The sequence below is a fragment of the Citrus clementina genome, unplaced genomic scaffold (genome assembly GCF_000493195.1).
Source record: "Citrus clementina cultivar Clemenules unplaced genomic scaffold, Citrus_clementina_v1.0 scaffold_6, whole genome shotgun sequence".
Taxonomy (NCBI): domain Eukaryota; kingdom Viridiplantae; phylum Streptophyta; class Magnoliopsida; order Sapindales; family Rutaceae; genus Citrus; species Citrus x clementina.
This window is the reverse complement of record NW_006262139.1, coordinates 1824528-1879543: the sequence shown is the minus strand read 5'-3', so window position 1 is coordinate 1879543 and position 55016 is coordinate 1824528. Positions and strand designations below refer to the sequence as shown.

At 33.1% G+C, this 55016-nt stretch overlaps 2 protein-coding genes and 1 pseudogene across 6 annotated transcripts in view; all 3 read left to right on the top strand.

Moving 5' to 3' along the window:
* The first annotated feature begins 16734 nt into the window (after window positions 1–16734).
* On the top strand, window positions 16735–25245 carry LOC18038631 (FAD synthase). Of its 5 annotated transcripts, none has more exons than XM_024181555.1 (19): window positions 16735–16994; window positions 17940–18005; window positions 18251–18351; window positions 19148–19193; window positions 19282–19436; window positions 19638–19755; window positions 19843–19925; window positions 20729–20788; window positions 20974–21225; window positions 21807–21903; window positions 22149–22199; window positions 22292–22372; window positions 22631–22702; window positions 22847–22894; window positions 23457–23519; window positions 23726–23875; window positions 24492–24549; window positions 24649–24701; window positions 24792–25245. In XM_024181555.1, exons 3-19 carry the CDS (start codon window positions 18251–18253, stop codon window positions 24867–24869), a joined length of 1566 nt encoding a protein of 521 aa, XP_024037323.1. In that variant the 5' UTR covers window positions 16735–16994; window positions 17940–18005; the 3' UTR covers window positions 24870–25245. The 5 variants fall into 5 exon arrangements, with proteins under 5 accessions (XP_024037323.1, XP_024037325.1, XP_024037326.1 ...); XM_024181557.1 differs by having other exon boundaries at window positions 18247–18351; XM_024181558.1 differs by lacking the exon at window positions 17940–18005.
* Window positions 25246–34342: 9097 nt separating this feature from the next.
* On the top strand, window positions 34343–38962 carry LOC112097226 (annotated as a pseudogene).
* Window positions 38963–53657: 14695 nt separating this feature from the next.
* Window positions 53658–55016, top strand: part of LOC112097225 (cytokinin riboside 5'-monophosphate phosphoribohydrolase LOG7-like) — a 4059-nt gene continuing 2700 nt past the window's right edge. Inside the window, exons 1-3 of the mRNA XM_024181869.1 lie at window positions 53658–53940; window positions 54001–54075; window positions 54160–54297. Of these exons, the coding sequence (XP_024037637.1) occupies window positions 53658–53940; window positions 54001–54075; window positions 54160–54297 (496 nt within the window). The remainder of the gene's footprint in view (window positions 53941–54000; window positions 54076–54159; window positions 54298–55016) is intronic.

The following is a 55016-nucleotide window of genomic DNA, read 5'->3' as shown; positions in this document are numbered from 1 at the left end:
TTGTCACAGTATGGGGTGGATGACGGTTGTTCATACCGTCCTTGTAGCTAGCTTCAGAATTGATGAGAAAACAATAACAATCCTAGCCTATGATAGATATAACCAGGCACATAATTGTCATAACTTTATTTAGATCCTTTTTTTGAAATTTTTGCGCTATATTTTGAATTTTTGGCAAGAAATCTTAAATTTGGCTCGAAAATGAAAATTATAATTAAATAATTTTTTCAATTAATTCGAAAATTGAAATTATAATTAGTAAAAAATGACTATTTTGTTTGTACCATGAAATTATTTATCATTTTAATAAAAATCCTACAATTGATTATTAGAAATTAATATTTCATGAATTAGCTAATTAATTAGATTATTAAAATTAATATTGCAATTAAAAATTCACTAACAAAGAAAATTAAATGAATAACATTGACTAATTACTGATAATTGTCAACAAACATAATTTATCCAAATGCAACTAACAAGTCCAACATAAATAAAAGGGTATTGTAACTGTAACACTCCACTTAAATATTCATTTTAAAGATGTTTAAAAATATTGTGCTTTTAAAAATACAGATTAAAAAAAATTTACACAACAAACAAAGATTTCTTACAAAAAGTAAGAGTTATACAGAAACTTCTTAGTGTAAAAACTTTATTATTACATAAACTAAGATGCTTATTTTTTTTATTGAAACAAAGCTGAGCCCATCATAAAATCCCAAGGTCTATTATGCCCATATGCACTTCGTCTTGGTTAGGACTTGGCGCCAGCTTGCCCTATTTCATCGTTACCTGCAATGTAAGGACTTTATGAGCTAATGCCCAGTAAGATAACACTTTTATGTATGTATAAATTATGATGCATATGGATGATCATATTAAGTTTTTAAAAGAAACTTAAAAAATACAAAACAACTTCATTAGGGCCCCAGGTATGTTGCACTACAAGGTTGGCACTTTTACTCTTTTAAACAATATGTCCTGGGGCCTCATTAGTTGATCTTTTGGGCGTTACGTATCGCCGTCTCCAAAAGATTTCTTTTTACTTAGCTTTGAGGGCTTGCCTTCCTTAGAAACTTTGCCACCTGGTAGTACAACCACCTATTTTCATAAATTCATTTTCTGAAACATCTTCTTCATAATGTAATCCATGATAGGCATGTATCCAAAGCAACTTATGTCATAACATTTGAAGTTCCTAGATGCATAACAGAATCAACACACAACATTATTTAAGAACAAGATTCTTTAATACATGCGGCATAACTGATCATAGCATAATTAAGTATAAGTATCATAGATTAGGCTGCAGAGCTGACCGTAACATAACTAAGTATTGTAACTTAGGCGGTAGAGTCGACCATAACGTAACTAAGTATCATAGTTTAGGCCATAGAACCGACCATAACGTAATTAAATATCATAGATTAGGTGGCATAGCCGACCATATAAGAATTTAGATCATAACTAATCACATCATAATAGCTGTCACAACATAAAAGAATGGTTAAAACTGACGTTAAATATGGAAATAATTTTGTCCTTACATTGTAGTTGAAGTGTTACTTACCTCTTAACCTTGACTTCTCTAGACTTTTCTAAATTAAGGATTTCTCTACTCTTGATATTATGACTTAGAATAGAAGAGAATAAGATTTCTAGGTTGGATTGAAAATGAATGGGTGGGGGTATTTATAGGATTTCTTAAGGCTAATAGATGGTTAGGATTTTGCCACCATAACTCTTAATCAATGGTTGATATTATCTTTTATAAATATCTTACTAAATTCTAGAATTCTTATTTTTGTCTACAACCTTCTCTTACATCATCACGTATGTCATTGCTTATGTCATCTTCACTTAAAATTAAATATCTAAGTAAAGATGAGATTATCCTTCATAAATATCTTACTAAATTCTAGAATTCTTAATGATCTCTACAAACTTCTTTTACATCATCACTTATGTCATCATTTATTATGTCATTATTTATGTCATCATTAATTAAATATTTTATAATATTATTATTATAATATTTAAGGGAGCTTGTTAGTTTAAAATAAATTCTACCATATTTAAGTGAGAAAATTGTACCTCATAGTAACAACATAAAAACTAAATTCCAGCAACATGTACAACATTAATGAACCATGATCGGTTCATTTCCAATAGTATAAGGAAGCCAACAACATAGTTCATTTCCAGCAACACAAGAGGAAGCCAATAGCACTAATCAGACTAAGAAAATCCAATCTAAAAAGAACCTAAATGTGTAAATTGCATCAATATCCAGGACCTATTTTCCAAACAAAGAAAAAGCTAGCCAACTCCAGCAATACCCACCATCTTCATCATATTCCATCATAACAAGTGTAATAGGCTAGGTAACTGTACAAATAAAATATACTTTCATCAAATTCAAAGTCCATGACCACATATAGATTAGAATATTAGGCAATAGAATAATAGCTAGTAAATTAATTTATTGCATCTATGAACTCACAATAACAACATAATAAGCAAGGCTTACCTCACATAATAGCAAGTATTCCAGAAACATGGTTTGCCCACTCAATACAGACTTCATCTAATTCAGCATCAGAATATATGGTCTTTCTGTTGGACTATTTATGAAAAATTAAAATTATGTAGTGAAACTTTGACACTGGACATGTTCTTTTTTTTATAAAGTAAATTATAATCAAGTAACTCATGTTGTTTATTAGTAAAGAGAAGTCATTAATCAAGTCTTTCATGAATCTCATAATATAAAATCCACACACAATTGAACTTACTGGTTGTTGTGGGACATATTCACAATCAACAATTGTACAATTCATTATACTAACAATTAAGCATGGTAATATATAATTGTAGTTGAGGTAATAGTTCATACCTTTATAGATCTGACCTTCTTATTATAATTCCATTTATCTTTACACTCTTGTTCTATAACATTGTCATAGAGCTATATAAAAAAAATAAACTGTAAAAAAGTAACTATAAACTATGTAAAAGTAATTTTATATTGACAATTTTAATCAAAGAAAATGAATATACACTTTATGAGCTTTTTAAATCATCATGAGAATCGAGATAATAAACTTCCTTTTTCAACACATTAAAGATGACCAGCACCCAATGGTAACTATAATAAAAGAAAGAACATTAAGGTAGCAATTTCAGTAAATTAAGGCAAGAAAGGAAATTAAAATGAGTTGAAAAGTATTAAAGGAGCATACTAGGGATTATAAGGCATAAAGATGAATTGTCCCTTTTTCGCTTTTTTTAATCGATCACAAACTCCACGTGCCTTGAGGTCAAATGATGCATTAGGATTATTATAAGGTTCAATTCTCTCACTTAAATATAATAGAATTTATTTTGAGTTAACAAGTCCCTTTAAGTATTAAAATAATAATAATAATATTTAGTATTTAATTCTAAGAGAAGTAATAACATAAGTGATGATGCAATGACTAAGTAATAATGACATAAGCAATGACATAAGTGATGATGTAAGAGATGTTTGTAGAGATAGATAAAAATTCTAGAATTTAGTAAGGTATTTATGAATGATAATCTCAACCATTGATAAAGAGTTATGGTGGCAAAATCCTAGCCATCCATTAGCCTTAAGAAATCCTATAAATACCCCTTAGCCCCTCTCATTTTCAATCCAACCTAGGAATTAAAACATTTTTTTAGAAGAGAATCAAAACGATTGGTAAGTTTACTCTCCTTATTCTCCACAAGATTTCCAATCACTCTATCTAGGGTTTATATTAGCATTATTTTAAATTGTTACAAATCATTATGCATGATTTAAGATGTGTTTAGTTTTTGTTTAGGGTTCTGATTTATTGTGGGTTTTATTAATCAACCCTTGGTGAATTAAGCATACTAGACAAATTCTGGACAATATGAGTATCTTGAATTCAAACATATATTTTCTGAACGATTTTTCTTAAGAACTTTATATTTATGAAAAATAGATATGTAGGGCTTATTGATTAAATTTTGTTTCATAAGATTTGACTTTGTTTTCAATTTTATATGGATTTTTGAAATTGGCACTAATACACTGAAAATTTGTGATTCCACCAAGGCGATCAGATTCACAAACTTATTTGTACGATGCAATGAACTCGAAACATTCTGGAATTTTATATAGGAGTTGATACATGTGTCTAGTATATGATTTTATAAAAATCTCAAAACACATTCTGTTCGGTTATGATATTGTGAAACAGTTTCAAATTTGTCAAGTAATAAATAGTCTTGAAAATGTTTTTGATATCAGATCCTCTTGAAAATTTTATATGAGGTACAGATGGATGTCCAGAATGGTTCCATAGAATATTATGTCATTTTGATTTTTAGATTAAGAGTTAAAATTCTGAGAATCAGACTAGTACGAGTATGAATTAGAAAATCTGATTCTTAAGATAAGTTATTGATAGTTATATCTTATATTTGTTAAGGTGTTGGAGGTGATTGAGGCTTTTAGAGGCTTAGAGATGTGTTAGTTCAAATCCTTTGATCGAGATGAGTAACTTCATTCCTAATATACTGGATATATATAAATATTTTGATATTATTATAAAGTTTTTATACTACTTAGAAGATTAATAGATTTTCATAACAAAATCAGTTGATGAAAATGTTTTCAAATCTAAGTTCTTTTAACAAAATATTTTATAAATACTTTTCAATATGTAAATTATTTTATGACATGACTACCTTTTATAATTTTGTCTATGAAATATTTTGCAAGCCTAGATTGTTGCTCTGGACTTTCATGAATCTGATACGAATGTTTGTGCCTATGTATGATCTCAATTATTTATGATTGTACAGAGGCCACCTGTTTAGACTATACGGGGGCCACCTTTTAAGGGCCAAAATGCCGTAAAGTGCCACATATAGTGCAAAGTACCATGTATAAGTCATTACATATGAAAAGTTAATTTGAATGTTTTGGCTCATTGTTAGTAGTTATTCTGATTCTGATTCTGATCGTATTATACGATATTTATGTTCTGGACTAGTACTGGGTATCTATTCTGAATGTGCAGATGGTAATCTGATTCTGATTCTATTTCTGGTCGGGTCATTAGGGCTATAGGTGATATTACGTGACATGAGCTAACTGTCTGTTTTTTGTGCATGGCGTTATACCATTTGCTTTTATAATTGATTATGCTTTTGATATTCTAAGTTACCATGAATTTATGTCATCTTATTGAAATATGTTGTTTTATAAAATTTATGAATTATGATATATGTTTTACAAAAAGGAAGGCTTGCAATATTTTCGATACTGAAGCTTAGTGTGTTTGGAATGGTTTTACTTACCGAGTTGATGGCTCACCCCTTGTCATTACTTTTTGCATATTAAGTTCCTTTTGAGAGATGTGCTTAGCTTTGGAGTTAGAGATTCCATTTTCGTTTGCTATTTGAATAAAATGAGGAATAGACTCATGTTTCTTTTTAGTTTATTTCTGTTATGAACTTGTGATTTAGAGTTTTGAGACTTTTGTTATTTTTATGTTTCGGGAGAGATTATTTAGTGTTAAATGTATGAATTTGTGGATTTATTTGAATAAAAATTTGAGGTGTTTTAGTTTGGTATTTATGAGTAATGATTACGATTTATAAGTAACCTCATTCTTCACGTGCTCCGTACATGTTAGATTTTGGGTGTTACAATTACGTTCTTCGCCTAGCAAAACCAGACTTAGACGAACGAATCCAAATTGTTTTACTCTTCTTTTCCTAGGGAGAATGGAATCATACATCATCTTGCTAAACAATAGACAAACAATGTCAAAGTCTATTAATTTGAATTCCCATAAAATGTACACATAAAACTAGAATGATTATAAATCATATACGTAATATAGATTTCGATGATGTTTAATCCTATAACATCCATTGACAGAATTGCACTGCAGTTACACCGCCTAATATGAGCTCTAAACTCTTCCATTTGGAAAACACCATCATCCATTAGATATGGAATCCTTTCTAAATTATTTGCACAATATATTATTAGAAGTCTCTTATAAACAACATATGTAAGAACACAAAATAGCATTAAACAAATTCCAACAACAAGTAGTGAATAGTAGAAAATAAAATCTAGAAACGACATATGTATAAATAGTAAAATTGTAGCAAACTAAATCCAAAAACAGCAAGTAAAAATAGTTAAATTACAGCAAAGTAAATCCAGCAACAACAAGTATAAATAGTAACTAGCATCAAACAAATTCCAACAGCAACAAGTTAAAACAGTGAATAGCAATAAAAAAAAAGTTAGGAATAACAAGTAAAAATAATGAATAGCGGCAAACAAAATATAGACTGAAACATATGTAGAAATAGTAAAATTGCAGCAAATTAATTCCAAAAACAATAGGCAAAAACAGTTAAACTACAAGTATAAACAATAAAATTGTAGCAAAGTAAATCTAGCAACAACAATTATATACAGTAAAAATTAAACAAATTAAATCCAAAAATAATTAAGTAAAAAAAGTAAAATTGTAGCATACTAAATTCAGAAATAGTTAGTAAAAATAGTAAACAAACTGACCTTTGGTGTTTCAGCAGCTGCTTCAGCTTCAATAGAGTCCATGCCATCATCTTCAACAATATTATTGTTTTCAACAAGTACACATGAATAGCTGGAACCTACTATATCTGAATAGTGAGGTGTTTTTTCTCAATTCATTTCATATTTCTTCCAATTGATGGTTAATTGATTTCCTCCATAGATGATCCTATTTTTCCCTCTCTCTATCAGCCTTTGGAAGGTTTGAAAATACAAAGATGGGGTTACAAACTTGCCGACTCCTTGCATATAATTGAATCTTAGAGTTTTTCCAAAAGATTGTACGAGTGCATAATTTTTTTCTAGATGATTGCATCTTTCCTTTCTTAGCTTCCATCTCCAACCCATCCTACCATATAAATGAATTAAGCTAATGTTATAAAAGTATAAGTAATCAAAACAACTAGAATTAGAGTAGTAAGTAAAAGTTTCTTACGATCTTTTTAATAATTGGTTCACATCGAGGTGGTATTCTCCGTTTTTCATTTGCTGAGCTCTCTTCCAAAGAACACTCTTGTCCACTTCCTCTTCAGTAAGCCCTGTTTCTGAGCACTGTCAAAACATGAATAACAAAATAGAATGTTAGTAACAGTCACTATTTGCATTAACCAAACAATTTTAGTAAACAACAATAAATAAGAAGTTTCTTTGATTCCCACTATCGTCAACTCTTCTGACATATGATAATCACCAAAAAGAGAGCCCTTGGCTACTGACAAATAGGTTCAGCTATGCTGAATAAACAATATATAACATGAGAATGATCGTTTCTTATCTGTGATGAGTTAAATTTGACGAAAATGAAAGCCCAAGCCCATTGCTTATTTAATTGGAATCATTGTTTCTTTTTTTTTTTCAATAAGGCAATTCCTTAGTTACATCAAAATAAAATATGATTAGAGAACAAAGTATGGGTGTTACCAAATGCTTGCTTCGGCACTTTGCATAAGACCATAAAAAAAAACTCAAAATTTATAACCTGAGAAATTAATAAATACATCAGACTAGAGTGCTAGTGATTCGCCACTCACTCGAACTTATATTTACTATTTCTTTGGCAATATATAACATCCTTTCCTTTATAGTCGATTTCTAATGCCTTTTTGCATTCATTTATGTACATTTACTCTATGAAAACAAAAAACACAATTATATCTCAAGTAAAAAAATAAAGGGAAAAAGAAAGAAGATCATCAGTTGTCAAATTAAGTTAAAATATTTTGGATTTTTTTACGATTGAAAGTTCATTACTAATATCAATGATCAAAATTTTTAACTTTTTTCTTTTATGATTTTGGGAACAAAATACATAAATTGAAGCTTATAAAATAAATTTCAAATTCTTCTTTCATATATAAATTCTCTTAGCAACATAAGTTGTTTTAAAGTTTTATAAATAATCAAGACAAAAGATTACATTTACATTTAATTGCATCAACATAGTCGTACTTGATGATAAAATATATAACTTTAGAAGACGAATAGAATTAATTCAAAGCTTTTATCTTGAAATAAAGAGATCTCAAGTCAAATAAAATCTATTACTGTAGTTGAAAGCCAGACAAATTTGCTAGAGGACAATTTGAATTTTCTTCTAGAATGGCTAACAGTGCAAGTATTAACACAGCGGGTGAACAAAATGTATATAATTGTTACAAGTCCACAAATAACTTTAGTCCAGTCTTTAATACCAGCCCTAGGTTACTCACAATCACTATTTTGTATTTAATTCTTGCGTATGTAAATTGCACTGTAAACAAAATAGGAAAAAAATTATACAATATTTTATTTTCTATTTGTTATTTAAAACTAATATTTTGTAGTTGATTGCAAAGATAATAATGTATAATTCTTTCAACAAGCCAATATTGAAGAAAACTTGGAACAATCTCCAAAACTTATACAAGATAACTCAAATGAAGTTTTGTCAAACAATTTATAGCCCACAGACAATCGATTGTTCTCTACCAACTTTTTCAGTCTACTACAAGTGGGTGGAAATAACCACATTGCACATGAAAATATAATAGGATCAATGGCTAGAAAAGAAAATACTGATGTTGATAATGGTGTGAGTGAGAATGAAATTGAGACATACTTCATTCGTGGAAGGGAGTTTTCCACTGGTAATGATATAGAATAATTTTACTTCACATATGCAAAGGCAATAATGTTTGGGTTCAGAAAATATTATAAAATACAATCTAAAGATGGGAAGGTTAAGTACCGGAGATTAATTTGCAACAATGAAGGAATTAGACCAATGAAATTCACTGAGAATAAAAAAAATACAAAGAGTTCAAAGGCCATTAACTTGCACTAGTTGGAAGGCTAAATTTAGAATATCATATAATCCCCAAAAAAATTGTTGGTACTCAACATTCTTCTTCTCCGAAAATGCCAAAACCACACACTTTTACATCATGTTCCTTATATTTAGTGAAATCAGTAGGTTTCTAAACTTGATATGGCAGCAACAACTATAATGCAGGTATGAAGCCATCTTAAATACCTTAATTGATGGTTCAATAATTAGGTAATTATAATGAAGCAGGACACTAAAAAAAGAAATGCAAAATGCCATTGAAAGGTGTAAGGGAAAAAGCTTGAAGATACTGATGCGAAGTCATATATTACATATCTTTGGGGGATGACAATGGTCAACAACTCCTTTTATTGTGATTATCCAATTGATGAAGAGAATAGATTGGGAGACATATTTTTTGTATGACAGGGGCTCATTGGTAAACGATGAAGTTTTTGGAGATATTCCAACCTTTGATACAACTTACCAAACTAATGCTTACAGTAAACCTTTTGTTGTTATTGTAGGCATTAACCAACATATAGAGACAATCAGTTTTTTATTTGGCCTTCTAACATCAGAAACCAAATACACCAATACTTATTTGTTGGAGACATTTTTAAGAGCAATGAATAGGAAGAATTCTTTAAGAGTCATCATCAATGGGGACCAAATAATGAGCAAAGCTATGGCAACAACCTTTCTTGACTCAACACACAAGGTTTATTGCTAGCACATTAAGTGAAACACACAAGCAAACACACGAAACACAAAGTTCACAATTGAATTCAAGGCATGTATGTTGCATTGTTATAATAAAGAAGATTTTCATGCAAAATGGGAAATAATGGTTCGTAAATATAAAGTTGTGAATAATGAATAAGTTTAAAAGATGTACCTCAATAGACATTTGTAGGCTGAGGCAAACTTATTAGGAAGCTTTTTTAGAGAGATGAGGAGCACCTAAATATTTGAAGTCTTGCATTCTTATATAAACCAATACATGAGTACTAAACTTCGTATATAGATTTTATTAAGTAAACAGCTAGGTTGATGGACCAATAGCAAAAAATAAAGAGAAAGGATGATCAAGGTAGTTATGACAAGAAGCCTACATTAACCATGCACTTATCAAACTAGAGGAGCAAGCACGAGAAATTTACACATTGGCATTATTTAAGAAAATCCAAAATAAAATGTGTAAAGAGGGCAAGCTTTTTGTAAAAAGATACGTGTAAGATATTAGCACCATGACTTACATCATGAGAGAGTATTGTAGGCCAGATTAAGAGTGAAAAGTAGTTTTCTACCTGCCTAGTCAGCTAACATCTTGTGTGTGAATACCTTGTTCTTATTCTTTTACACTGTTAAATGTAAAAGATATGTCATCTATTCACCAGTGTATGCAGTTATCATGTTGGATAAAATAGGTAAAAATTAACATGTCACTTCACGATACTAGTCATTCCGCCTAACATTATATAAGCAAACAAACAATGATGGCATTAATGAATGTTGCTTATAGGAACTTGCATCAATTAAGGAAATTATCCAATTGAACTTGTAGTTGCAGGCATTTTCTTTGCCCTTTAGAAATGCAAAACAACAACTTAAACATTTCAACCTAGATCAAATTCATGACCTAGTCATTATACTAACAAAAGGATTAGTAAACAAGATTAAAACGGCAACAATAAAACCAAGAAAATGTAGTCGATGTAGCAGGGCTGGACATATGATCAGAACATGCATAGAATCAACAATTACAAATCAATTTAGCACATCAGCTAACTCAGATCTAATGTCTGCTAGGATACTGGTAATCGATGAATCTAACAACTCACATCTTCCAACAAGGTACTCACAACAAGTCTCTTCACAATCATCACAATCATAGAGGAACGACAAACAATCCACAAGTTTTTTGGTACAATGATAAAGACTCAAGATAACTTGAATAAAACCCCGATTTAGTTTTGTTTGTCATTGGGACCATCGATCTTGTTTTAGCTTTCGAGTGCCTTAGACAATGAAGGACTGAGTTTTAATTAATAAATGCTTGTATTACTAGATTAAATCATTTCTTAATTACAATATTGTCATTTTTAATTTGCTATTATCAAATCTTTTAATGCCACGAATTCAATGTCAAACAAAATAATTATAATAATTTGGAATCTAATGTTACCAATAACCTTTTTTTGTTTAGACATATTCTTTACAAACTTCTTTTGCAAACCTTTTAATGCAATATCTAGTGACATAATTAACTGTCCAGAGATTATTCAGCTGAAATAAAACATTGGATACATCTTTTGCACTTCCAATTTGCCTCATACTCAAGTAGTACTGGAAATAAGATGCACCACATTTATGCAATAAGATTCCATTTGTGGTTGTAGTATGTTTTGTAAGTTTGTAATTGGCAAATTGTGGGCTTGGGTGCGTTCACTAAATAGGAATCGAAATTAGCTGGAAACATCATGAGTTAGAATCGAAATGAGTAATTGGAATCATAATAATTTATTTACTTTAACTGCAGGAATCGTAATTAGAATGAACTGTATTACAATTTATGTGTTTACTTTGTCTTAGAATAAAAATCAAAGTGAGTTAAATTATAACAAATTACTATAAAATCCTTAATTAATTTTTATCATAATTAATATTTTGTATTTTAATTATTGTTATTGTTATTATTATTAAAAAATAATTATTAATAATAATTATCGTTAATTATTATCATTAACAATTTAACAAAAAATATTATTATATTTATAATTATAATAAAATAATAATTATTATTATAATTCATTTAATAATTATTATATATTTTTAATTAAACGGAGGTGGTTTTGTGAATTTAAAATTATAGGGGGAGAATTGGAACTCTAGGGGTTTCAATGAAATAAAATAGAGTGTAAGGGGCTAAACAAAATTTTACAATCCAAATAATTTTATAATACTTATGAATAAATTATAAATAGTTAGAGTATAATGGGTTGAACGAAATTTTATAGAGTAGCCGTAAGTTACATTAATTATAACTTAGGTGGACCCATATTATAAAGTTTTTTTGTAAAGAAAAAACGAATAATATATGTTATAAAACTCGAACTTCTGTTAAAAGCCTTTAACTAGGCCCATCATATATGGGCTTTGCATTTGGTGAGCCCTTATTTATGTTTTCATCCCACGAGCTCTTATCTCTTTTTTGCCAACTTTATGAACTAGCGTTGGTAATGGATGCAAGTGGGATGAAAAAATGTCTTACTGGAAAATGATGTTCTCATAAAGCTCAACACAAAGCTTTGCACAAAACGATTCATTTTGTGCAAAGTATAAAAGCCATTCACACGTGCAAGCAACAACACCACACACGCACGCAACAAATCCTGCAGCAACGTTCTTCTCATTTCTCTCTCCAGTCTCCCTCTTTTCTCCCCCAACACACAGCAACATTTTTCTCTCTCTCTTGTGTGCACACAAGCTCGATATCAACTCCGTTCTCCCTTACGACGCAGCAACAGTGACAGCTCTCTCGTCTCTCACTTGAAGCATCTAGATGGCTCCCTGGGCTCCGATCTCCCTCACTCTCTCAGCTCCGGTCTCCCTCACTCTTTCTGCTTCGATCTTCCTCACTCTCTCGGATATGTTGTCTTCATTCTGTCGATCTCAGCTGCATTGCTCTCTGACCCCCAACACAATCGGCTTAATTGATTAAAGATTAATTTGTAATTAAAAATGCAGGCTGCTTAATTGTTAAAGATTAATTAATAATATGTTTTTGAGGCCTCATAATTTTGACTGGTTATTGTTCTTGTTAAGGATATCGTGGTCTTCAAATTATTTTACAAAGCACATATTAATTTGGTGATTAATGTTGATTGCTCTGCTTATGGTTGCTTGAATTTTGTTCTTACATGAGGGACCTTCTCAGTTTGGTTTGATTGGGTTCTTCAAATTGCTTATGATTGCCAAGGACTGCAGCAATTGTTTCTCTGAATGGGAAGCTTTGTACCATTCGTAACATCATGAGTATTAGCATGGTTGCTGCACTACGGTGTGGTGGGGGATAAAATAGGGAGAATGAGAGAGAGAGAGAGACAAGAGAAACGTTGCTGCACTCTTTGTTCCGTGCGTGTGTGGTGTTGCTGCTTGCAAGTGTAAATGGCTTTTATACTTTGCACAAAATGAACCGTTTTGTGTAAAGCTTTGTGAGAACATCATTTTCCAGTAAGACATTTTTTCATCCCACTTACATCCATATATGATGGGCCTATGTCTTTATATTTTTTGGAAAAAAATATATTCTAATCTCGTTCCAAAAAAGATAGAATCTTGTAAGATCTCATCCCAATTGAAAAAATTTTAATTCTTAATCGGTAATGAGATGGGATGAGACGGAATTTACTAATTCCAATCTCATCCCGTATATACAAATAGAATAAAAAAATATTTCACTTTTATTTATTTTTTTATAAGACAAAAATATATTTTAATTTCATCCTAAATATAATGGGATTCCGCAGGATTCCATCCCGTTAAGAAAAAATATCATCCCTGCTGAGAATGATGGAAGAATATTGAGAATCAATTGATTTGCGTTCAATTTGACTCAAAACCAGAACCGACAAACCAATCGGTTCAGTCAATTTAATTAAAACATATTATTTAATTTAAAATATAAAAATGGAAATCAATCAATTTCTCATTTCCCAAATGCTAAGGGTGTAACACCCTAGGCGAATCCCACATCGGCAAAGCACGGGAGAGATGCTGGGTTTATAAGGGGTGATCCACACCTTAATTGGCAAGACGCGTTTTGAGGTGTATGGGCGCCCCAAGAACAAATCCGTGCGGGCCTTGTTAAGGCCCAAAGCGGACAATATCTTGCCAGGTCTGGGTTGGGTCATGACATTGTGGTATCAGAGCGGCTCCGCATGTCCTCTTGAGCGATGGTGGGGCAAACCTCAGCGAGGACGCTGAGTCCCCAAGGGGGGTGTATGTAACACCCTAGGCGAATCCCACATCGGCAAAGCACGGGAGAGATGCTGGGTTTATAAGGGGTGATTCACACCTTAATTGGCAAGACGCGTTTTGGGGTGTATGGGCGCCCCAAGAACAAATCCGTGCGGGACTTGTTAAGGCCCAAAGCGGACAATATCTTGCCAGGTCTGGGTTGGGTCATGACATTGACCCTAGGCGAATCCCACATCGGCAAAGCACGGGAGAGATGCTGGCTTTATAAGGGGTGATCCACACCTTAATTGGCAAGACGCGTTTTGGGGTGTATGGGCGCCCCAAGAACAAATCCGTGCGGGCCTTCTTAAGGCCCAAAGCGGACAATATCTTACCAGGTCTGGGTTGGGTCATGACAAAGGGCCCGTTTGGTATCGTTTTAGAGGCCCTGTTTTCATTTTCCTTTTCTAAATTTAAGTTAGTACGCGTTTGGTGGCTCGATTTCAAAAATCAAATGATAAAACAAATAATTTGAGATTCACTTTTATAACTGTGAAAGTGAGAACGTGTTTAACATGTTCTCGCCATATTCCAAAACTAAACTAAAAAATAGATTAAAAAACAAACTCCAGCGACTCTCACTTCATCCTTGTCTCTTCGGGCTTGTCTCTTCAACTCTCTCTCCTGATCTACTCACAGCGTTTACTCTCTCGGTGTGCTTTATCTCTTCGACTCTCTCTCGCGATCTACTCACAGTGGTTACTCTCTCTCGTTGTGTCCAAAACGGCTGCTGTACTGGCCGCCGCCGCTGCTTCATTGGGCCACTGTTATTGCTCCATCTCCGCCACCGTCACTGCTCCGTCTCGACTGCCTCGACTGCTACTGCTCTGTCAGCTCCGTCTCTACTATTGTGAGTTGCTGATTTTTTTATTTTATTTGAGTAAATGCTCGCAAAACACCGTCGCCGTACTTCGTCTTTGCTGCCTGCACGCTAAACCTGTTCAGCTTTGCCGTATAAATTTAGGCTGCAGCCTCCGGACTCCATTGACGAATCCTTCATTGGAGCTTCATCACACAATTGTAGCAGAGTATCAAGGTAAATTATTAATTTTTTTTAATTAGATTTTGAATTATTTTAGTCATGGTGATTTGGGTTTTGGATTATTTTATATCTCATTTGGGTTGGGTTTACCTAATTTACATGATAGCTTTAATCTCGGTGGACATATATCATCATTATATACGTTGGAATTTTTCAATTATTCTATCAGAAGAGAAAGCTATGCAAATATGTTATTGAATTTTGGTGGCATTCTTGGTTGATTTTGAAATGTTAGCTAGCCTTTTGGCTGTACACAGATTGTCTAAACTTCATGTTTTCTTTGCATTTATAATGTCCTGCTGTGAAATTGAAGGATGTAAAGGGTGCTGAAACTTTCCACTTTGTTATACTTAAATCAGTGTCCTTTGATTTAAAGACTTGGTCAAGTGTGTTGCTAAGTTTTGGAGACAAGAATATGTCAGTGGTTTCTTAAGTAAAATAGAGAAAGTAATTAAAGCTTTTTAATTATCAAGATTTATATAATTAAATCTTTATTTTCTAATATTTAGGCTTCGTGTTTGGTATTTCAGAAACAAGTATTGAAGCAAATTGAAGAGACTGAACTATTCAAACCGAAGATTTGTAAAAGCCGATACTTGTGAAATTTGCTTGGGAAACTGAAGTTAGATGAAACTTGCTGCAAGGAGCCAGACGTGACATTTGTAAAAGCTGATGATCCAAAGCCTATGACATTGGTTTCATGGAAAGTAAAAGCTGGTGGCATTGATCAAGGAATTGACATTTTGTTAGTTCCTTCGTCTCCAAGAAATCAACTTGAGAAATTTGCTGCATTGAAGGATGTAAATGGTGTTAAGAATTTACTGTCTGTTATTTAGCTAGCCTTTTGATTGGGGAGCATGCATTTATAACTTAACAATGATATTTTGCAATAGTATTTGGGAACGTGGATGTATATACTTAGGTTATTTCACACAATCCACATTTTATGTGATTATATTGCAACTATTATATCACTTTATTATTTTGTGACTATGTTTTAGCAAATAGAAATGTGTACACTTTTATGCTATTATCCGAAGATGACTTTCAATGAGTTTTGTACGTTTGAACTATTTCTTTATGTCGTGATATTTTTTAAGAGGTTATTTGGATAAATTATTAGCTTGGATTTTTATTTTAGAAGGGAAAATTGCTACAAAAAATAAATGTTATGTTGCCAAAAATTTTAAACTTTGCTTAATTTACGTGTATTCAATGAAGAATAATGATATTTTTTTTCACATTTTTAGTAAATAAATTGATGTAAAAATTCTTAAATTCTTTTATATTTTCTTGTTTTAAGTACTAATAAATATTGTTTTCTAAATATATAATTTAAATTAATCATCAAAACTATTTAATACAGTGTTATGTAGTGAAATACCAAACATAATATAACTAAAAACATAATATAATTAAAAATTAATATTGGGAATTCGAAGGCATTTTTAAACGATGTTAAAAATTTAATTAAATTATTTTTTTGTATTTGTGTGTATTAGCTAAATAATTATTTTATGACTATAAATATAATGTAAATGATTAGTAAAAACTATTTTTGAAAAAAATATTACCAAACGCATATTATCTATTTTTATCATTTTTAATTGTGTCTACCAAACGCATATTACTGTTTTTAATTTTAAAATATAGGATATAGAAAATGATACCAAACACATATTTAAATTCAAAATACAGCAATTGCAAAACATCATTTTCATTTTCGTTTTTATTCTCAGAAAATACAAATTCAAAAACAATACCAAACAGGCCCTAAATTTCTAACCCTAGAATCTAGATCGACAGCAGCAGCACCCTATTTGTCTCTCTCAGCCTTTCAGTCTCAAGGTCACGCCGTAACGGTTCACTCTCACCGTCAGCCTCTCACGGTCGCGGACTCATCGTTCACGATTCAAGCATCCACAATTGCAGCCGCCGCTCGTCTACCTCATCTTCGCCAGCCGTTGCAGCCTCTCCCCGTCGTTGCTGTTGCGCCGGTGAAGGTGAGAACTGAGTTGAGTTCAATTTTTGTGTTTTGTATTTTGTATTTTTTAATAGCAAAATACACGCTTCTTGATTGGATTTAGCCAAATTTTCTGCACTCATTGATTTAACAAAAACAGAATTTGATGATACGTCGTCACTATTATTGTGAGAAGACGGAGGACTACCGTTGGTTGGAACTTCAAGTGACTTTGAATTATTAATTTGATATCTGCTTGTCCCGAATTTGTGGTATTGGTCTCTTCATTTTCGGTTAGCAAAAGTGGAGTTTGCATGACACAAGTTTTTTTTGGGCTCATTTGAGGTTCTCTACTAGTAATGCAATTTTCATTAGAGATGCAACAAGACCGTCAGGAATGTTTATTTGATCATTTAATGCACCAACTCTGGCTTGTCTTTCTTTAACACTTATAGGTACTGTTTCAAAATGAGACCTACTCATAAGCAACATTGTTACCTTTTTTAACAAAAGAAAAGCACGCTTCATCAAAAATTACATGTCTCGTAATGAATATACTGAACAGAATCAGATCAGCTGATGTATTTGCTTAATTTAATTGAGAAGATTGCTTGTGTGTTATGGTGGAGTTTGTCAATTGTCAATGCAATATTGCAAACTTGTGGTTTTTTTTTTTTTGTTTTGATGGATTTGTAATTTGTGATAGATTTTAAAATTATGTGCAAGTTTTTTGTGTAGTTAGTAGTTCATACATGTCAAAACTGTAAAATCCAGTAAAAGCAGGTGAAAATTGTAAAATTGCTGTAACCGAACCAAAATGAACCAAAATAAACAACTTGTGGCATCAAGACACATCATTTGCTATTTACATTTGACGAAGCACAGCAAATTGTCTCTCATTCTCTGCCATTTTTGTTTTGCTTTCTCATATTGAAACTAATATTTGCAGAAAGTTATAGAGATTTTTTTTTTTTTTTTTGAGCAGTGTGTTCATTCAATTCATTGCTTTTTATTCTGAACCGGAAGTCAACGATAGTTAGTCCATTCAAAGGTAAAATTTTACTGTTAAAAAAAGGGTAAAATTTTACTGTTGAAAAAAATTTTCTTGCCTAAAAATAGAAAATCAAATCAATTTAAGAGAACCCATTTGCTGGAATTTGCCAAATATCTGATCCATAGGAATATTTGTGCATATTTTTAAACAGAATTTGCATATTTGATTGAATTTATAATACCCCATTTGCCTCTATCTTCTGTTGAATCTTGACTTGTGAGATTTTTTGTGTGTCAAGTTAGATGGAGATTGATAAAGCAATTAGAGAAAGTGATGACAGGAGGCTTAAGACGAAGTACAATAATGCCATAAATGTTATACAAAGAACTCTTGCTTTATACTCGTGAGTATTTTCTTGCTTGTTTCTTTCTTTTATTGTGAATTTTGCAGTTTTATGTTTTCATTGTGAAATGGGTTCTGAGTATTTTGGTCAAAGTAGATTTGATAACACATTCAGTTACTTGTAAGTTTGCGTAAAGAGTATCAAATTCTGAATATTGTGTTTTACTTGTTTTCATTTTATGAAAATTAATTGTAGCTTGCACACATCTGTGTTTCTTTGTAAATTGATCATGTCTTTGCTGGGGTTACCTTTGATGATTCTCATCTGGATTCAAGTTTTTGTCAGTTTGTGTAGCTTTTTGGTATTTGCTATCTTGATCTTCTCTGTGCATTGATTGGATAATAGAGAACCTGTTATAATGGTGTCATTTCGTTTTTGCACCTGCGTATCACTTGGAAATTGATTGAACAATACGTTATTTGGTCATCTTTGTACAAACTTGGGTTGTTCATTTTGAAGTTTGGATTTCGTTGATCTACACAGTAGGTATCACTCACAGGTTAAGGGAAACAAACTTGTGTTTTTCCTAGTTGCTTTAGGAGGTTGCTGTTGGTTTTAGAATAGACTTGGGTGGAAGCCTTCATGGTCCTTGCATTGATCACAATGAAATATTTAAGTCTGAGCTTGCTTCACAATGACTATCTTTTCCTTCTGCAAGCATAAATTGATCAATTATATCGGTCTCGCATTACACCTCAAGGAAATGAATGTGAATCTTAAGCGCTCTAAACTGTTATTTATCCACTGGTAACAAGGATGCTGATGCTTGAAAGTACTGAATTTGATATCTCAACAGCATTGAAGAGGTTGCCTTTAGTTTCAATGGAGGAAAAGATTCAACTGTAAGTATATATATGTGCCCTTTTTTTTTGGGTCAGAATTGTAAGTTTCTTTTTTCTCACTGATTTTGTCCTTGGCTTTGATGTTTAGGTTTTGCTGCACCTACTTAGGGCTGGCTATTTTTTGCATAAAGGGGAACAGAGTTGTTCTAATGGGAGTCTGACTTTTCCAATTCGGACAATATATTTTGAGAGCAATTCAGCTTTCCCTGAAATCAACTCATTCACCTATGATACAGCCTCTAAGTAAGCGAAGCACTGAAGTATTCTTCCTCTTTTCCCCCTAGCTTTATTTCATTTTCCATTCTCCCCCCAACAAAAATAAAATAAAATAAAATAATGATTAAAAAAAAAAAAAGATTTAGGCAATATTATAAGGTTTTTTGACTTTGAAGCCTATGATTTGGAAAAGAATATTTTTGCTAATCAGTAGACTTGTTTGTGCAGATATGTTTTGCAATTGGATATCATTCGCTCAGATTTCAAATCTGGTTTGGAAGCTTTATTAAATGCTAAACCAATCAGAGCTATTTTCCTTGGTGTGCGAATTGGTGATCCTACAGCGGTATTTGTCATGCTTTATTCCAAGAATAACACAATGATGACTTTGCGTTAACGTTTCACGTTAAATAGATCATCTTTTAACTTGCAGGTTGGTCAAGAACAGTTCTCCCCAAGTTCACCGGGATGGCCTCCTTTCATGAGAGTGAATCCCATATTGGATTGGTCGTACAGGTTGTTGATAAACAATAAGCTCTTTGGTTTCACTGGCTTCTGAATCAAGTTGATAACAGCTATCGGATGGTTGATTATTTCATTCTTTAATCCTTCAAAATTGATATTCCTTGCATTTGAGCTTCACGAACAGCCTTTGAGGAAACCCGAGAAATACGTCACTACCTTGTGTTTGCTTTTGTTTTCTAAATGAATGCTTTTGTTTGATGGGATATAGTCATGATAAACTGAAAATACACTTGTCATGATCTCGTGTAATAAGTTACTAAGTGGTTGATTCTTATAAACAGGTTTTTTTTTTACAGAATAAATGCATAAAAGATATTTTTTGAAAACCAAAAATTATTTTCAAAATTTGTTACTTGAATGTTCAGACATAGTTTTTCAGCATTTTCAGAAATATGAAAAATCCTCCTCCAATCTTCAGCTACTGCTACGAACCATTTTTTTTGTTTTTGAAAACATTATTTTCGATACACTTTTTAATTTGAATATAGTTGCAGGAAAAATATAAAAGAAAAAAGAAAAAGTACTGTGAAAGCATTACCAAATGCACCACCTGCCACAAAAAAGCTTCATTGTACTATGTATTGCAAGTTTGTAACTGTATTGAGGAAACATTTCATTACATAGGCAATTTTTTGATGATTTACAAACGCTATTTTGGAAAAGGCAGGATTGAAATCTCACTGGTTGGTTAGGCTATATGGCCATCACTTTTAATTCTGTCCATAGATGCCTATTTCATCTGTTTTACATAGGGTGAATTTCAGGGATTTGACTTTTTGATGTTTCTTTGTCAGAGATGTGTGGGCCTTCATCTTAACTTGCAAGGTCCAGTACTGCAGTCTTTATGATCAGGGGTAATGTTTTTCTGTCTTCAATTATTAAAATTTATTGTTAAGTTTTATAGGATTAGGTCATTTCCTTGAGGCTTACATGTTCCCTGATGCAGATTATACTAGTTTGTATAATTCATAAATTTTAACTAAGGTTATACTTCTACTCTTTCTGAAAAATTTTATTTGATTACTATCATCATTTGCAGCTATACTTCAATTGGAAGCATACATGACACTGTTCCAAATGCATTATTGTGCGTCAGTGATTCCTCCAATAACCAAGAGAAATTTAAACCTGCATACATGCTTTCTGATGGAAGATTGGAGAGAGCAGGGAGAGTTAAAAAAGTTTCTCCTTCAATTTGTGGGACAGCCGTTGCTAATGTCATGGACAATGTAGATTCACATAAAAGCAGCTTACTGAAAGCCTCAGCCATTGCTGTTGGCGATGAGATTCTGTAAGTCCCTTGTTGGAATTACATGGTTTGTTAAGAGCATCTCTTGGCTGGCTTGGACTTTTTGTGGTTATTTTGTCAATGGTCATGAATTTCACTCGTATAGCCATAATTCAAAATTTTAATTGTCTTCATGCTCTGAATGGACTTCCAACATAATCAGCTGCTTTTAACCTTGAAGTCTTTCTCTTGATTTCAGTTGTCTTTTCTCTAGGAAAAAAAAGGTAAAGAAATATAATCTGTTGGTACATAGATGTGCTCATTCATTATTGTGTGTGTTTTGAACCGCTTTTATAATTTTTCCTCTTATATAAGGGATGAATAAATAGCATTTTTATGAAAACATTCCATATATAATATTTCAATACCTTCCTAAACTGTTATTTGCGATGTGTGCTTTATATGAAAGCTCGAATTCATGTTTTGTTATATTCACAGATATACATTCCTTTTCTTTATATCTGTGGTGTCATATCTCTGGCATGCATGCCTGCGTGCTGTACCTATCTGTCGTTTCCCTATTTTCACCTATTGGTTGCTAGTAGCTGAAGTCTGTAGTATCTTTTATCTGTTCCATAGCTCAGGTTTGGCACCATTGAGGATCAACTGGGACCTTCATTGTGTAAAAAGTTGCATTCTATCGGTTGGTCTGTATCACAAATTGCTGTTCTTCAGAATGATGTGAGTTACTATCTGTGAAAATTATCTTGGTAAATGATATAGTAGTTCATAGTCAAATTTTTTGATGGTATTTCATACAGAAACATCAAGGCAAGACCCTAAATTATTAACTTTAGTAATGATCTGCACATAGATATTAAAACCAACATTGTTGGTGTTATGCATGTTGAGTTACATCTGAAGCTCCACATTTGCAATTTTTAACCTCTTATAATTTTATCTTTTATGACTTTGTTTTGGAGCAGATAGATTCTGTGGCTGAAGAGGTTGAACGACAAAAAGCATCCCATGATATGGTAAATTTTGGCATTTCTATTAGTGACCATTTGATGATTTTCTTATTGTTTTGATATCTTAAGTTGGTACATATTATGCCTGATACTTCTAGGTATTTGTGTATGGAGGGGTAGGCCCGCTGCACTCAGATGTTACATTAGCTGGTGTTGCAAAGGCTTTTGGGGTTCGCCTGGTGAGTTATGCTTGTTTGCAGTGCATTTTTTTATTATGATTATTATGCTCATTTTGATGTTTTGTCAAATGTTTCTAGTTTTCTGGGTTTGTTGCACAAATCTTACTGTATTCCTTGATATTCTGGTGTTCTTGATGAAGAAATTTCAAACTACCCAAACCTTCTTAACTGATTTTCTGGTTTGGAGTGAGGAGCTAAAAGACGTTTGCTATGTGCTGACTAACTGTATTTTGCTTGGTTAATCATCTTTAATTGAAGGCTCCGGATGAAGAATTTGAAGAATATCTGAGGCAACTTATTGGTGATCGCTGCACTGGTGACCGAAATGAGGTAATCTGAATCTGATGTCAAGAATTGATAATTCCAAACTGGTATATTTTCTAGTTTAGTGCATCTCTTTGTCTCTTTTTTCATACTCAAAAATCCCTTGATCATTCTATGTTCATTGAGTTCTGTAATGGAAACTACCAGCAGCCCTACAACCTTGGTAGTCAGGAGACTTTTGGGATACAAATATCCCAGGTAGGTGGCTTTAAGGGGTTTTGAACCATTCCTCTTGTATGATTTGGAAACTTGGCATGCTCCCTCTCTTCACCCACCCCTGCCTTCCTTTCTTTTCTTTTGGTTCATCTTTTATTATTATTATTATTATTACTACTACTACTACTACTACTACTACTCTCACACAATGATGGTTCAAACTGTCAAACTCCTCGACTTCAACATCTGAGTCTTGCCCACACCTTATATCTGTAGTTTGTTGAATGAAATGATTAGGTTCGCGTGTAAACTGATGCCTTCCTTTGTGCTTAATACATTTGATGATGATGTTAATTCCTTGGTTTTGTTTTGGGATAGTTTTTTGTTTGGACATACTATATGGTCATTAGTAGGGAGTACATTCTTTCCACTGCTTTTAGTTGCTTTTCGTTTTCATCTATCTTTTGTTTTCTTCAGCATATACCTATGAATGCAAGTCCATCAACGTTGATTTTTTTTTTTTTTTGGGGCGGGGGGGTGGGGGAAATGGAGGTATTTGAGTTTGTGTCTTCAATTTGATCTCATTCTTGGATTTCCTTTTCAGATGGCTTTGTTGCCGGAAGGTACCACCGAACTGTTGCATCACGACAAGCTGCTCTTACCTTTGGTATGTGTTTTGGAGGCATACATATGATGAACATGTTTCTGAATTTTCAATTAACGCTTCCACACCACAATGAAGCATTAACTAACCAATAATGACAAGATATTCATTCTTTCTTCTTGACTATCACTCGTGCATAAACATAGGCAGATACATTTAATATCAACTGCTAGTTTGAATTTCTAATAATTTAATGATCGTTCTTGTAGATCAAGTGTCAAAATGTAATCATTCTCACAGCAACAAATGTTACTGAGCTGGATAAAGAGTGGAACTGTTTGATTGAACTTCTAAGATCTGGTGGCTTGTCATTGATGGAACCATACACATCAAAGAGCTTGACCACAAATCTATCAGATGTATGTGTTAAAAGATCCCTTGCATGTTGCTGTCATTATTAGACTTTTGGTGTGCTTTTGTACAATTCCTGCTATTTCACCTACATTTTCTAAGATAAGTAATGCTGAAAACCTTATTGTCTAGAAAGACTGGATATTACTGATGCCTGCTTGCTGCCTGTATGATTTCTACCTTTTGTACTGTAATATATTTGGAGCAGTTCCGTTTCCTTGCTCTTTACAGCAATTGACAGTTTGCTATGTTATGTAGCTAAGAATTTTAGGATTAATTTATTTATTTGTCATTAGCTTTGGATTGTTGTTGCTGTGCAATATTTGCAGGATGAACCTGTAGACGTTATGACTTTAGAATCTTGTTTTAAGTATTAACATATTGGTTCGGTTAGGTATTGTCTCTTATATGCAGCGAGACAAATTGCTATTGAGATTATCTGCTTTGATTGAACTTTGTAATATTTTCAAGAGAAGAATATGTTCGGGAAGTCCCAAGGATTCATCTGTTAGAATTCTGCTGCTTTTCATTAGGATTGATTTGTTGAAGTAATGCTTGCACCATCTCTTTGATTGCCTTTGATATTGACACTCCTTTTGCTTGTAATATTCTCTGTGAATTCAGTTAGAAGCTGCCCAACCTCTATCAAAACTTTGTCTTGAATTCCCGGACCTTCATATAGGTACGACTTTTTCTAACTTGTTCAGGTTGTCTGGAAATAGGATATACTTCTGCCTTCTTCCTTTTTCTAATTGATTGTGGTTTCCTGCACAATGTTAAGGGTGTTATCGTAAATCAAGACAAGGGCCACTCATAATTAGTTTTGAAGGCAAGGTAAAAGATAGTGCCACTTGGATATCTAGCTTTCGTTAACATCATTAATTTTTATGGCAAACAATAAAATTATCAATAAACCTGTTGCAGGACCAGGCAAGAATTGAAGCAGCAATAGAGTCATTGTTCAAGAAGTTCCATCGGGGAGCATTCTCTGAAGTGGTTTAAATTGTGAACGATATCTTGAAGCAGTTCTTGTGAAGCTTCAGATACCTAGGGTGCTTATTTGGACTGCTGCATGGCCCCGCACAAAAAATTTCCTGCCTATGGTGTGCGGAGCACGAGTCTGAATTTGGATGGAAAGAGAAAGACTTAAGAGATATCAGGAGAGGAGAAAGAAAAGATCTGAAGACAGGATTGCAATGAAGATAAACGATAACTGTCATATCCCTTGCTATTAATAAGAAAAAATGGTGATACAGCAGCTTTCATTAACTAACAGATTAAGAGATAAGGACTCTGATATGTATTGACTGTTGATTCTTGGGCAGTCAACAAATCCCTCAGCTTATGCAAAACATTAAATTTCTGTTTACTAACACAAGACTAGATTTACGGGAGCATTTGCTTCTCTTTAGCTTTGACTTTTGAGTTGCTTGAAATAAATCACGAGGACGATTTTTGTTCAAGCAGTCTGGCTACCTACGCAAGGATACTCTTAAAAGCGCATATTATCTAAATCCTTGTGTGCGGATTCCTGGGCACTTATGATCTCGGCGCTTGAGTTTTAATTTAAGCTCGGATTGGTGTGGCACCTAATAGAGATAGCCAACGGAATACGGCCCATCAAGGTAAGGCCCATGTGCTAGCATGGCATGGCTACCATGTGATTGGGCAATGATATCTCGTACCTAATTTTTTACTTAGGCCTGGTAAGGCATTAGTACGGCATTAGTTGACGCGTGCTGTACTAGGTTGTGCCTAAGAACCAAAAAAAAGTCTGGTTAGCATTTTTATTATTTAAATTTTTTTAAGATGGCATGTCAAGCTGTTGGGCCACATGACTTTAGTTAAATTTGATATAAATTAAAAATTCATCAATATTCAATAATAAGAAATTATTAATAATAAGATGTAATACTAACTACTAGGTTAATGACTACTAAGTTAAAACCTATTGTATTAGAATCTTTTTTAATAATAATAATAAGAATAATAAATTTTTCTTAAGGGTTAACACTTAATTGCTAACTTAAATTTACATCGAGTCATAGATCATCATTCATAATAACATTAATATTTTTAAGTTTCAAATTAAAATATAATTAACTATTGATTTATAATAAAATATATTTGTTAACAATTTTATTTTTTGTGTAAAATGGTCAAAAGTATTTCTTATATAAATGAAACATATTTTCGTTTGACTAATTATGATTTTACAAATGAAATATTAAGACCATAAAAGTTTATATTTATCATTTATAAAATCATAAGATCATTTATTCATTTAATAAATTATAAACATAAAGCAATTAGCCTTTTTTTTAACTAACACTTAAATGAATTTATAAAAGCTACACTAATTTATATTAAAAGATTCAATTTTAAATTATTCGTACAATCATTAAAATATAAGTTTACTTTTCACTAAAAAAAAATTCTTTAATATACTTTGGTTGCATCCTATCCCACTAGTGAAGCGTGTTTATTGCAATTTTTTTCACGTTCGTACTTTAGCATATCTCCAATTGTGCTATGCTTTCAACTCAACGCGTGTGCATGCCCTATTGTGTTACCTACCCTTTCAAGACATAGTTGTATTATGCCATATTGTACGGACACCAAACCATGTGTTACCCGGGCCGTTGGCCATCTCTAGCACCTTATTTATAATTTTCATCATAGGTTAGTTGTTAATCATACAATGAGAATGTAACAATTACATATAAGTTGTTATATCACTTGTGATTCAAAAAATGGGTTTTAAATGTTGAAATTTCTAAGTTCAATATTTCCTAAAAAGACCGTAGAATAGTGTGCAATGCTTGCTAGATCTAGATTTGCAATGCCATAAATATATAAACTTCAACTCGAAGGTTTAAGATAGATCTTTGTTTGTTAGATACAATTGTCCTCAATCGTGGACGTACAAAGTTAATAGACAAAAAGCACTCTGATTTAACAGTGTGTTTAGCACACTGTGTTCTTTTACATTGTAAGTTGTACTGCACTATGGTGTAATGCATTAGGGTTTATTCCTGTAAATTTAATGCAACATAATGTTTGTGCACTATGGACTATATTATATATAATACTATTTACTAATATTATTTTATACTGATATTAAAATTATTTAGCATTATTTAAATATATTAATATTTTAGTGATATAATATTAATTTTTGAAATTTAATTGTTAATTAATTATTTTCATATATTAATTTTTATAACATAAAATATTGAAATTATTTATTGTAATAATTTAATAATGTACTATTATCAAATAATATAAAAATATAATGTTATAAATATAATAGATAATACAATGCAATACAATATGATATTAAAATTTCAATTTAATTAAAAATTAATTCTTATTTATTAATGTTGAATATAATTATTTAATTTAAATTTATTTTCAAATTTGGTATTTTAGTAAATAATAAATGATTAAATAATTATAATATTTTTTTACATATTTAAAGAAAAATAATTAAAATGATTTTATATAATAAAAGTAAATAATGTATTATCATTTATTTATTAAATACTTAGGTTTATTCATATTGTATGTTTTATACTATTATTTAAAATTAAATTTTCTATAAGATAAATATAAATTAATATTTAATAAACTTAATTTTATTATAAATTATTGAATAATAAAAGTAAAATGATGAAATTTAAAAAATGAAAGTATTTTTAATGCAATACAGGCTAAACCCTCTCTCCCATGAGATGATTTTATTCTCTTTTTATTGTATTACTAGGGATGGCAATGGGGTGGGGTGGGGGTGGGGAGGCCTACCTCATTCCCCACTCCGTTAGAAGTTTTTGCCTCCATTCCCCACCCCATTCCCCAATAAATTTAGTGGGGTGGGGATGGGGAATCCCTATGTGGGGAATGTTTTCCCCATCCCCACCCCATTCCCCATTTATCTATTTTATATTAGGTATAAATACATGATTTCAGTAAGTTAAAAATTAGAAACTTAAAATAAAATCATCACCATATTATAAAGTATTTAAATTCTTTTAAAAAAATATTTAAAAGTTTAAAACAATATCTTAAAATGATATTAAAAGTAAAAAATATTTAAAGAGCGTAGCACTTTAAAAGAGAAAAGAAAATATAACAATGTTTCATAGTTGAAAAATATTATAGGGTTTTCTTTCATTCATATCCTGTTTATATTGCATAAAAATTAAAAAAATATTAATTGACATTATAATTCATAAAATAAAAATTATTAAATAAGAATTAAAAATATATTTATATATAATGGGGATTGGGGTGGGGGTGGGGTGGGGAGTGCAAAATCAAACCCCACCCCATTAAGAATCTGGGGATTATTTTTCTCCCACTCCCCACCCTATTACCCAAAAATTATTCAAAATTTTCCCCATTTAGGGTGGGGCTCCATGGGGCCCCAAACCCGTAGAGGATTTTGCCATCCCTATATATTACCCAACTTTTTAATATAGTGTAATGCTAATAAAAATTACAGTCAAACATGGAATTGTATAAGAGCTGTGTTTTAATGCAATACAATATAATGTAATACAAATTTCCAACCACACCCTAAAAGACAAAAGCTAGTGCAATAAGGTTCGTATTCTTCTAGTCTTTAAGCTCCATTCGAGTGTCACTTCCAAACACAGTTGTTACATAAATAGATTATAAAAAAACTTCTTTAAAAAAAAAAAAATCTAAAGAGTTTGGGTTGCTCGCTGGTTTAATTATTCTTTAAAAGCATATATTGATCAAATTATGTTGGTATTGCATCACACCTCAAGGAAATGAGTGTGAATATTAAGCGCTCTAAATTGTTATTTATCCATTGGTAATAAGGACACTGATGCTTGAAAGTACTCTATTTAATATCTCAGCATTGAAGAAGTTACCTTTAGTTTCAATGGAGGAGAAGATTCAACTGTAAGTATACATGTGCATTCTTTATTTTTTCTTTTTTCTTTTTTGTCATAACAGTAAGTTTCTTTTATCTCACTGATTTTGTCTATGGTTTTGAAGTTTAGGTTTTGCAATACCTACTTAGAGCTGGCTATTTTCTGCATAAAGGAGAACAGAGTTATTCTAATGGGAGTCTAACTAACATTTTAATACGGACGATATATTTTGAAAGCAATTGAGCTTTTCCTGAAATCAACTCATTTACCTATAATTTAGCCTCAAAGTAAGAGAAGTATTGAAGTATTCTTCCTCTTTTTTCCCCAGCTTTACTTCATTTTCCATTCTCACCCCACCAAAAACAAAACAAAATAAAATAATGATAAGAGAAAAAAAAGATCTAGGCATCATTATATGGTTTTTTGACTTTGAAGCCTATGATTTGGAAAAGAACTTTGTTCCCAATCAGATTGAATTGTCTGTGCAGATATGTTTTGTAGTTGGGATATTACATGGTCAGATTTCAAATTTGGTTTAGAAGCTTTACTAAATACTAAACAAATCAGAGCTATTTTCCCCGGTATGTAACTTGGTGATCCTACAGCGGGATTTGTCATGATTTATTCCAAGAATATCACAATGATGAGCTTTATCATTTCACATTGAGTGAAATTAAAGAGTCTAGCTGATTATGACTGACTGTTATTGATTCTAATATGTTGCTTAAGACTATTGTTGTTGAATGATACGTACGTAAAATATGGGTTAATGAATTTGGCTTAACGGGTATTTAATACAATGGGAATGAGTAAGAGTACTGCAGGTAGGAGTTCCATGATATTAGGATATGCTCGAGAGGGAGAAATTGATAGAGCTAGACAGCTCTTTGCTCAAATGGAGTAGAGGGATCCAGTTTCTTGTAAAGCCATGATTAGTGGTTACTCTCAGGCCGGGCGCTTTAATGAAGCACTTGAACCTTTTGGAAAGTTGGAATCACTAGGCGTACATACAGATGAAGTTACAATGGTTGTCGTACTTGCAGCCTCTTCTGGTCCTGGTGCTTTGGATTTTGGCAAAAGGTTTCATTAACAATACATAGAAAATGTGGTGTTTGGTAGCAATATTTTTCTAACTACTGCCATCATAGAAATGTATGCAAAAATGTGGTAGAATAAATACGGCCCTAGCTATTTTTTACAAAATACCAAAGAATTTGAAGACAGTTTTTCTTTCCAACTCCATGATTGTCGGTCTTGCTCAACACAGTCTAGGTAAGACTTCTATAACTATTTTTAGAGAAATAGAGCTGATGGGATTAAAACCATATGCAGTCACATAGTTTTGTGTGCTTGCAGCCATAAGCCACAACTACAATGTCTTTAAAAAAAAAAAAAGCCACAACTAAATGCACGGACCAAAAGTCCCTCCATGCTATCGGAGGCCATTGGATTTTACTTAATCCAATGAGTGAGATTCAACATTCATTAAAATTAAGAAAATATTAGGTGAAAATTAAAAGAAAGAGAGAGAGAGGAATTGACCGGAAAATGTTTTCTATTTGAATATGCCTTATTTGCCCTTAAATATCAAAGATATACCCTGTTACACACATATGTCTCATGCAGGTGAAAAAAGTAAAAAATACCCTTTAAAAAGTCATCTATCTACTTTTTCTTCCTCTCTCACAGTTTCTTCCTCTCACCATTCATTTCTCACGATTTTCTCTTCTCACCATTTCTTCCTCTCTCATCATTTCATCTCTTACCTCCAATACAGAGGTTTTTGATAAATTTTAACCTTTCAAAAGGTGGATAATGTATGTTTAAGATGTAAACATTTTGTATGCTAGGGTTTGATTTAATCATTACAATATATTTGCTGATGATTTATGAGTTTTAATAGTACATTATTCATTTTTGTGCTTGTACGTACACACGATTGCATAAAATGTAGGGATTTAAGACTTTAATTTAAGTTATGAGTGATTGAAAAATCATTTCAGGAAGAAGTCGAGTATTTACTCAAGTGAGAAGTGAAGAAAGGTCGAGTATCTTGTTGAGCAAGAAGTCAAGTGAAGAAGTGAAGTAAGTTGAGTCAATTATGATGTAAGTCGAGTATTAAGTCGAAAAATATGTCAAGTAAGAGTAAGTCTAGCAGTAAAGTATAAATTAGGTAGTTTGTAACTAGTAAAAAAAAATTTCTGAACAAGTTGGGTGGAAATCAAGTAAGTCTATGAATAAGTCTAGTAGGGGTCGATTAAGTTTATTGAATAAGTCGAGTATTGAGTTGAGTAAGTATTTTGAACAAGTCGAGTAAGTATTTTGAACAAGTCGAGTAAGTATTTTGAACAAGTCGAGTATTAATTATTTTAAATTGTTTGAAGAAGTCAAGTAAGTTTATGAATAAGTCGAGTAAGTTTTTTGAACAAGTCGAGTAAAAGTCGAATAAGTCTTTCCAACAAGTTGAATATTAACTATTTTAAGTTGTTTGAACAAATTAACTAAGTCTTTTCAATAGGTTAAGTCTTCTGAACAAGTCAAGAATTAATTACTTTAAGTCATTTGAAGTAATCAAGTAAGTTTTTTGATCACGTTGAGTAGAAGTCGAATGATAAGGTCGAGTAAGTGATATGAACGAGTTGAGTAAATTAATTAAATAAGTCGAGTAAGTTTTGCAGTATAATTTTATTCAGCTATTTCAATAATTTTTTTGCTAAAATTTTTTAATGATTACTCCTTCCATTACTATTCAAGTGATGATGCATGTGTGTCAGCATATTCTGAGACCATTACCATGTTGGTCCTTAAGAGGGGCGGGATGTTTATGATAATGTATGTGCTCGTGAAGTATATTTTCCTCTTGAAAAGCAATCATATGGGCGTCCAAAGAATAAGAGAATACTATCTAAGGGTGAGGAAAAGTTGCCTGGTAAATGTAATCGGTGTGGTGGTCATGGACAAAATTGACTCAAATGCATGATGTCAATGCCATTACATGACTCCTTATTTCAAATTTATATGCAATGCAAGTGACTCAATTCTTTGTATTCATTTTTGTTTTGCATTAATTTATGCTTTAATGTTATTTAAGCATGTATTAAATTTAAAATTATTTGTCTATACAAGATTTGATGGAGGATCATACATGGTATGTCGTGTTGAAAGGGTGGCGTCTTGGACCTTTTGGAAAATGGCTTGAGTGCTTGGAGCAAGTGAAAGATTATCTTGAGTTATTGTGTAAAGATTTCCATGCTGAAATTGTGTAAGGATGACTTTATTAAATGTTATGAGATGACATTTTATTTAAGGATCTTCTAAGTTACGTTTTCGGTAAGATACAGCCCGTGATTTAACTAGTCAACCAGTAAAAATACGCCACGTGTATGTAACACTGAATAAATTGTAACTGACTAAAATGGTTGGAGATCGATCGCCAAAAGAGTCAACCAAAAAGCTACTTTCTATAGCCGATTGCAAAACAAAAAACGTTGTCGTTTCGTAATTAAATTCAAAATAATAAATTAAGGGGTTCCTCTATGATACTATAATTTTTTTACAACATCAATAATGTTGTAATTGTGTACCATTGGATTAAATCTAATGGTATACAATATTTTTGCTAAAATAAATTAAAAATAATGGTAAACAGATTGTTAACCGTTCAAGAGGTGGAGAAATTTTTGTAAAATAATTGTGACCACCCTTAGAGTTTGAAGCAATTTCACTTAAATAGCATATTTTATTTAAAATTACTTTTCAACTCTCCTTTAAATTTGTATTGTGATAATCTTTTTTAAATAAATCTTTCAAAATCTATTACCATTAAGTATAAAATATAATATGAAGTAGGTTATTTAACACAAATCAAATAAATAAGTTACAATTGTAAAATTAATTATATATAATATAACACTAGTAAATAACACAACTAAATACATATACTTAGGTAAATGTCATAGGTACATCAATAAATTTATTGGTGAGATTGCTTGTAACCTAAAAAATACTTAATCACACATATTTTAATAAAATTTAATATCTTATATCAAAATTCTCATTATTTTTATATAATATTAAGGACCGTTGTATAATTGATCATGAAATATATATTATTTTTAACACTCATTTAACATACATATTCTCTGAGCTTTTTGTTTAGGATTTCTCTATAATATTATATGGTTTTTTACAGCATTGATAATAGGATTGTTGTGAACTCTTGGATGTTAGAGTTTTCACGTTTACCATTCATTTGACATAGTGGATAAAAAATTAGCTATTTAAATCATAACAAGTAATCTTCATGTTGCAAGTAAATATAGATGTAACATATGCACTTTGATTTTTCCTAATTAAGTGTATGATTTAATTTTTCCTCTTCAATATTAATTTTAAAATTGTCACAACATTAAATCAAGATAAATTGAGCGCAATTAAAAGCTCGGGTAGTCGGATTTTATTTTCGTCACGGGTCCGGTATTAGCTTAATTTGTATTAAGACTAAGTGCAAAAAAAAAAAAAAAACGAAGCTGGTTTCTATAAATGGAAAAGGGGAAGCAGATTTCCAAAAGAGGAAAGAAAGAGGGGCACGTGAGAGAGAAGGAGAGAGAAGGCCGGTCACCGTTGACTGACATGGGCAATTCGGTAAATTCATAAAACTTTAGGGTGAATTTGTAATTTGTGGAATTAGTGGATAATTTGGTAATTTTAGGTTAGGACAATGAGGTAATTTGAGATTCCGAGAGTAATTTCATAATTTTTGACATTGTGGTAATTTCATGATCTGAATTGAGGACAATTTAGTAATTGAAGATTCTGAGGATAATTTGGTAAAATAATGATGTTGGGGGCATTTTGGTAATTTTGACATGTAGGGGTATTTTGGTAATTTTGTGCATGCGGGAATAGTTTATTGTGGATAGATATTCGTTTGAGAATTATTATGTAAAATTAGTTTTATTTCAAATCTATGGAGAATGATTGTGTCGTTTCCTTAATTAAGAGGATCCGCGAACGAGAATCAACCCATGGACGTTGTTGATGCCGAGTCTTGACTTCGTCACTGTGAGTGGAATATACAAAACCTATTTTTATAGTATATTCTGATTTTACCATATAGTACAACATGTTTTGATAATAAGTTTTTGATGCTTCGATTTAATGATTTTCTAGAAAATTGATTTTTATTTACGTGCTGATATTTATTGTTATCAAGAATGAGTTTGATTAATGATTTTATTGTCGTTTTTGAGTAAATGCATGATATTAGAATTCAATGGATTTGAGATATGTTAAATAAAAAGAAAATGAGATTTCATATGTGATTATATGTTTATGAACATGTGTATAAAAAAAGTTGTTTGGAAAATCATTGGACAGTACCATTCCCCTCAAGATACAGAGATACAGATAATACGAGATTAATATAGAGATACAGATGAGATGAGATAGAGGCCTTTGGGGCCCGTCTGAACACACATAGAGGCTTTGGGCCGTGTGTTTGGGCGCTTTTGCCTTTTGGGGGCTTATGCATGCAGTATGATGATTACAGAGATACATATGTTGAGATACATGAGATATGAGATCAGATTTCCCCATCTATCCGTTGTAGCTCCAGGGCACGATGGTTCCCTGATTGTCCATCCGTCGAGGTCCGGATATGATGAGATCATTCCCCTAGGTACTTGTTTGGTGATAGTTTTTGGTATTCAGTATTTGATATTATAAGTATTATGATTTTATTGATTTTATGCATATTTATGTAATATAGTTATTTCAGTGCATGATTTGAATTGAATATGTTTATATAAGTTCTTATGATATTTTGATGAAATTGATTCGAGAAAGATTAAATCATTTTAAATAAATTTATTTTTCAAAAACTACTATCCACTCACTGAGCTCACTGAGTTTTATACTTACCCCGTTTTTATTATATTTTTCCCTCCCACAGGAGATTTGCAGGTACATCAATCGACCCAGCAATGATAGTTAGATTTGAAATTGTGGCCACGTGATGGTGCTAGGAGTCGTAGATTTAATATTTTGATATTTGGGATATTGCGAATTGTATTTATTTGTTATATTTTGTAATTAAGGATAACCGTTATATTTTAATATTAGAATGATTTGGGTGATATTTGGTATGTTGACTTGAGAAGTTGGTTATGAAGGATGGATTAATATTGAATTATTTTGGGAGTATTGTTTTGTAAATTGTAGGTTTGGGGATGTATTATTTATAGGGGAGATTCTGTCGAATTTTTGATAGAATTCTTAGATATTATAATTATTATCGATTCGATTATACGAGTTTAGATAGACTCGCCCTGGGGGTGCGGGACGAGTTGTTTCAAGTTGGTATCAGAGCATTGTTTTAGATTCTGTAGACTTTACTGTCGTAAATAGAATAAGTTTTATTGTTATGAAAGTCGGAATTGATATTTTATAGGCAGCATCATGATTCGTTGTAGTAGTAGACGTGGCAGCGAACGTGGTTGTGGTTGTGGCCGTACTAGGCTAGTAGCTGGGTTGACTCCAGGAGATGTACCTGCGGCGGAAAATGATCCCGTAAATGAGGGAATAGTTGAGTCTTCAACGCACAAGGTTGTGCAACAGGCACCAGGAAATGCTCCGAACATTGAGCAGTAAATTGATAGATCAGCTCAGATTGTGACTATAGTGGTACAGAATTAGACTCATCCATATGTCGGTCATGTAAATACTATCGAGCGTGTATGAAGTTTAGGGGCCAAGAGTTTTAATGGTTCTAGAGATCCACCTGAGGCAAAGTCGTGGCTTTTTAAATTAGAACGTATTTTTGATGTGATGAGATGCTCAGAGGAGGATAGACTTTCATTTGCCACTTTTCTACTCGAGGACAGGGCTTATCATTGGTGGCAGACAGTGGAGCGTAAATGCCAGGGGCATGCTGTGCTTACATGGGCTATTTTACGTAAGGAATTCTACGATCATTATTTTCCAGCTGTGTATTAGGATATTAAGCAGAGTGAATACCTTCGGCTGGTTCAAGGATCTATGTCAGTAGAAGAGTATGAGAAGAAATTTTTGGATCTTTCTAGATTTGCCACTTCAGCAGTTGGTGATGAGAGAGAGAGATGCAAGCGTTTTGAGGAGGGTCTCCGATTTGAGATTCGTACAACTGTGACAGCATCACGATACACTGAGTTTGCTGAGGTAGTTGAGGCAGCCAAGAGATTAGAGCATAGTATCTCTGAGGGATGTAGAGTTCAGGCTCTGAAACAATGACTTAGCCAGAGTTGGACATAGGGTTTCTCGAGTAGTAGGCCGCCGAAGAGAGGCTCACATACAAATTATTTTGCTGCCGTGCAAAAGAATCAGAGTATAAGCAGCAGGGGAGATCAGAGACAGACCATCAGTTACAGTTCGGCACAGCCATCAGTGGGGAGTAATGTTAGGACTCAGGGGCAATATGATAGGAATAACGGAGGACACCGTAGTAGTATACAACAGACCTCTTGTCCTACGTGTGGTAGGAACCATCAGGGCCAATGCCGTATTGAAGACAATATGTGTTATTTATGTGGACAACCTGGACATATTAAGAGATTCTGCCCCACTTTATCTCAGGGTGACAGTTCTGCTCGAGGGACAGCCCCACAATATCAATCTCACTCTGGACCAGCTCATGGTCAAAGGGGTATGCAGACAGGGGGTTCTATATCTAGGAGTCAGGGCACTATTCCAAGTCAGAGAGGTCAACCTGGTCGACCTCGTACTCAGGCTCGAGTCTTTGCCTTGACACAGCAGGAGGCTCATGCTACACCAGAAGTTATTATGGGTACATTATCTATCTTTGGCCATGATGCTCATATTCTTATTGATCATGGATCCACGCATTCTTTTGTTTCTCGTACATTTGTTATGCATATAGAGAGAGAGCCTGAATTGCTGGATTATGGTTTAGTTGTTATTACACCTACCGGAGGGTCACTGCTTGCCGAGAGGGTGTATCGAGATTGCATGATTCGATTGGGTGAGCATGAATTTAGGGCGAATTTGATTATTTTAGACATTCAAGATTTCGATGCCATTTTGGGCATGGATTGGCTTGCATCTCACCATGCTACTGTGGATTGTTTCAAAAAAGAAGTTGTGTTCAATAAGCCAGGAGAAACTGAGGTGAAATTTTGTGGTGAGCGTAGAGTTTTACCCTCATGTGTCATATGGGCCATTGATGCAAGACGCTTACTAAGAAAGGGTTGCTAGGCTTATCTTGCATGCGTAATAGACACTGAAGTTCGGGAGTTGAGATTGGAAGATATTCCAGTAGTCCAAGAATTTCCAGATGTATTTCCAGATGAACTTCCAGGGATGCCACCAAACAAAGAGATTGAGTTTTCTATTGATTTAGTCCCTGGGACGGCTCTTGTATCTATAGCACCGTATAGGATGGCTCCAGCTGAACTAAAGGAACTTAAGATTCAAGTGCAAGAATTAGTGGATAAAGGGTTTATTAGACCTAGTGTATCTCCGTGGGGAGCTCCGGTTTTGTTTGCTAAGAAAAAGGATGGTACTTTTAGACTCTGCATTGACTATAGGCAGTTGAATAAAGTTATAGTACGTAATAAATATCCACTTCCATGTATTGATGACTTGTTTGATCAACTTCAGGGAGCGAATGTGTTTTCTAAGATTGATTTGCGTTTGGGATATCATCAACTTAGAATTAAAGAGGCAGATATTCCTAAAACAACATTCAGAACTCGTTATGGACATTATGAGTTCTTGGTGATGCCATTTGGGTTGACTGATGCTCCAGCAGCTTTTATGGATCTTATGAATATGGTATTTTGCCCTTATCTGGATCGATTTGTGATTGTGTTTATTGACGATATTTTAGTGTATTCTTGGAGTCAAGAGAAACATGCAGAGCACTTGCGAACTGTTTTGCAGACTTTAAGGCAAAATCAATTGTACGCCAAGTTCAACAAGTGTGAGTTCTGGTTGGATAAATTAGTATTTCTAGGCTATGTGATATCATCTAAAGGAATTTATGTCGATCCTCAAAAGATCGAAGCAGTTGTAAATTGGGAACGGCCTACAAATGTGACCGAGGTTCGAAGTTTCCTTGGATTAGCTGGCTATTATCGTAGATTTGTGGAGGGATTCTCCAAGATTGCTACTTCTCTGACACGGTTAACTAGAAAGAATGCTAAGTTCCAGTGGGATGATGATTGTGAAAAGAGCTTTCAAGAACTCAAGGCACGTCTTACTTCAGCACCAGTTCTTACACTTCCATCGAGTAATGAAGGGTTTGTAGTATACAGTGATGCATCTAGGCAAGGATTGGGTTGTGTGATAATGCAACATGGGAAAGTAGTGGTTTATGCTTCTAGACAACTTAAAAAGCATGAACAAAACTACCCAACTCATGATTTAGCTTATGCTATGCATCCTGGTAGTACGAAGATGTACCGTACCTTGAGAGATCATTACTGGTGGCAAGGTATGAAGAGAGAGATAGCAAAATTTGTATCTCGGTGTTTAGTTTGTCAGTAGATTAAGGCTGAACATCAGAGACCTATAGGGTTTTCACAGCCGCTTCCTATCCCTGAGTGGAAATGGGAGCACATCACCATGGATTTTGTAGTAGGACTTCCACGTACCTAGAGTGGTCATGATATTGTTTGGGTAGTTGTTGATCGACTTACAAAATCTGCTCACTTTTTACCATTCAAGACCACTTATTCGATGGAGAAGGTAGGGAATATTTTTGTGGCCGAGGTAGTTCGACTTCACGGAGCACCTGTGTCTATTATTTCATATAGAGATTCCCGATTCACTTCTAATTTCTAGACAAGCTTGCAAAAGGCTTTAGGCACCAAGTTGAATTTTAGTACAACTTTTCATCCACATACTGATGGTCAGTCAGAGCGTACTAATCAAACTCTGGAGGATATGTTACGAGCTTGTGTTTTAGAGTTTAAGGGTAGTTGGGACATTTATTTACCTTTGATGGAGTTTGCTTATAATAATAGTTATCAAGCTAGCATCGAGATGGCACCTTATGAGGCTTTATATGGCAGGAAATGTAGAACTCCCGTATGTTGGGATGAGGTTGGAGAGCGGAAGCTTTTTGGTCCCGAATTGGTTCAGAATACTAATGAGAAGATACAACTTATTCAGGAAAGATTAAAGGCAACCTAAAACAGACAAAAGAGCTACGCAAATAAGCGTAGGCGGGAACTTGAATTTGAAGTGGGTGATAAGGTTTTCATACGTATATCTCCTTGGAAAGGGGTACTTCAATTTGGGAAGCGTGGGAAGCTAAGTCCACGTTATATTGGACCATATGAGATCGTGGAGTGTATTGGTCGGTTGGCATACCGATTAGCTCTACCACCTGAGTTATCCAGAATCCACGATGTATTTCATGTCTCGATGCTCCCGAAGTACGTGTATGATCCTAGTCACGTGTTATCGAGACAACCAATTGAGCTGAAAGAAGACTTGACTTATGAAGAGGAGCCCGTGGAAATACTACAACAGAAGCACCAAGTTTTGCGTTAAAAAACTATTCTGTTAGTAAAAGTGCTATGGAGGAATCACAACAAGGAAGAAGCTACTTGGGAACGCGAAGACTTAATGCGAGCCCAATACCTTCACCTGTTCTCATCAGATGTGTAAATTTCGAGAAAGAAATTTTTATAAGGGGGGAGGATTGTAACATATGCACTTTGATTTTTCCTAATTAAATGTATGATTTAATTTTTCCTCTTTGATATTAATTTTAAAATTGTCACAACATTAAATCAAGATAAATTGAGCGCAATTAAAAGCTTGGGTAGTCAGATTTTATTTTCGTCACGAGTCCGGTATTAGCTTAATTTGTATTAAGACTAAGTGCAAAAAAAAAAAAAAAAGAAGTTGGTTTCTATAAATGGAAAGGGGGAAGCAGATTTCCAAAAGAGGAAAGAAAGAGGGACATGTGAGAGAGAAGGAGAGAGAGAGATTGATTCGGTTTGACCCGCGAATCCGACCCGACCTGCGACCTTGACCTGGACGGATCTCGTGATTTCAGCCACCTCACCGGCCGAGCTTAGTACCGATATAAAGCTTGAGCGACGCCGGTTATATTCCCGTTGTCATCATCGCAAGAAAACGGCAAGAACGTCGACGATCGAAGCTCGAAAAGACGTGGCAAAAGCCCATCATCATCGCCGTCTATTTCGCCGGTGTTTGGGCACGCCTCTAGCTGGGTTCTACTCCTCACATCACCAGCATTATTTTCTGACCAACCTTGTCACCTGAAACGGCCGGATTGTCGACGATCAGCCACTTGGAAAGCTCGCGGCTTTGGGAGCACGATCCGCCGCCATCGCCGCACGTGGGAGGTCACCGCCAGCACCGTTGGACTCACGGAGGTCTGAACTATCAGACCTAAGCTTCCCGTCGTCGTTGACTAAAGGCCGGTCACCGTTGACTGACATGGGCAATTCGATAAATTCATAAAACTTTAGGGTGAATTTGTAATTTGTGGAATCAGTGGATAATTTGGTAATTTTAGGTTAGGGCAATGAGGTAATTTGAGATTCCGAGGGTAATTTCATAATTTCTGACATTGTGGTAATTTTGTGATCTGAATTGAGGACAATTTAGTAATGGAAGATTCTGAGGATAATTTGGTAAAATAATGATGTTGGGGGCATTTTGGTAATTTTGACATGTAGGAGTATTTTGGTAATTTTGTGCATGCGGGAATAGTTTATTGTGGATAGATATTGTTTGAGAATTATTATGTAAAATTAGTTGTATTTCAAATCTACGGAGAATGATTGTGTCGTTTCTTTAATTAGGAGGATCTGCGAACGAGAATCAACTCATGAACGTTGTTGATACCGAGTCTGAACTTGGTCACTGTGAGTGAAATAAACAAAACCTATTTTCATAGTATATTCTGATTTTACCATATAGTACAACATGGTTTGATAATAAGTTTTTGATGCTTTGATTTAATGATTTTCTAGAAAATTGATTTTTATTTACGTGCTGATATTTATTGTTATCAAGAATGAGTTTGATTAATGATTTTATTGTCGTTTTTGAGTAAATGCATGATATTAGAATTCAATGGATTTGAGATATGTTAAATAAAAAGAAAATGAGATTTCATATGTTATTATATGTTTATGAACATGTGTATAAAAAAGTTGTTTGGAAAATCATTGGGCAGTACCATTCCCCTCCAGATACAGAGATATAGATAATACGAGATGAATATAGAGATACAGATGAGATGAAATAGAGGCCTTTGGGGCTCGTTTGAACACACATAGAGGCTTTGGGCCTTGTGTTTGGACGCTTTTGCCTTTTGCGGGCTTATGCATGCAGTATGATGATTACAGAGATACAAATGTTGAGATACATGAGATATGAGATGAGATTTCCCCATCTATCCATTGTAGCTCCGGGGCATGATGGTTTCGTGATTGCCCGTCCGTCGAGGTCCAGATATGATGAGATCATTCCCCTGGGTAGTTGTTTGGTGATAGTTTTTGGTATTCAGTATTTGATATTATAAGTATTATGATTTTATTGATTTTATGTAGATTTATGCAATATAGTTATTTCAGTGCATGATTTGAATTGAATATGTTTATATAAGTTCTTATGATATTTTGATGAAATTGATTTGAGAAAGATTAAATCATTTTAAATAAATTTATTTTTCAAAAACTACTATCCACTCACTGAGCTCACTGAGTTTTATACTTACCCCGTTTTTATTATATTTTTCCCTCCCACAGGAGATTTGCAGGTACATCAGTCGACCCAACAACGATACTTAGATTTGAAATTGTGGCCACGTGATGGTACTAGGAGTCATAGATTTAATATTTTGATATTTGGGATATTGCGAATTGTATTTATTTGTTGTATTTTGTAATTAAGGATAACCATTATATTTTAATATTAGAATGATTTGGGTGATATTTGGTATGTTGACTTGAGAAGTTGGTTACGAAGGATGGATGAATATTGAATTATTTTGGGAGTATGTTTTGTAAATTGTAGGTTTGGGGATCATAATTATTATCGATTCGATTATACGAGTTTAGATAAATTCGCCCTGGGGGTGCGGGACGGGTCGTGTCAATATATTTTTATTTTTTAATTAATTGATAAAAGAAAATTTATATTATAATGGATAAAAATCCCTCAATCTATAATGGGATTATTGGATTTAATATTAAAATCTTCACTCTTAATTAATTTTAATGCATAAGTAATTATCTAACAAGTAATCTGCAAGTTGTGATATTTCTTCGTATTTTAAATTATTTTATCTAATCAATTGATAAATATTTTAAATCATCAAAAAATGAAAGAAATACAAATAATTTTGGAATTAAAACTATTATGTATTAATTTTTACATTTAGTATTAGAAATATATTTAATAGCATTAAAATAAATGTAATTATCAAGTAATGTTATTTCAATAATACTTTATATAAAGATATTACATAAAGTATTATAATAATTTGTATCGTATGAATTTAATTACAAACCATTAATACCTAAACAATAATGATAATAGAAGGCATTGTAATAAAATATTTTATATATGTTTTATTAGTAATACTATGAGTCACAACAAATGAGAAATATTTTATTCACCAATGAAAAAAATATATATAGCTATATAAATTTTATTATTACAATCAAAGGATGTCAATAAAATAATCTTTTATGATTCATACCTAAAGCTCATGAAGAATATATATTATATTTAACTTTTATGAAATTAACAAAGTGATATTTGAAAATAAAATGAAAATATATAGGCTTGTAAAACTTAAAATTCCTATCATGTAAGAATATTAATTATAAGGTAACCAAAAAATTCAGAAAATAGGTACATTAGATGAGTGTTAAAAATAACATATACTTCATGATCACAATGGTAATTAGTATTATATAAAATAATGAGCATGTTAATATGCGATTTTAAATTTTATTAAAACATGAGTGATCAAGTAGTTTTTAGGTTACAAGCAATCTCACCAATGTGTTTACTGATGTAAGTATGATGTTTATTTAATTATACGTACTTAGTAGTGTTATTTATTAGTGTTATATCATATATAAATTTTGCAATTGTAATTTATTTATTTGATTTGTTTTAAATAACCTACTTCATATTATATTTTATACTTAATGGTAATAGATTTTGGAAAATTTATTTAAAAAATATTATCACAATACAAATTTAAAGGAGAGTTGAAAAGTAATTTTAAATAAAATATGTTATTTAAGTGAAGTTGCTTCAAACTCTAAGGGTGGTCACAGTTATTTTACAAAATTTTTCCATCCTTCAACGGTTAATAATCTGTTTAATATTATTTTTCTTTTTTTTTCTTTAATACAAATATTATATACCATTAAATTTAATCTAATAATATACAATTAAAACATTATTGATGCTGTAAAAAAAATTAGAGCATTATAGAGAAATCCTAAATGAAGAGGACGCCTCTCTCTCTCTCTCTCTCTCTCTCTCTCGTGTTCATGCGAGTCTCGACCAAATGCAAAATTTGAAAAGAGAGGCAGGCTCGTCGCTAAGCTCACTAGCATTCCCTTTTAAATTCCAACAGTCCCAGCACTCCATCACCACCGTCAATTACTAGCCCTCTGGTACCGCTGGCGGCATGCTTGTTTTGTCTCCTGAAATCTCCAACTCACCGATGAGCAACACCCTCTCAACTTCAGCCAGATATTCCATATGATGCCAACACTTTAAGGAAGCTTTTATGTGTTGAATAACATATTCAGGTTGAAATATGCATGGAGAAAAGATTGATTGAAAAGGGATGCAATCCCTGAAGGAGTGAAACATGTTTTATTATCTTTGTTGAATTTTAAACATTTAATTGAAAACTGGGTTTTCCTGTGGTTGGTTATGTTTAATGTTCCCTTGTGCGGTTGTGCCTTTCCTAAACTTTAAATAGAGACATTTTACTGTGATTGGTTAAGTGAAAGATCTCCCTAAAGAAGTGGGTATTGGAGATCTGAGGACTTTGTAGTGGATCTTAGTAAATGAATTACAAATATTTGCAATTGTCTGAAAAAAAAAATAAAAAAGAAGACCCAAAACGGTAAGCAAGAGGAGTTTCATCTCCTCCAAGACCATCCTCTGCAAAATCCGCCACCGAATTTTCTACAAACCAAGGGTCTTTTGATGCGGATGGACTATGTAACTGTATGGCAGTGAATCAGTGTCTCGTTGAGTTTCAACAAATCGATACTGCTTGGGAGGTCGCCACCTCTATTTCATCTCCGATGACCGGTCCTTCCTCGTCGATTTCAAAGTTAAGTTCTTCGTTGGTTAGATTCTACTTAAATTCGTAAGAGAAAGGCAAGGACAGGTAGCCCATCGTTCGAAACAACCAGTTCAGCCGGTGTGTCACTCATTTAATCAACCGAGTGGTGAAGATGCATATGGTAGAAGCACAGAAGATGAAGTCAGAGAGGTATTGCATCTTGAGTTTAATGCACTACTAAAATAATTTATAAATTCCTTTTATTCTAACGTTAACATGTCATTTCTAATTGTAAGGTTTAGATTCATCCAAACACTCTTGCTATTGTTAATTATATGTTGTCCTTCGTAAATCTTGGAGATGGTTCTACCGTTGTCCAACAATATTTACATTGTGGAAGTCTAACTCTCATTTCTTCAAACTGCATGCCTGTTGTGGTAGTGTAAATGCCTAGTTGGTAATGTTTAGGGAATCCTTTAGAGAAATTAAATGTGTAAGATCCTGTAGTTTCCCAAAGAGCATTGTTCACAACTACTTTTCTAATGGTGGAGCCTTATCTGGATATGCGTGATGGGTGTAACTTAGCGTAATTGGGTTCTCAGACAAAAAAATTACATTTGTTATTTTAGTATGATAATTTTATTTTCTCTGTCATTTTTATCCAACAATATTTAGGTTGTGTGGAAGTCTAAGTCTCAATTCTTCAAACTGTATACTTGTGGTCTTGTAAATGCCCTGCTGGTAAAATTAATATTCATTCTTGCATATCTATTCAATCAGAATGTTCTTTGAACTATTTGAACTAGAGTCAAGTTTAGTTGGAGATCATTAAAATTCACTCCTGATATCTAGTTTTGTGTTGGTGTTACAATGCCTTGTTGCAATTTTATGAATTATAATTTAAGCTTACGGGATCTATAATAAATTTGTTTGCTCTTATATTGTGTTATATGGAGTTGAAAATTTTGAGATTCATCACACGTAGTTTATGTAAAATATCTTTTGTACAAGCCAAGCCACAGACACGTTTTTTAGAAAAATTCTAAGTCATACGTGCAGTTTTGTTTTTGATTTGTTGTTGTTTCTCCATAATTTTTTTGTTGCTTTTTGGCTTGATTTTCAGCAGTTTCTGGGTTATTTTGCTGCGGATTAAATTTACATCTGTTTCTGCCTAAATTTTATGCTGTTTTTGGGCAAATTTTTTGTTCATATTTTTTTACTACATTATGCTTTTTTGGCTTTGTTTCCTGCTATTTTTGTGTTTGCTGCAATTCTATTTTGGGGCTTGATTTGTTGTTATTTTTGGGCAATTTTTTTTGTTTATATTTTTTACTACATTCTGTTCTTTGGCTTTGTTTCTTGCTATTTTTGGGTTTGCTGCAATTCTTTATGTTGATTTGCTTCTTTTTCGAGATTGATTTGCTGCTACTTTCGTTGCTATTTTTTGCTGTTTTGCTGTTTTGCTGTTGCTTCTAGGATAATTTTTTGCTGTGTTTCTGTTCAGTTGCTATTTTTTGTCTTTTTTTCCTGTTGTTTCTGGGTTAATTTTCGCCATTTTTGGGCTTGATTTCCTGTTGGTTTTGAGTTTTTTTTCTGCTGTTTCTGGGTTAATTCCCTTCTATTTTGGGTTAATTTTATGATATTTTGGGTTTATTTATTTAGTTATTTATTTGCTATTTTTGGGTTTTGATATCTTGCAATTTTTGGCTGTTTCTGTGTTAATTTGCTATTATTTATGTTAATTTATTGCTATTTTGGGTTTTAGTTTGCTACTATTTTTAATTTGTTTTTTCAGAGACGTATGGGGCGATGGAAATTAATGGAGAAATGATCCTAAATTAGTTTTACAATAGAAGTTGTATTATGGAAAATGTATTGTGCATTTGAGTATACATGAAAATGAAAAATGTATTCTTAGTGAAAAACGTATTATTGGGGATATTTGAGATTATGAAATATTAATTTAAATCTATCTATGTAGTTTTAATATCATTTAATCATATACTCTTGCACTAGAACAGTAGAACAACAGTTTCCTATTATGACTCCAAGGGAAATTAATGAGAAAAGGACGACAAAGCAAGTAAATATAGAAATTATAAATTATCATTTGAATTGCTGCGGAATTGGCCACTATTACTATCTATTCGTTAATGGAATTTATATTTTAATTTTTGTAGGTCTTGGATTAAAGTTGACCATACCAATATCTGGATTTTACGTAGATTTGGGTATGTGATGTATATGTAGTAAGGATTACGTTGCAGCCATCATTTCACAGTCTCATTTTTTGTCTTTTACCCAATTGACCGTTAGATTTTATCCAATTGTTGATAAGGGTAATTATCAGAACCTCCCCTGAGATTTAGCGTATTCTCAATTTGAGAGATTGTATTCGCATATTATCAGCCACCTCCCTTGACGTTAGTAACCTGTTTGTTTGACCGTTTATTGATTGATAAAATGACGAAAATACCTCTATCGTGGGAAAAAATATTTATGTACACAAATTAAGGAATTGTGTGTCAATAATAGCATGTATGTTTTGGCGCCAAAATGGTTAATAAAAATACCAAATCACCCTTTTGACTTTCTAAAATGACTTGGATGAATAAAACAAACATTTTCAATTTTTTTTTTAACTATTGGAAAGGATAAATATTGAAGTTAATACTTGAAATTGAACTGCAATGTTACTGACATTATTACCGTTGCCTTTTAACGGTTATATTGCCAATATCAGTGGCTATATAACTTGCCATAAACAAGCTAAATAAGCAGCATACACTTTCAACTCAAACTGAAGAGAAAAATTAGCTTTCATTTCACTTTAAAGGCACCAACCCAAAACTACCAATATCACTTCATCTCCTTATCAACTATCTCTGATATATTCAACAATCAATTAAAAAACTCAACATTTCCCAAGCATTATTCAAAGCTGGAACATTCTTGCACATCAATGGAGTCACAAAGTTCAAACAATTCTGTTCGATCAAACACATTTTATGAGCCAGCTTGGAGGAATACAATCAATGGCAAGCTCATTAGGTTCTCAAATAAGATATGCAAATGTTATATGAGAGCCGATTTGAAGATTTCGGAATCCGATGACAATCCACATATGCTTTACTATCGTTGTGCCAAAAAAAATAGTTGTGGATATTTTAAGTGGTGGGCAGTGGAGCTTTATTTGAAGGATGCGTGTCAACAGATGTATGCTATGCGGTACTATCTAGAATTGAAAATGACGTGAAGACAGTGAAGATCAGAGTGGAGAAATCACGGAAACCTACGAAGGTTGCAACTGTTGCTAAGGTTATGGTTGTATTCAATGTGTTATTCTTTCTTTTCAATGTTGTCATGTACCTTATGTAGTGTGTCACCAAGTCTAATGCTTTCTAAACTAAATGTTCCAATGATGATTAAAATTTTTTTTGCTGCTTTATAACTCAAATGCAATAGTGTTTTCTAAGTGAAATATATTTATAACTCCAATTTGCAATGAAACACAAAGTCAATCATGCCACTCATATATTTAAAAAAAATCATAACTAACTGAGCTAACCTATTATCAGCATCCAAATGTGTTCGAGCAAAAAATAAATTGTAACTACAAAATAAACAATAACAGTTTCTAAGCATCTGTCAAAGAACATTCACACATCCAATCATGTGATATTTTAATATCACCTGTAACCAATCCATCAACAAATAAAATTGAAGTTAAAAACATCAAGCAACCAAATATAGTAATATGATATTTCAAAATTAATAAAATCCAGCAACAACACAAGTGCTAACTGTCACTAATGGTTGTGAAACAATCAGCCAATACAACATCAACAACAGCCCATATTTACAAAAATCAACTTTCAGTAGTTTGTTAAGTTTTGACTTAACTTAAATGCTTTGTTAATGGTGTGAGGATTTTCACTATCACACAGTTCACAAAAAAAGAACAAAAAGACTTAAACTTATCTATATGGTTGAGTAAAAGATGATACAACATCTATACAATTTAAAGCTTATACAGGTAAGGTGAAGTATCATCTCATCCCTCCAAAAAATTTGTAGTATGGGATTAGTCTGGGCTCTGTCATTACTATACAAAAATATTTCTTACCACCAAAGCTGTTGCTGTGGGATTTATCATCTACAAGCTCTCTATGATTGGGTCAATTGTCCTTCAATAATAAAAATTTGTATTAGCAAGTATGAAATAGTTTATAAACAAATAAATTAAGAAAAGTGAGTTGCTGAATCAGTAAATTCAAACCATTATCATGGACAAATTCTTATGTTCTAAATTCAATGACAACTGCTGCCTCATGTTGATTTTGGGCTCCTGAGTTCTGTCCGCTTTCACTATTGATCCCTGATCCATTTCCCTTGAGCTGTAGTGTAAACAAATCATAAGATTATTAAGCAGATATATAAGTCTGAAATTTATATAAAGAGAACTTCAAAACTTATAATTACACAAAGTAACATGTGTTGACTTTAAAATTTTCATCTTTCTCATTTTTTTGAACCCTTATCAACTTTGCATGTTCTCACATTATGCCCCCACTCTTCGAAATTACTACACCTAACACTGGAACTCCTCTTGAATGCCCTGTTTTCATCCGCCTCTCTTCTCTTCTTTGTTTGAGGCCTGCCAGTAGTTCTAATGATTATAGGTGGAAGCATGTTATAATGCAATTCAGGAGGCCACCTACTTTCATCAGGCACCGGATAATACTGATGCTTATAAGTCTTCTTCAATGCTTCATTCTTCAGTAAATGATGTACAAAATCATTGAGTTTGTCTTTATTACTTTTGGTTTTTCAAAGTTGGCTAGTAATAATTAAAGCATGAGTCATGCTTTAGTTTGTCTTTATTGCTTTTTCTTTTTTGTTGGGGCAATCCTTAGCATAATGGCCTTTATTTTTGCAAATGAAGCATCGGCTTGACTTTCTCCTTTTTTGGTCTCTGAAAGAACTAGATTTTTTTCCTGAAAAACTTGTATGATTTTTGCCTGGATTTTGATCTCAAAAACGATTCTGGAGTATTGAACTTTCGGAAATGCTTCTTCTTTTTGGTGTTGCAATCACAATCTTTCTTTTTCTTACATTTGATCTGTAAGTAAGGCTTTTTGCAAACACTCCGGAAAGGCTCTTTGTCTTGTAACAGTTCTTTGAAGAATTGTTTCTGTTCACATAATTTTTCCAAACATCCTTTGGCGATCTGGAAAATCCTTCCTAAGGAAATGTTGTCAATGGTGAGATTGAGACTCGTAAGCTGCCTCTGTATGTCTGGTTGCAATTCTTCAGGTAATGATGCCAGAAATACATGTTTAAGAGTCGGATCATTGAACCCATTGAGCTTATAAAACAGGATTGACATCCGTTTGTAATGGAAATCAAGATCTTTAGAGTTGAAGGAGCAGCATTTCATATTGAGGTAGTCTCTTCTTGCAGCTTCAAGACTGCGGCTGATTTGCTAATGAATTGTTCGTGAATGACAGAAAGAGCAGTTGAGACATTAGGTAGTTGCACAAACTGTAATTGTCTGTAGTCTCCTAAAGTATCAAACCAATCTCTTAAAGATCTCATAAAATGGGTAGCAAGTTCTCTAAGGACTAAAGCTGGAGTAGCATTTGCTCTTAACATTTGGAGATCTGTCCAAGCAGCCATTTCGGATAATTTGTCTCTCCATTTAGCTGCAGGGATATCATCAAAAGTGAACCATGGACCATTTGAAGGTTTATGATCATTTTGGGGTTGAGCAGGCCGATTCAGAGCTGAGGATGTTTCTGGGGGATCTTCCTCAATATCTGAGGGTATTTCAAAGAATGGGTCAGTTCTTGAGGATTGAGCAAGCTTGGTTTCTTCAGGTTGGGCCATAAGGATTCTAGTGATATCAGCATAAGATTTTTCAGTATCACTAGATGAAATGGAAGATTCTATTTTAGATTCAGATGGATCTTCTGAAACGGCTAGATTTGAATAAGAGGTTTGGTCTGTATCGGATGGATCTGGGATCATTTGGGCACTATATTGTTGCATTGGGGATTTATCTTTGGCCTGAGTTGGTGTTGGTTGAGGAGGAAGTGGGGTATAAATAGGTGGTTGCTGTTATGGGATTGACAAAGGTGATTGAAACTGTGGGTTTTCTGGTCTTGGTCGAGGATGAGGTTTAGATCTAGTTGGTTTTGGCAGAGGATGATTTCTAAATAAAGTATGTGTCATGCCAAATAATTTAGATGGGTCTTGTGGTTTTATGGGAGAAAGCATAGGTGCAAAAGGATGGAAGACTAGGCTGATGGGAGGTAATGGTGGAGAGGTGGTAAATAATGTGGGCCTTTGCCTTTCTGCCTCAATCTGTTCAAGTTTTGCTTTCAATTTTCTGATTTCCTTTTCTCTTTGATAAAATTTTGGGCCATAGTATCTATGACTCAGAATGGTTCGTAATTCTGAATCCAGTTGAAAGATTCTGGATTGAAGATTTTGGTAAATTTGCTGCATCTGGGAAGTGATAGAGTCCATCTTAGACTCGATATGATCAGTTCGTAAACTGATATGGTTAACCTTCTTATGGATATCAACCAAGGTTTCATTTTGAGCTCTGGCATTTTGGGTTTGCCAGTTGAGAACAACCTCAAAAGGTTTGGGGTCTTCTAAATGATTTGTAGAAGTTATGGCTGAAGGAATAAAGGGTTTGGTTATGACCTTTCGTTGTGGATCGGTCTGGGTTTCGAGGACAGGGAAATTGGAGGAATAATCTTTGGAGGTGGATGAAAACATCATACAAGCCATAGGCTGTATGGGTGGGTTGGAATTCTAGATGTGTGGAAGAACTTCAGTCTTGCAATTTTTTGCAATCCATCTGAGTTCTTTTTGGTAGATGGGTAAAGGAGCTGGTGGTGGTGGAGGATGATGAGGTGGTTTAGGTTGATTGTGTGAGCACGGAGCTTTAGGTTTTTTCTTTTTTGGTTTTCTTCTTCACTGCAGGTCAACATCATCGTCTTCCCAATCATCCCAACAGGGACAATCTGGGTCACAATTTCCTGATCCTGGTGAATCCCAAAGAAAGTGGCCCTTAAGTTTGGCAGGGTAGACATGATATCCTTCTGAATTGAATCCTGTAATTGGCAGCTTTTCTTGAGCGGTCTGAACAGCTGTAACCATGGCTGAATTTTCTTAGTTTTACTAGATTTAAAACTCCCTGTGGTTCGACCCCGGTCTCACCGGGTTATATTATAACTAGACACTCTTATACTTGAGAGTAATACACTTTTGAGTCGTGTCAAGTTTTTGGCGCCGTTGCCGGGGAGTTTTCTAAATTTAGTATTAGTTTGTCTTTACTTTATTTTTATTTTTTTTGTTTTGTCTTTACCATCTTTCCGTGATTCTATTTTATTCTCTTTTTGTAAAACTTCAGTTAGCACCCCTCTTCTTTTCAAACCTTAACATTATCCATAAAATTTGTGAGAAACTTCATCTTAGCCCAGAAACCTTTGCAAATCAGTCCCCAAATCAAATTTATTTCTTTAAATTTTTGCAATTTACTTTCCGCATTTATTTTAAATGGTCGGTTTTACTGCCTAACTGATATTTAAATTTTGTTAATTTATGTATTTTTTGTTTAAATGGTCGGTTCTACCGCCTAGCATTTTAATTTCACTTTGCTAATTTATTTATATGGTCGGTTCTACCACCTAGCATTTTAATTTCAGTTTATTTATTTTTGTGCATTAATTTATTTAATTTTATGTTTTATTATATGGTTGGTTTTAAAATACCGCTTAAATTGTTTCTTTTAATTTCTTTGTTTATGGCTGGTTTCACCGCCTAAGTTATTTATTTTATTTATTTTCAGTTTGTTTATTTTTATTTCGCATTTTTGCTTATTTAATTTTTAGTTTGCTTTATTTCTGCAATTTCATTCAGTGTTTTATGCATCATTAATTTCTTTAGCATGCATTGTTAGCATTGCATGTGTCTTTAGCCTTTCTAGATTATCAAGAGATGTATCGCATTTAAAGTTAATGGTCAAAGATTGAAACAATATCTGGAATACCAACCACGTGAAACAGATACCGAAATCAATTTGAGTGACCCACCAAAATTTTGATTAGGCCTTTTCATTTTAACGTTTTGTGAATTTGATTTACTGTTACTTTATCGTTTGAATTATTTGATTTTTTTTCTTTCTTTTTCCTTTTCCCTATGTCTTGAATGGAGTGCATTGCATTGTTTTAATTGTGTGTTGTTTGGCAATTGTGATTTAGCTCACTAAATTTTTATACTTGTCATGAGTACCTCCATGAGAAATTTCTTTTTCAATCATCTTAAAACGCTTTTTCATGTAAAATTTCACCTGAGAAAATTGCTCCGATTTTGTAAATTACATCCCATTTGGGATCTGCAACCACCAGAGTTAGTATCTCACGTGAAAGACCTAGAAAGACAACTCAAGGAAATAGAGGATGGTATTTATAATCTACAATTAGATCTGGATTCAATAAAAGGACGAAGGTGAGTTTTATTCCTTGTGTGTTTTTGTTTTATTGTTCTTTTTCACTTTTGATTTGATTTTGCAGATTTGATTTGTTTTGATTCACTCTCCCGTATAAATGGCGGATAACGGTACTCCATGACTTTTTAAGTCGGTATTCTCAGTTTCCCACAATAACTGAAACCTCAATGTCAAGCATGGAAGTAATACAATAAAATTTACACCAACATTTTCCCTCTCCCTCAAAATGCTTTTAAGAAGATTTACAAAGCTCGTTGTGAACGACTGCGTTTGTTAATGATCAATGGGATTCCTGCTGACATTTGCTGGTTAATTGAAGTAAAGGTCCGATTGTCAAGTGAGTTTTCTAATCCATTCATTTCCTACATGCCTGGTTTTTGTAAAAGTAGATTTGCTAAGAAAAAAAGAGCTAAGCGACTTGGCTCTGAATGTTCTCACTGTGTAAGACTCGCTTGCAAAAATCCACGTTGTAAAGCTTTAGGAATGGTTTCTATAAATCGTGAAGATAAAATCAAATTCGTTAAGGATGGCATGAGTAAAGAATCGTTGGATGATATCTTACGATCTCTTGAGACGCATCCGAGCGGATATGTTGAACGTGAAATTCAAAATTTATGGAAGCTGTTCCAAAAGGAAAGTGCACAGTTTAGTCTTGAGAATCTGACTCTAAAAGACCCTGTTTGCCAGTTTATAAGAAAACTGGATGGGAAGCCTATCCTCGACCCATAGAGGGCGTTCAAGCCGTTACTGGACGTAAAACCAGAGGAAGATGTGAGCCACAATCACAACTACCAGTAAATATCCTTTTATTTTACTGTTATTTTATCTTTTGCATTATTATTATTATTGTGTTTTTTTTTCTTTATTTTATCTAATCACTGTTTACTTTTTCTTTTCACTGGTTGTCTTTGAATTATTAAGCTAAAAGCTTCATGCGTCATTTGACAAACACATCACCCTATTTACAGATGTATATCATTATGTCCGTCACCAAGATCTTAAATAGGAACTTCTTTTCAAGCACTCACAAATTGTTTCTTTTTAGAATTGTTCTAATGGCACCAACTTCAAGTAGTCAACTTAAAAACATTTGTGTGCTTTTTGGATTTCGTTATGGAAAGTATAAGGAGTTCGTTCAGGCAGCCATAGATCTTGGTCGTGTTATAGCAGAGAGGAAACTACATCTTGTATGTGGAGGAGGTGACCGAGGGTTGTCAAAGCTTGTCTCTGAAGTTGCTTTCGTTCGAGGTAGCCAAGTGCTAGGCATCATTCCAAAAGCCTTAAAACCTTTAGGATGTCTACCAGACTCACCAACTAGAGAAGAGTTAGTTGTCTCAGGTATGCAAGAAAGAATATTTGAAATGTTGAATCATGCTGACGCTTTTATTTTCTTGCCAGGAGACCTTGTAACTTTGGAGTCGCTAATTACATTTGCTTCTTGGGCCCATTTGAATGTCCATAAAAAACCCATCGGTTTGTTAAATGTTAATAACTTTTATGATGGATTAATAACATTTCTTAATCATGCAATAAAAAATTATTTCATTACATCCTCAGTGAAAAAACTCTTCATTTGGGCTCCTACTGCTAATGAGTTACTTGATCTTTTGCAAGCTTACAAACCAGAGTCAGATCCCATGACTTTGGCGTTGGATTGGGCAACGGATGATGATGGCACTAACTCTCGTAAAAAGTGTAAATTAGATTTAACTCTCCGTCTGTAAATATTTCCAGCAGTGGCCAGATGATATCTTCTAAACTCTACTCATTTCTTTAGACATTGAAGACAATGTCTCCTTCAGGTTGGGGGGAGGGAATAGTTGATAATTGTGGAATGTCTTAGTCCTAGTGATGTTTTTACTAATTTTTGTTGTAAAGACTAACTTTGGATAAAAGTTTGAGTCGAAGATGGCAAAATATAGAATGTAGTGTCTCTAGAAACGCATCTTCTTAACTTTTGTGTTTTCTTCCAAAAAAGAAATGTTTCTAACTTTTTGTTTTCAGTCTTTTTCTCTTTTTCTCTTAATCATCTACTTAAGTTTCTGCAATTAGTTCCAATTTTTTAGTGTTTTCTTAAAAAAAAAAAATTATTTTTCGGTGTGATATTTTAACATTGGATAACATGATGATTTTCAAATTTTGGTATTCGTATTATCTTTGGCCTTGAGTTATGTTATACTATGTTTTTCCCTTTGCATGTTGAAACGTAAATTGAGAAATTGAATGAGTGAAATTGATTAAGCCATTTGGAGGAATGTACATGTTATGAAAAGACCAAGCGAGTTTTTGAGCCTATTATCCTTGGAGAGTAACCTTGTTTGCCTATACAACGTCACAATTTTTTGTACAAGATCTCAATATTTAAAAAAAAAAAATTGTGCAGCCGCCACCTAAAGTCCCTTGAACTAGTGGAT

What these genes read in the sequence shown, in the direction of transcription:
- LOC18038631 (XM_024181558.1), top strand. Translation starts at nt 18,251, where the DNA reads ATGGAGATTGATAAAGCAATTAGAGAAAGTGATGACAGGAGGCTTAAG. An exon ending in GAATTGGTGATCCTACAGCG is followed by an intron (nt 19,756 to 19,842) that starts GTATTTGTCATG and finishes TTTAACTTGCAG; the next exon opens with GTTGGTCAAGAACAGTTCTC. An exon ending in GCACTGGTGACCGAAATGAG is followed by an intron (nt 22,703 to 22,846) that starts GTAATCTGAATC and finishes AACTACCAGCAG; the next exon opens with CCCTACAACCTTGGTAGTCA.